Genomic DNA, 72,089 nt, shown 5'->3' with positions numbered 1-72,089 from the left:
GTGTCTAATCTCTTGGCAGCTAGATAGAAAAGTTGATAGAGAGTTGGGTCTGGAGTCAAAGTCCGAAATTCAAATATGGTCTCAAAAATGTACTAGCTGCAGGTTCCAGAGAAATCGCTTGACCTCTGCCAGCCTGAATTTCCTCATCTGTAAAACAGGGCTAATAAAAGAATGTACCTGCCAGGGCTATAATGAAGGTCAAATGATATATCTGTAAAGTTCTCAACACAGACCTCACAAATAGTATGCCCTTAAGAAATGTTTGTTTCCTTCATTATTTATTTTCCTTTTTCATGTGCCAGTGATTTAAATACTTGAAGAAAAGTATCACGTGCGGTTCCCCACACCCCACATAGTCTTCTCTAGGCTGAACAAGTCCAGTCAATCTAAAGCAGTGGTTCCCAAACTTTTTTGGCCTCCCGCCCCCTTTCCAGAAAAAAATATTCCTTAGCCCCCCGGAAATTAATTTTTAAAAAATGTTAATAGCAATTAATAGGAAAGATGAATGCACCTGTGGCCATCACCGCAGCCCCTGGATCACTGCAGCACCCACTGGGGGGTGGGGGTGGCTCCCACTTTGGGAATCACTGATCTAAAGGATCTTCCTCCGCTCTTTATTTTCTTTGATTGATGATGATAATGATGATAAAAAATAGTAGCAACATCCTGCATCTTTCCAGAAATCTGAACTTTTCCAAAGGACTTTCACTATTACCTGATTTTATCACATTAAGTCTATAGAGGAGTGACTAGATATTATTAACATGACCATTTTATGGATAAGGAAAATTGAGGCATTTAAAAGTTAATTAATTTAGTGATTAAGTTTAAGAATGGCAATGACAAAGTAGTGCTCATTCAAAAGAAGATAAACAGTGCATGTAATGATGGAAGAAAACTAAAACTCATGAGCTATGAGGAGCTAGTAAGGGAAAAAGAGGAGGCAGGGAGGACAAATTTGTTCACAAGGGCTATCATAAGAAAATTAAGATTGGGCTTGTCTTAGCTGCACAGGACAAAGAAGGGATGAAGGAAGAAAGGTGGAGAAGGTATAAACAAGCATTTATTAAGCACCTACTACATCCCAAATGCTTTACAAATATCCAGTTTGAAATAATAATGTTATATTATAGTAGAAGCATGTAGTATAGTGTGGAAGAGTAGAAAGAGTACAAGACTTTAATCACAACACCTGGCTTTGCATCTCAACTCTGGTACTACTTGTGTGTCCTTGGGGAAGATAGTTAGCCTCTCTGGGCACCTGTCTCCTTCTCTATAAAGTGAGGGAGTTAGTATAGATAAGTGATGGTGAACCTTTCAGAGACCAAGTGCCTAAAGTGCAACCCTCATGCCAAACGTGAGCCCCTCGACTTACCCCAGATAGGGGAGGGAAGAAGCACTCCTACTAGGTTACTGGGCAGAGGGGCAGGTGATGAGAGAAATGTCCTTGGTCACATGTGGAGGGGGGGAAGGGAGCAGCCTCCTCTGGCACATGTGCCATAGGTTCTCTGGCATAAGTCTAGATCACTGATGGGCAAACTTTTTAAAGAGGGGCCAAAGGAAAGGAAATGCTCATCTGTCAGTCTGTTTCTAAGGCAGCTCTTTCCAAGTTTCATTGTATTATGTCCTACTCATTGTATCTGTCAGATTAGGAATAATGTCCTGCAGTCAGATAGAACATTTCAGGGGGCCACAGCTGGCCTGCAGGCCATAGTTTGCCCATCACTGGTCTAGATGATACAATGCTGAACTCTTTGAGTTTGTGCATGCATGGCGGGCAGTACGTGGTACAAACTGAAGGACAATGTCAAGTCTGCCCCACTCCCTTAAAATCTCATTCCTCTAGTTCATTAATATGCCTGAAATTATACCACTGAAGACTCAATATTCAGGTTAAAAAGCTAAGCATCTTTTAAAAAATTAATACTAATTATTAGAATCAATTCTAAGTATTGGTTCCAAAGCGGAAGAAAGGTAAGAGGAAGACAATTGTGGTTGCCACAAATTTGAACCCAGAACTCCCATTATCAGGACTGGCTTTCTATTCCACAGAACCACCTAAGTGCCCCTTATACTTTTGTAAAAAAAATTGTAGTAGTTTCCCATTTACTTCAGTCCAATTTTACAGATAAAAAAACTGAGGCAAATAAGGCTAAGTAACTTGCTCAGGATCACACAGCTAGTAAGCATCTGAGGCTAGATTTGAAATCAGGAAGAAGAATCTTCTTGACTCCAAGCCAAACACTCTATCCACTGCATCACCTAGCTACCCACTAAATATCTTGGGGGGCCAGGGGGAGAAGCAAATATCTCTGGGAAAAATAAATATATATTAATAATTAATGCCTTCTTGGGAACATTTTCCCCTGCAACACCTAGGAAGAAGTAGGCACTGAGGAACAGTAAGAAACGTGGCATAGAAGTATTTAAACTTTTATTGTTTTCTAGCATCTACTTCAAGTTCCTTCAAATTTGATATTTTTTATCCATCTTTTGCACACAGTAGATATTCCCCAAGTTATACTGGCTTCCTGATTCCAGGGACAAATTGCTTTAACCAAAAACAAACTCACAATCATTTGGAATGGCCTGTGAACCAGGTGCCTGCTATCTGGGAGGAAAAAATAAGAATTCTCTTGAGGATGGCCTGGCTCAGTTGAGTTCACTTATCTGTCTTAAAGAAGGGGTGGAGTTAAGGAGACTAGGAGGATTAGGGTAGCTGTGATTAAGCTGGAAACAAATCCCACAACTACTGACTACAAGGAATGGAGAGTGTAACCCATTTTCCCATAGTCTGGCTGGTTATATGCCTCTTGAGATCAAGCCAATGCTCTCACTTTGCAGAATACCAGTTTAATAAAACGAGATGCCTGGAACATATTTGATGAATTCTGGAGTCAAGGAGGCTTGTTTTCAAGACCTACCTTGGACACATACTGGCTATGTGACCCTAGAGGAATCACTTAACCTCTCAATGACACAAGCAACGACAATCCCATAAATTGCAGAAAAGGAGCCACTCTGCAGTGATAGAGGAAGTTTCCTCGCTGGAAGTTCCCCACCCTAATAAAATGAGAGCCACAGTCCCTAGACCCACGAACGGATACATCTTAAACTAAGATATTATAGTAAGTTGTACATTCAGCAGACACTCCGTTTGAGCATCTGTCTGAAAAACTTACCTATGAGCTGCTCCAGTGATGCGAACCCAGGCAATTTACAGATGGTCAAGCCACGTGGGTGATCCACTTCTAGGAGGAGGAGGAGGAGGAGGAGGAGGAAAGGGGATTCATCACTGGTGATCAGCAGAATCTGAGGCACAAAAGGAGGGAGGTCATCTATGTACACTCAGGGTGGAAAAAAAATGACTTCACCTCTCTGGGCTTGAGCTTTTGCATCTGTAAAATATGTAAAATGAGAGGGTTGGACTGATCCGCTATATCTAAATCTATGACCCTGACATACTAAATGACATAATCAGTTTCCAGGAACATTTCCACCAGCTGGAGATGATATTTAATAAATTACAGGAAAAAAAAAACCTTTTACTTGGGTTGAAAAAAAAACAACTTTTACAAGTATAATGTAGGAGAGATGTGTAGACACAAGTCCATGGGAGAAGAACCTACAGCTCCTAGAGGACTGCGATCCCAATAAAGGTCAGCAAAGTAAAGTGCCAGTTAGACAACAGCAAATTCTTAGATGACTTAAGCTGTATTAATTGATTCTTAGCAGCGAGTATAAGGGACACCGAGGCCTGATGTCCCTGATCTCATAACCTACGATCTCAAGTATTGTAGCAAATTGAAAGGATCCCATTTTTTGAAAAAGCATATTGGGAGCACATTCTGAGGAGGGTCCCGAGGACTAGTAAGGACACTGGGAATGTATACCCTCTGATGATTCCCTGAGAAAAGGGAGAAAGTTTAGGCCAGAAAAGAGGGGGCGAGTGGGTATGGGGAAGAAAAGAGTAGCTTTCTAATGTCTGAAGGGTTATCATACATGGAAGAGGAGATCACACTTTTTCGGTCTGGCTCCAGAGAACAGACCTAGAGCTAGTAGGAAAAAAGTTATCAGGGCCAGGTTAGGCTCAAATAAACAGGTAGATCTCAAACAAATAAGAATATCCAAGAATGGAGTGGGGTGCTTCAGACAAGACATTTGCAAGTGAATATAATTTTCAACTTTGAGATCTAATGGTTCTCTGAAATCAGGAAAGTCAAATTAGAAAATGAGGAGGGGGTGCTACTGATTTGTGGCCAGCTCTCTTAAATTTCTAAATAGGACTATGGCGTTTGGCTTTGTATGTTCCCTTGCACCCTTTTACAAATCATTTCCTATAATAGGCATTGAAGGTGGATTCATAAATGAATCCTCTAGAACTCCCTGAAACCTCTTATTTGAGAAAGCTGCCCTACACTGAAGAGAAGGTGAGAAAGTACCCCCTACAATCTGTCATCACAATAGGAACTGTCTTCCCGTTGCTTCAATCAGAAGTAAGCCTCAGTGGGAATTTCCCAGGGAAATTTCTTGCAATTGCTATCATTTATAAGAAGAAAGTGACTGAAGAGGAAAGGAATACTCCAAAAGTGATTGTATTTTTTTCAGAGGCTCTCAGTGATCATAGTTAGGAAGCTGGAAGGAGTGTCATAAGCCACACATAGTCCAAAGCCCACATTTAACCAAAAGGCCAAGGGAAGTGAAATGACATGCCTAAGGTAACAAAAAAATGTTTAATCCAAAACCTGAATTTGAACCTGGATTCTCTGACTCTGGACTACAAAGCTTTGCAGGGAAGAGGGCTAGATGGACCTTAACAAAACTTAGGTTCAAGTCCAGACTGAACTAATTTCGTGGTGAACCAGTCCACTCTCTGAGATGAAAAATCACACCATTTTTCCTAAGCTGTGTCAGTTTAAAGAGGCTGTGCAACAGGAATTCTCTAGAACAAGAAAAGGGAAAGTTTAGACAGAGATAGAAAAAATTTTTAAAAGATAAAAGGACAAAGGATGGAAGAAAGAACAAAAAAGGAGGAAATATGAGAAGAAGAGACGGAGGGAGGAAGAGAAGAAAAAAAGGATTATTTCAGAAGATCAAATGAAGTAAAGGGGGATTGTGAGGGTGGGGAGGATGAGATGGAAGTCCAAAGAAGAAGAGGAAGAAGAAGAAGAAGAATAGGGAAGCTACACCTCATACTATGTACCATAATAAACTCTAACTGGATCAGTGATCTGAATATTTTATAAAGCATTTTAAAATAGAACAAAAAGGAATAGTCAATCTCAGAAAGTATCTCTGAAAACTATAAGAATTATTAGAGAGAAAAATCCATGGATTTGATTATACTTTAAGACTTTCAGATTGTTTTCCTTCCAATAATGACATGAGACAGTCATTCTTAGGACTGTTAGAAAAGACAAGAAAGCTGGATTCAGAGGAATACTGTGATTGCTTTATCCATGGTAGCAGAGTTAGTTAAAAGCTAGATCATCTTCAGATCAACAAAGAAAAGAATAAACGGTAGCCTCTCCTGTATCTGAAATTTCCAAGACCAAAAGAGATTGAGAAAAATATTTACAGTGAATTTAAGCAATCAAGTTCTGCTATCCAGAATTTACAAAGAACCATTACATCTCTGTTGCATTACCAGTAGAAACTAAGCTCTAAAACCTAACATTTGGCTCCTCATAGAGCTCTCCTGTATATATATAAGTGTAATGCAAATAGAACAAAAGAGCAAAAAAGACCCACCTTTGATTAAATCTCCTATCGCGTCCTGCTGTGTGCCTCTGCCCTCTAATATGAACAGACGTCCATGGCCATGCTGGAAGTGATCTATACATCCAACAAGGAGAGAGTGTCTGAATCAGTTGTGGTATGTTAAAGTAACGGAATATTATGGAACTGTTTAAAAAGAGAAATATGAACAATCTAGAGAAACATGGCAAAAGCTATAAAAATTATGCCAGGCAGAGTCAGTATAATAGCAATAGCATACACAGTGACTACAACCATATTAAAAATTAAGTAGGGCAAGAGATCTTAAAGATATTCACATGCAAAGCAAATTTATTATTATTGCTGTTACCATTTTTTTGTTTTAGAATTATATTTTTAATTCAAATTTAAGCAGTTTGAATTTTGTTTCATTTGGAGTTATACTCCATGTATGACTTGATGGTTCATAGCTAGAGTCAACTGAGAGATATGACTAAATCCTGCCAGTTGATTTTCCCTTGGGGGAGAAAGTATGCTTACATATTGCTGTTATTTCTGGGGTTTTTTTAGAGGCAGCCAGCCAAGGTAGTATGAATGGTGATCACTATAGCAGGCTTCTGCTACTAAAAGCCAAGCACTAGGAAACCAGACCATTTTTTTTAATTATGGAAAAAACAGGGAACTTAAATCCTTCAAAAATAAAGAAGTTTTCCTCAAAAAAAAAAGTTTGAAAGAGATCTCCTTACTCTGTTACAAAAAAAATTCAACGTTCACTTATTAACCCCTTCCCTGACTTGAGCAAGTTTTAATTTTAAAAGTAATGAAAGTATATAAACCACAGCCAGTAGGGGGCTCCATCCAATATGGGCTACCTCCTCAGAGCCTAAGACTTTCTGGAAGGTTCCAGCATGTACCAACACAATTACCAAGGGCAAATCATTGTGTTACCCCCATCCAATTTCTTCCTTTACAAAATGTACTTTTTTTTAAAAAGCAAATTAATATCTTAAAGCATTCTCAAAACATTTATTATTGTTACAAGTATCTTTTTTTGAATATTATATTATATTTTGAATATTTAAGTATTTTATGTAGTTTCTGCTAAAAACTAGAGAGCAGCTTTAGTGGGGATCAAGATTCCTCCATAGCAGCTTTGAAAATATACTATTAACAAAAGCTTCAAGATATTAATCTTGGATACTGTATTTTCCTGGTTCACTCTCTTCTTCGCCCTTAAATATGTTCACTTAAGATCAGTGATTTCAAAACTAACGGTTTCCTCCATGATTGGTTTCAAATCAAAGGTTTTTATATGGGAGGTAATTTGTAGGTATGTATGTATGTGTGTATGTGTGTGTGAGTGTGTGTTGTGTGTATGTTCATTTATGGTTGTTTGAAAATAGATTGCTAAAAACCCTACCTTGATGTTCTCCCCGAAAATATCTTCCTACCTTACCTGCACATCATCCCTCTTTGAGTGTCTCCTGCCTTCTGAATTCTTCTGGAAGGGAGGGGTGGAACTTCCTGTCTGAAAGTTCCTGGCTCTCTAGAATGTGCCAGAAAGTGTGATCTAACACCCCATTGGCCTACCAACTTCCATTACCTCACTGACTTACTGTCCTGATTTCAGCAACTAAGACACTATCCTCCATTTTCTGCAAGTCCTCCATTTTCTGCATGGTTTTCTCTAAGAATAAATCACACACTTTGAAGCTGTCATCATTAAGCAATGTGTTCAGTTATGAACCAGTGAACGCTGCTGACGTGGGATGATACAAAACACTTAGAAGGGGAGGCTTGGCAATACACCGATATTGGGCTTGGCGGCCCTTTAAGAGGCGTGCTATGGGGAAAAAATGCACACACCTGTTATATTAGTAAGTTCTTTTTTCCCCTCTCGATATATAATTTTCCTTTGGAAGATGCCATGAGCCACAAGTGTAGATGCCAATCAAAACATAGAGAAACCTTACTATTTAATCAATGTCATCATATAAGCTCTAAGAGTTTCTAAAAGAGCTCGAAGAAAATGCGCCCCTCAACTGAAAAAAAAAAGTCTCTTTCCTAGCAAAAAAAAAAAAGACACACATACTAAAAATTTAAATTACATTAGAAGGCACTTCCAATTTTATACTGTACCATAACTATTTTTCAAGAGAAGAGAGTGAAGAGGGAACCAGACCTGTGATTTCATTGGTACAGGAAATTACGAGTGAGGAACTTTCCCTCCCAATGCAGTTAGTCACCTGCCAAATATGTGTTAGTGGTACGGTGGAAAGTGTGCTGAATTAGTAATCAGAGGGCCTGGGCTCAAAGCCCAGTTTCACCACTCGGAACCTATATGAAGGCAGTCAAATCATTTAACCTCTCTGGGCCTCAGTTCCTCCTCTGTAGAATGGAGGTGGGTAGACTTAGTTGGTCTCTGAGGCACCAACCAGCCTTAAATCCCATCTATAAGGTGAAATGACTTCACAAGAATCACAAAGCCAGTTTGTATCTGAGGCAGAATTTGAATCAAGGTCTTTAAAAATCGAAAGGCAGCTTTCTTGTACCCTAACATTTTGCTGACACGGGAACGGCAATATCCTTCAAGGGAGGATTTTCAGCACCTGGCTGGGGATGACTTAATGGCCCCCAAATGCAGCTCATCACTTCATCTAGGTGATTAAATTGTTCTGAAGAGTTTTTGGACTAAGGCGTTTGCAAGACAGCAACAAATCTCCCTGTGAAGATTCTATTTTAAAAGTTTAAATGTCTTATCTATTCTGTTTGCTGCCAGGATATAGTAAAGGAATTTTTTATAAGAAATAACATTAATAATATCTGATAAGCAGGCAGCAACGTCATTAGACATTCATAAGCTCTCTCAGAGTCCATTCTCTCGGATTCAAGCCATCACCGCCACATGGCTATTAAGGGAAAGAAAATTCCCATTTATATCCTTAATAATCTTCCTCTAATTAAAAGAATGGTTTTGCTGTCAAAAAACAAAGCCTTCCCTCCTCGTGCTTTCCTAAGCACTGATAATTATAGACTGAAACGACCTCCTATTCTAACGGCAACTCAACAAATTGCCTATTCTAAAGGCAAATTCTACCTTTGCTGTGATGTCCACTTCCAAAAGAAAACAGAAGCAGGATCACTTTGAAAATCTGTCCCAATTTTGAACAACAGAACAAAATCCAGATCTTTTTCCTCCTTAGACTGTGTCCAGGTAAAGGTCATTTGGGCAAATGATTCCAAGTCTCATTATTTCTGAATGTTTACAGCCTTTACTAATTGATTACCTCTTAACAGGCAACCTGCATCGGTTGAATGGAATGCCATTCAACCAGTGATCAAGGACAATGTACATTACAGGACCGCACAGTGGGAAACGGGTTTTATTTTCCTTTTGTTTGGTTGTTGTTTTGGCTGTTTCTAAAAAAGCCTCATCCTACAGCTTCTATGTCTAATCCTCAAAGGACTCGAAGAAAGAGGAAAAGACCACCTATGAACAAAAGCATTTAAAATAGGTCTTTCTGTGATGGCAAAAAACCTGGAGCCTAGGTGGTCCTCATCAACTGGGGAAAATCTGAACAAATTATGGCATCTTCATGTAACAGAATACTATTGTCCTGGAAGAAATGAGGAAGGGGATAGTTTTAGGAAAAAAAATTGGGAAGACTTGCATGTACTGATGGAAAGTAAAGTTGACAGAACCAGGAGGAGAATTTACATAATCGAAATAATACTGTTGAGGAAACAGATTGATGATTTCAGTGGATAAAGAGCTAGACCTGGAGACAAGAGTTCAAAAATCTGACCTCAGATATTTCCTAGCTGTGTGACCCTGGGCAAGTCACATAATGCCATGTATCCAGTCCTTGCCACTCTTCTGCCTTGGAACTGATTCTTAGTATCAATTCTAAGACAGAAGATAAGAAGACAGAAAATGACCAAATGAAATTCCAGAGGACTCGTGACAGGGCATGCTATCTACCTCAAGACAGAAAGGTGACTGACTCAAGGTAATGAACAAAACAAATACACGCACACACAGAGCCCTAGAAAATCCTCATCTGAACATAGTTCAGGGAGCAGGAAGTTCTGGATTTTGTGGCATTAATCAAAATTATGACACATTTTCAAATAGACAGTGCTTTTTTTTTTGGAAATAGCACATCATAGTAAAGGTCAAATTTACCTTTAATAAAAGAGTACATAGAAAAAGTAATGCAGAAAGTCATCACAACCAGTGCTTAGGAAAGCACTAGAAGGGAAAGTTTACTTTTTTTGACAGCAGAACCACTCTTTTAATTAAAGGGAAGAGTATTATTAATGGCAAAAATAGAAATAAATATATACATGTGTTTATGCTTTTATAAATTCTGTATATTTTATTTTTCAAAATTATATATTATATATACACATTATATTTAAGTACATACATATTTTTAATATAGCCAATGAGAGAGTGGTTTTCTGTGGCTATGCATGGTTGTAGCAAGTTTTGGCTTTGCTTGCTTTCTCAATGGAGAGAGGAGAATTGTAAAGAATGAAGACTTGTAAATAAAATAAAACTGAATTTTAAAAATAAACGAATGAATTTCATCCATTCCTGAGACTTCCTAGAAGAGGATTTGAGTTCAAATCCTACCAAGAAGAATTTTGTGACTAATAACTTAGTAATAAGTATAGAACTACCAAGTAATCAGAAGACTCACTCTTTAATCAGGTAAAAGGGATATAGGTTCATTATTCTGGCCACCACCCAGAGTCAGGAACTAAATACCACACAGAACCAAAGGCTCTGGGACTCTGGGAACCATATCCCTGGGAGAAGACACAGCTCTTAGTGCCAACTCCTTCTGGAAGAAGGTACCATAGCAGATACCAACTCCAAAGAGATACCGGACCTGAGAGTCTCTTATTAACCCTTTTGGGAAGCCTACAGACACTAACCACAAACAGGTGTGTAGACCTCTTTGTAGTCAATAGCAATAGTATTAGGGAAAGGTCAGCTGTCACAAATTAAAGGCAAAGGTCAAACTAAGAAAATGGGCTTCATGAGAGGAAAATTTTCATCCAATAGAGAAGCCTTCAAAGCAAAAGAGGTGTGTTTAGCACTGGGGTCTCTCAAAAGTGAAGATAAACTGAGTCATCCAAAAATCCATACTGACACGACCATGAGCCAGTTATTTCAAATGTCTGAGCTTTTTGATTTTCTTTTTAATAAAGTCGAGCTAGCATTCTCTTATAGGATTGCTGTAAGACTCATGAGAATATGAAAATATGAAACTATAACGTAACATACCATACAAGTCATTTCATTTATTTCCACCTGACCTTGATTTTTAGATCTTTCCTTAAATACATCTCAAAAAGGATCGACTGTTTTAGCCATTTATAGGCTCATCTAATTCTTCTGTGACGTTCCTTATAGTAACAAAATTTAAGTGATCAATTATGTTAATAAAGGGCTAGACTAGAACGGAAGCAAAAAATCTGTAGGGATCTTGTGAAAGACGTGTGTGTTATCATCTCATTCTCACTTGGATCATGATGATGATATCATTCTCAACCTTTTGGATGGATTTCCCATAGAGGTCAACATCAGATCACTCTCTATTGTTATCCATTTATACGGAGGAACTATTAGATAAGTAAATAAAGTGACTATTTTTTGCTAAGTGAGAATGTAATCGTTGATTCTGCAGACTCTTCATAATTGCCCCCAGCATAACTCCGATAGGCAGACAGGATGATGAGAAGGATATGTTCCTATTCCTGTTCCCATATAGTTTTATTTGTCACTGTGGTACTAGCAGCAGTGTATTAGCGATTAGTTTTCTGAACCCTCCAGACATTCTTCTTTTATTTTGTAGGTGACCCTTCACTCCGTGAAAACAAAATGAGGTGGGGCCAAGTTAAAGCTGCATTTTTTTTCTTGTCCTCTTAAATTTAACTTATGATTTCTTGTCTTTATGCTCCTTCACACTTATGCAATGACTCTTTTCAGTTGATGTTTTGTTTCTACTTGAGGTTCTTCTGAAACTATGAAAAGCACCAATACCAAGCCCTGAGGAGGGGAGAATCCTCAAAATACCTAAGTGGTACAGTGATCAAGCACTGGATCCAGAGTCAAGAAATCTTGAGTTCAAATCCAATTTCACGTACTTAATAGCTGTGTGACCTTGGGCAAGTCACACAACTTCTGTTTGTCTCCATTTCCTCATCTATAAACTGGGGATAATAAGACCAATTACACTGCAGGGTTGTTGAAAAGATCAAATGAAGCAGATGTATAGCACTTTGCACAGTGCCTGGCCTAATAGAAACCCATAATAAATGGGTTTATTTTAACAATAAAATATATAACATAATATAATATTAAACATAATGTATAATAAACATAATAAAATTCCTTCTTGCCTTTATGAAATGGAAAATTAAGTCAATATAATGAAAAAAGTTTCATATAGTATCATAATGACTTGAACCAGGGAGAAACAAAGAACAATTTTCCCCTTAGAATTTAAGAAGATTTGGCAAGAGAAACTATCAGCTAATCACGCAGGAGGAACTATCAGTCAATGAAGCTATTTTATTGGATTTTGTTGTTCGAAATAAGAGTGTCTGCCAAATTAATCCTATCTGAAATTAGGTGCCTGAGATAACTGCATTACTGCTTACGAAGCATATTATTTCCTGCTAATTAATAAGTGCATATTAAAACAGATTTGTGACCATTTCCTTGACTTGGGCAATTTTTCTGCCTGCTACAACTCCTAGAAATTAGTCCCTAGTGGAATGAATGCTCGATCATGCCATTTACACATTTCTTTCCTGCTTCCACTCCTGTACGCTGATTTTAAAATGGATGATGATAATAATAATAATTGCTAGTTATGTCATGTTTTACAATGTGAAAAGTTTTAGATCCCTTTCTAGCCTTTATCTCATTTGATTCTTAAAATAATCCAACTTTAGAAAATGTATATGAAAATTTGTTATTACGTGTACTTGGTAAAAAAAAATAATCTTCATAAATTGTAAAAACAAAAAACAACCCAGTGAGGCAGGTGCCAGGATTATTGTTATCCCTATTATAAAAATGAGAAAATTAAAGCTCAGAGAATTTAACTGACTTGCCAATGGCAACACATTGAGCATCAATGGCAAAGGTTATCTTCTAGACTCACATCCAACACTCTATGCCACACTGCTACTGAAAATACTAGGCAGAGTCTAATGCAGTGATTCCCAAAGTGGGCGCCACCGCCCTCTGGTGGGTGCTGCAGCAAACTAGGAAGGCGGTGATGGCCACAGATGCATTTGTGGGCAGTGAAAAACTGTAAGAGGGCGGTGATAGTATATGACAGGGGGCTAAGTAATATTTTTTCTGGAAAGGGAGCGGTAGGCCAAAAAAGTTTGGGAATCACTGGTCTAATGGAATGAATGTATTAAAGACATTTAAAAAAATAAACAAACAGAAACAAATAAAACCTTTTGGTTCTAGCAACATAAAGGGGCCATTGTCAATTAGCAATTTGAATCGAAGTTGTATGGTCCAGTCTGACTGAAGTACATATTTAGTAAGAGATTTAAGGGGTTCTTTGGAGGGCACATGTGGCTTCCAAGTGTTTTGAGAGAGAGAGAGAGAGAGAGAGAGAGAGAGAGAGAGAGAGAGAGAGAGAATTCCTAAACATCATAAATAAAACAGGGAATTATTTTATCAGAAAGCAATTATTTCTTACATCGTCACGGTATTGCTTGTTTTTAACTGAAGGCCAGTTTGCTGAAACTCAAATCTAAAGCCCTCTTGCTCTATACTCAATAAAGAACCAAACAAAACAGGTCACTCCCCGAATCCAAAGAAGCCAGTAAGGAACAGAGAAAGAAGAAAGGATCTAGGGACAAAAGGAACCATAATGATGAGACAACTTTAAGGAGATATTCAATTATTGAGGAAAGAAAAAATTTCAAAAGGAAAGTTAAGAAGTCTGAGTTTATAATGCTATCTTTTAGGTTTTAATCATGTTCTTATCCACAGACTACTTTTATCGAGTTCAATATTTACAGTAGAACTTAGAATTACCAGGCAAACTGCCATGGATTCTCGACACAATTAATAAGAGAATTCCATCAATAAGAGACAAACATTCATATGGTTATCATTAAGGTTTTCCAGCATTTGCATTTTTAACTTCTGTTTCCAGGGATTTTTAACAGTCATAAAATCTCTTCCTACACCACATACCAAATCTCAACCCAGCTGTGGCTATTCCTGCCTTGGCGAACTTCACTGCCGATGAGAGAAAGCTGAGCCTTCCTCTAATTCCCTTCATCATCTAGAGAGTTGGGGAAGACAAAGAGAGGAAATGCAGAGATGGCAAAAAGGAAATCCAAGAACTGTTTTCTTTATCCCTTTTGGAGTTGCTTCCAAAATTCTCCCAGTCTTAACTTACTTTCTATTCTTGTCACACTTAGAGGGAGAGATGTGTCTTTTACTGAAAACCAACTGAAACCTTGAAAGGAAAAGGAAGACTCTCTCCCATCTCTCTTCTCTATCTCCTCTCTCTCTGGTGTCTGGTTAGGTCTTTTTCCTTTTCATTGTAATTTGGAAAGTCTCCCCCCACCTAGCCTAAAGCTTTCTGTGTTTACAAACCTCATCTCTTTGCTAGCTATGGCTCCTCGTCAGACCCCCTTCCCCATACCCAGAATTTTCTGTGTTAGGCTAGAAGCTTCAATAGTTAATTGGTGTCTCCCAGCATGGGATAGTCGTGAACAAGAAAATACGCCAACATCTTTGAGAATGAATCCTCTTCCCTTCCAATAAAACATCTGCATAGCTCTGATGTCCTGGGACAGAGCCAATAATTTCTGCTGTGCCAGATGCCCCAACTTCAGAACAGCATGAAGCATGAACTTGGACTCCCTCCTCCTGCCATCCTACTTAGAGCTCCTTGGCAAAGCCAGTGGTTGTATTCCTTTGCTGAAACTTTTCAATCGTGCTTTGGAGATTAGTTCCCTGTCCCAGAGGGAGGGGTTTGGAGGCTGCTCTAACCTGGGGCTGCTAATCCTGGCCTCCCCTGTAAAGGCATTACTCTGCTGTCCTAATATCCTTTTCTAACTCCTTTGGATGTCTACCAGGGAAGCCAAGTAACTTTCCCTTGGGGGCTTTTCATCCCCCAAAAGAAGCTGTTGCTTTTAGCACTTGAAGCTCAACTAATTCTCCAGGGAAGTCCCTTAGAGTTCCAGCAATGTATTCTGCTACTTTCTAAAGCACTGAGTTTTCTCACGAAATTTAAGAGATCAACTATGCAGGCAAAGAACTAGACCAGAATTGAGCCCCCAAATCTGCACAGATTCGGTGAAGATGAATAACCTTTATTGGTTAGCTTGAGTGTGCAACACTAGTCTTTCTGCCATAGTGAGGCCTCTTAACATGTTGGCAGGACTTCCTATAGAGGAATTAGGAGAAAATGAGAGCAGCAGCCACAAAGAATGAGAAGGCTTGGAGGAGTAGCATCTGTAACCAAACCAATCAAAGAGTAAGTAAATATGAATGAAGCTTAGGTCCTTTGTACTGCCCAGATCATCTTTCCAGCCACATTGCACAAATTCTGCCCCTTTCTGCATTCCACCATCTTGCCTAAATAAGCCTTCTGTTTCTCACACAAAGCATTCCACCTCCAGGCTCCATGTCTTTACACTGTCCATCTCCGGCACTTCTTTACTTTCTCAAAGAATACCAAATGCCACAGGGAGGCCCCCCTACCCCCAACTGTTATTGTCCTTCCTTCCTACCTACTTATATTTAACCATGTTAAATACATTAAATTCTGCAAGACCTTTACGTAAGCTCCCAGAGGGTTAGCGAATGTATTCTTTCTATTTTATCTCCAGCCTAATGCCTGTCACATAGTAGGCACTGAAGAAATGTCTGCTGGTTCATTTTCTCCTTGAAAAAGTAAAAATAACTTAGCCTGGCATTCAAAGTCTTTCGACATCTAGATCGAGCTCTCTTTCCAGTCACATTTATCAGTAATCTACTACAGTCCAGCCTAAAAACTCTATTCATCATTCACAAATACACTTTGTACTTATCTCCCTTCAGGCTTTTATTCAAGTTGTTTCCTCCACCTGGAATCCCTGTCCTCCTGGCAATATATTTCCTCCCTGGGAGAGATGAAGTTCAGTAAGATGGTGGACTCCTCTCTCAGAGAATCACTAAGATGTAGTCAGGGAGTCTTTCAATAAAAACAAGTTAAAGTTTTGTATTCCCAACCTAAGCCCCAGTTCAGACAGACGGTATTGAAATAGTCTTTGTTTTGATTGGTTAAAAGGCTACGGGATATGCAGATAGATGGGAGTGAAATAGTCCTTGTTTTGATTGGTTCAAACCTGCTTGAATAATTAGGATAATTGGTTTTGTAAATTGCACCTTCCAATTAGCTGGCTTTCAGGATAAGATTGTAACTCTCAAGTAAACAGCCAATGGTGAATGAGGGGAGAGACTAGCTTTGCTTCAGGGACTGGGGAAAAAGGGAGTCTACCTGCTCCCATTCTTTGGACTTGCTTGCTGACTGGAACACTTGGAACACTGGCTGGTGAGTACTCCTTCTCAGGAGGATGAAATAAAAAAAGCCTTTGACACACTGACACCATGTTCAAGATTCTTTCAAGAGGTGATCAATCCTCTCACTTCCCCCATTCTTTTATACCTATAAAAATCTTCACCATCTTTCAAAAGTCAGCTCTGACATTGCTTCCTCCTTCCTGCATCCCTTAAGCCAAGCATTCTCTTCTCCTTATACCCACTTGAGAATGTGTCGTAGGCACCCCTCATTTGGCAAATGATACATGTTGCTTTGTACTTGTAGTGTTAGTAGTGGACAATTTCTCAGTCGATACAAATTGTCCATCTCTTATAAGAAACCATGCATGTTGTCTCAAGATACAAAGATAACCTTAAGAAGCTTGAAACAGGGGGCAGCTGGGTAGCTCAGTGGATTGAGAGTCAGGCCTAGAGAAGGGAGGTCCTGGGTTCAAAGCTGGCCTCAGATAATTCCCAGCTGTGTGACCCTGGGCAAGTCACTTGACCCCCATTGCCCACCCTTACCACTCTTCCACCAAGGAGCCAATACACAGAAGTTAAGGGTTTAAAAAAAAGAAGCTTGAAATGGAGTTATTCATCCTACCAGATAAACTCTTTGAATAGAAGAACTAAATTTTATTTAACTTTGACCCTCAGAGTACTCAGAAAAGTTTCAACATCCTGGAAGGACATCCCTGGTCACTTTGCACTTCTTCTGGTTCTGGGGGATATATAGTAGGTGTTCCAGAGATGGTTGTAGAATTAAATCAGAAGCAGCCAGGGAGCCATCTGGGCTGGGCTAACATCCCATAACCATGGAGGGGGTCACAAGGAAGACATTTTAAAACATTTCTACCATGCTTTCTGTTTTAAAAAATTATTCTACTTTGACGACAATTAATACTGGATTGTCTTGTTTATTACCAACATCTCTCTGGGAATCCATTCATTTCCTCAGACCTTACTTCACAAGAACAGGCAGTTTGAGAAAGGTATAAGAGTACAGGGCAGTGATGGGCAACCTTTTGAGCTTGGTGTGTCAAAATTTGCCAAAAAAAAAAAAAAAACGAGCATAACTAGAGTGGTGCATCACTTCTAGAAAAAAAAATTTCACAATATTTGTAATTTAAATAACAAAAATGTATAATTGTAGTATATAACTATTTAATAAACCAAAATAGGCAAATTAATATAAGTAAAATTTTCATCTATAGTGCACAGTGTCTACACTACACTAGAGCAAATGTTTCATCCTCGGCATGCGGCCCCACACTTCTCTGTATGCAGCCGCGTGTCATTGAAAATGGCTACGTGTGTCAGTGCTGACACATGTGTCATAGGTTTGCCATCACCTGTGTAGGGCAATTACTCCTAACCCCCAAGGCATCTGCTCATTAATTATCTTGGGAGGGATTTGCTCCTTGCTTCTGTTTTCAGAAGCCAGCTTGAGCTAGGGCCCTCCTCAGGGGATGCCTAACGAAGGTTTAGGGTGATCTGGTCCCCAGCCAAAGCCAGTGAAGATCTGACTGAGTTGACTTAGGTTTTTCTAGCTCAGAATGCTAGAGATCGCCGAGTCTTTGGGGCAGCTGGCTGGCATTATTAGTCCTGTCTCCTAATAATGAAGTAACATGGAGGAGCTGAAAACTATTAACCCACCTCCTCATTAAAATGTCCACCAATCAGGGTTGTCTGAAGGTTGTTTGCCTTGGCAAGTCCAAAGGATACACTCTCAGGCCAGTCAGAAAGAAGCCACCAGATTTAAAAGCCCTAACTCTGGATCTCTGGGCACAAATGGAAGCTAACCACATTCCTGCCTCAATAAGTTCAGCTTTCCTCTTATATGAGATCCCTTGGGAACCTAGAAAACGTCATCAGTGAACAGAAAACGAAAGCACAAACTAGTAGGTTTAACCTAAATACAAGATATTTTTCCATTCACTTCAGGGAAATAAAATCAGGCACTTCAGAATAAAACTACCAGATACCTCATCTTTAAGGATATATACATGGAAATAGTAATAAAAGATCAAATTAATTTCTTTCTTAGCCTATAATGCCTTTTCATATGAGTCTAAGAACCAAATGATTTTTGAATCCCTAAATTTCATGCTCTCCGTAAGATGCATTCCCAAGAAAGCCAGTAGCATTTTTTTTCAAGCATCATTTAGAATTAGGACTAACTTTCTTCTAATATTGATTTGAAAATTATTTACTAAGTCAGGAATGTGTGTGTGTGTGTGTGTGTGTGTGTGAGAGAGAGAGAGAGAGAGAGAGAAAGAGAGAGAGAGAGAGACAGAGAGACAGAGAGACAGAGAGACAGAGAGACAGAGAGAGACACAGAGAGAGACACAGAGAGAGACACAGAGAGAGAGACAGAGAGAGAAATACATGTGAAGGTCACTGTCAGGCCCAAAATGCCAACATTTCTATGTGTGCCTCTTCCTAAAAGGCAACCTTTAACAACTTATCTTCCTTTAATTGACAAAGATAGAAGTTGTACAGGAGGAACTCATAATAATGAGGGGTGCCGAAATGGGTAAAATGGTTTCCCAGCTTATTACCTAGCCAAACTACTGCTCCAGGCTAGGCTTGTGTTTTTTAAAAGTACAAATAAACTGACAGAAATAGCCCCCTATTTGCCCTCTGCATCATATACCTGCCCAGACCTCCAACATAGACCTTCTTGCAACATATCATACAGTTTCAATTGAGCTGGTAATCTTTGCTAAACAGAATGGCTTCAGAAGTCCAGAATGTTTGGACTTGTCTTCCTAGGAAAGTAGGCTCTCTCTCTCCTCACCTTTGCCTCTTGGCTTCCTAGCTTTCTTCAAGTCCCAGCTAAAATTCTACCTTTTGAAAGAAGCCATTCTCATTCCCTCTTAATTCTGGTGTCTTCTCTCTATTGATTTTTCCAATTTGGCCGGTATATACCTTGTTTGTGCGCAATAGTTTGCATGTTTACATAACTTTGAGAAGGGTTTCATAGACTTCACCAGACTGCCAACAGCATCCTTGCAGAGGTGTCACTGTTTTTAACAATGGGTTTCCTAAAAAAAATATACAGATGTGCAGGCATACACGCACATATATAGATGTTTACAAGCTCCTTTTATGTTTAATCTGAAATAACATTTTTGATTTCCTTTTTTAAATTCTACTTGGCAATCCACAAAACAATAAATCAAGCCCTCATTTGTAGTACGTGAATTCTTTATTTTTTTTAAAACCCTTACCTTAGACTCGGTATTAAGTATCTGTTCCGAGGCAAAAGGGTGGTAAGGGGTAGGGAATTGGGGTTAAGTGACCTGTCCAGAGTCATAAGGTTAGGAGGTGTCCGAGGCCATATTTGAACCCAGGGCCTCCCATCACCAGGCCTGATGCTCTATCCATTGAGCAATCTAGATGTCCCCTTATGTGCTGATTTCTGAAGCATAAATATTCACATTGAAATTTTAACAATCAGCTCTCATGAGCCTGTAGGAGTTGGAGTTGCCTCTAGCACACAGATGGGTTCAAGGCAAAAAATGTTAAAAATCTCTGATCTAATCTAATAAAGAACAAAGTATTAGGTGTTAGGAATGATACTAGGAATGACCTTAGCTCGCTGGGGAGAATTAATGATAAAAATATTTCCGAATCCATAAGCATAAAGACAATACGATTTCTCTCTCCTGTTAAAAACTCGAGGGAGGCCCCTAGCATGTTGTGTGGACCCCCTGTGAAGAACTTATATAAAGACATGGTAAGTCTAAGAAGGATGTAATAAGGAGCCACTAGTGCTGCAAAGCATGCTTCCAGCAAGGCGAGACCAAGAGACACTGTGTGCACCAGATTCAGTAAGTAATGATGGAGATTAATTATTAATCTAGGTCATTATCCTCAAAGAATACTTCTAAGTAAAGTTGAGTCGAGTTTGCCATTATGTAGCTACAGAACAACACAGCAGCATTTAATACATTTTGATTTAAGGATGAAGACTGTAATTTATGAGGCTAAATCACTCTGAAATTAAATAACTTTGGGGCTCGATTTTAGGAAGTTCTGAGACACTAAAAAGGTCATATTTTACAGTTAAAATTTACTTTGCGGGTAATTCTGAATACTAAATCAATATGGGATTTAAAAATGATCAAAGCCAAATCACAACAGTGAAAGGCAAAGAACTACTTTAACACACTGTAAAATGTCTGCACCATAAATTACGTAATTAGCACAGGTATATTAATTACCTTGTACGGCTCTCTCATTAACAGTCTGGAAGGATCTTCCTTTTGTTTACAAATGCAACTATAAATGAGAATAAAAAACGACAACTAATTAGTGATCATGTAATGCCCCCAAAACAAAAACGTAGCCAGTTACTGGTTGACTAGGAATCTGCTTTCTAGAGGTAATGGAAAAGAACCAAGCTGTCCAAAACAATGAGCATTTTTTTAATGTTGAAAATATTATCTCCTGACAAGGAAGAATAATGAAGAAAGGCTCTTGATACTTAGTTCTTTACTTACTTTACTTAGTTTACGTAGTTCTTTACTTATTTTACTTATTTACTTTACTTTACTTAGTTCTTTACTCAGATATTACTGCCTTCTCTTCACACCCACCCAGACACAACTTTTTAGGGCCCCATTTCTTCATTATATGCATTTTTCCCAAATGTCCCAGGGCAGAGACTCTGGCCTACTATTAAGATGCTAAGACAAGGGCATCACATTTTTTTTAAAAAAAGGTTATCTGAGGGGGCAGCTGGGTAGCTCAGTGGATTGAGAGCCAGGCTCAGAGATGGGAGGTCCTGGGTTCTAATCTGGCCTCAGACACTTCCCGGCTGTGTGACCCTGGGCAAGTCACTTGACCCCCATTGCCCACCCTTACCACTCTTCCACCTAGGAGCCAATACAGGGTTTAAAAAAAAAGGAAAAAAAGGTTATCTGAGAAAGAGGGTAAAAGTTAGGCTGAAAGTAAACTCCTTTATGATTCATTAAGAATTAGAATATTTGGAAATATGGTCTTAGTAAGGTTCAAGTTCTGCATCTGACACAGGCTACATGACCATTGGCAAGTCGCTTAATCTCTTAGTATCTAAGGCAATTCTCTAATAATCTAAATTATAGACAAGTTGTTGATTTGCATTGGTGGTGGGAATTTCCCTCCACCAATGAAATCAAAGGTCTGGGCTTTAAAAAATGCTTTAGGGGACAGCTGGGTAGCTCAGTGGATTGTGAGCCAGGCCTAGAGAGGGGAAGTCCTAGCTTCAAATCTGGACTCAGACACTTCCCAGCTGTGTGACCCTGGACAAGTCACTTGACCCCCACTGCCCACCCTTACCACTCTTCTGCCTTGGAGCCAATACACAGTATTGATTCCAAGATGGAAGGTGAGGGTTTAGAAAAATACTTTAGAGAAAGAAGTAACCATGTACCGGCATACCTTGTTTTACTGTGTTCAGGTTTATTGAGCTTCAGAGATAATGCATTTTTTTATACATTGAAGGTTTGAGGCAACTCTGCATGAAGCAAGTCTATCAGTACCATTTTCCCAACAGCATGTGTTCATATCATGTCTCTATCACATGGTAATTCTCACAGTCTTTCAAACGTTTTCATTACTATTATATCTGGTACAGTGATTGTGAATAATGATCTTTGATGTCACTATTATAAATGTTTGGGGGCATCATGAATCCCTCCCCATATAAGACAGTGAAGTTAAATGATGAATGTTGTGTGTTCTAACTGCTCCACCAACCAACCCTTCCATGTTCTTGGACCTCCCTATTCCCTGAGACACAACAATATTGAAATTAGGCCAATTAGTAACCCTACAATGGCCTCTAAGTGTTCAAGTGAAAGAAAGAGTCAATTAATGCAGCAAACTTTCATCATTGTCATATTTAAAGAAATTGCCACAACCACCCCAAGCTGTAACTACCACCTTGAGCAGTCAGCAGCCCATTAAATCAAGATAAGACCTTCCACCAACAAAAGATTACAACTAGCTGAAGGCTCAGATTTTTTTTAGCAATAAAGTATTTTTAAATTAAAATATATTATTTAGATGATACTATTGTACAATGAATAGACTACAGTACAGTAAAATTCATGTGACTTATTTTGTTGGGATATTCACTTTATTAGGATGGTGTGGAACCAAACTTGCAAAATCTGCAAGGTACGCCTGTCAATTGGTTAAAGCATAGTCTATAGCAGTGGTTCCCAAACTTTTTTGGCCTCCCGCCCCCTTTCCAGAAAAAATATTACTTAGCCCCCTGGAAATTAATTTTTTTTTAAATTTTAATAGCAATTAATAGGAAAGATAAGTGCACCTGTGGCTGTCACCGCTCCCCTGGATCACTGCAGCACCCACCAGGGGGCAGTGGCGCCCACTTTGGGAATCACTGGTCTATATGTAGCAAGGAGAATTATGGTAGATGAGGCTTAAGAAGTAAAGAGACTAAAATAGATTGTGAAAAGCCTTCTCCAGACAGGATATCTGGTAAATTTTTCTTTTTAATGGGGCTTCTTTGGCCTGGAGTATGAGCAGAAGTTAGAATGGAGTTCCATCTCAGCCTTAAAGAGGCCCTGTCATTCAAATGGGCACTTGATTCATTTAGGGCCACAGTATCATCTTCCTGTGCTTGAGAAACTAATGAATCAAGACTCAAAAATTCATAAGTCTGAACATTTCATGCTGGAAAATCCTTTGGATGCCCTCTACTCCAGCTCCACCAAATTTCAAAAATGAGAAAGCAAAGGGTTTTGAATTATTCTTAATAAATGTAAACATCCCAGTAACATGTACATTTCTATTCCCATTGAGTTTTCTTTTAAAAAGAATAGTCTTAGGGGCAGCTGGGTGGCTCAGTGGATTGAGAGCCAAACCTAGAGATGGGAGGTCCTAGGTTCAAATCTGGCCTCAGACACTTCCTAGCTGTGTGACCCTGGGCAAGTCATTTAACCCCCATCGCCTAGCCCTTACTACTCTTCTGCCTTGGAGCCAACACATAGTATTGACTCCAAGATGGAAGATAAGGGTTTAAAAAAAAAGAATAGTCTCAAAAAAGATAGATAGTGAAATGCCAGGGTAAAGTTTAGAAGAAAATATTAGCATGTTAGAATGGAATGATGTCTACATCAAAGATGCACAATATTCAATACAGAAATCATTCCCCAGTTAAATGGGAGGCAGGTAGCTATGTAATTTGAGATATGATCTGATGATCTAGTTCTTCAGGGTTTTTCATCTACTGTTGATATTTTACTCATTCTTATACCTTGCATAAATAAAAAAGAACAGTATCTTTTTACAGTAAAAAAAAAAGATCCCTAGTAGAAGTTTATTTCCAACTAAAAAAAGGAGACTCACCTTCTAATGCTATTTCAATTCCAGAGGAAATCATTTTTTTTAAAGTGAACTCATCATAAAATCAATTTCAGGGCAGGGCAGGGTGGTTCAGACATCCTTTCTATAGAAGGGGAGAGGCATCTGAGTACAGAGAGTAGGTGGCTTCCTTGAATTCCATGGTGTCTTCATTGCTCAACTCATTTTCAGGGATCAGAGGGTGACTAAGGAAATCTGAAATTAAGTAAAATGGAGGATCAGAGATTAGCAATATGGCTGAGTAGTTGCCTTCAGCACAAAGTCACACGATTGCCAATCTCAAAAGATAAATCTTTTTTTAAAACGTCACAAATCTATAGTAATTAAGTATAAATTGACCCCCCCAAAAAAGCATGAATTAAAACCTTATAGAATAGCATCAGAGTTCCCAATACTCCGAGTTCTCAGTCACTCTACTTTCTTCCAGCCCAACATAAGAGTCAAACATATGAAACAAAAACAACTTTATGAACTTTTCTTCCCTGGACATAGCTATGGCACAGCTATATGTGTTGCCCTGAAGCAGGAACAACTCAATCTGACTTTTCAATACACATAAGAAGGAGAAAATATTAATTTTGCTTTTAAGGGTGATTTGGCATTCGGACTGATTTCTCTGTGGCAAGGAACGGATCTGGGATCCCGTGGCATGGCTTCTGTAAATTATAGTTCAAGAACACTGTGAGGTTCCCTCATCCCCTCTCACACACACACATACATAATCATACACATAATCATACACACATACATAAGTAGATTGGCTGAGGATCTTGAGAGCACCTATTCGGCCAACCTTGACATACAGTGACACATATATGAACGATGGAAAAAGTTGTGTTCACAAAAGTTGGGGAGGGGATATCGACAATTTTAAAAGGCTAAGAATGCTACTAGATGGACAGAAGGAATGCTTAATAAATGTTTACTGACTGAACAAATGAAACAAATAAAATAAGACTGGAATTTGAATCTCCAGTTGAGCCACTTACTGCCTCTGTGACCTCAAGGAGTCCATTTAACTTCTCTAGACCTGTTTCTACATCTCCAAAAGAAGAAGGGGGTTGGACTATATGATATCTGGAATCCTTTTTATTTCTACCTAATCTATCATTATCACCATCAACATCATTACTACTACTATTACACTACTCTACTAGCCTTTACTGGGAGAATTCTAAGGATCCCTCTAGCTCAAAATGATATAACCCCAAAAAGAAAAAAATCAAGAGCAGAGCTTGGCACATAGTTGGAGCCTACTTAAGTGAATGTTGACTACTTGATAAAGTTTTTTTTTTTACACTGATAGTTATATGGAAATAATTGCGATGTCACTCTGGCCTACTTATATGACCTGAATTTCCCCTACAGATTTTTAATCCAGACAAGATTTGTTTGGTCTAGGGCAGTGATGGGCAAACTTTTTAAAGAGGGGCCAAAGGAAAGGAAATGCTCATCTGTCAGTCTGTTTCTAAGGCAACTCTTTCCAAGTTTCATTGTATTGTATCCTACTCATTGTATTCGTCAGATTAGGAAGAATGTCCTGTGGTGGGATAGAACATTTCAGGGGGCTGCATCTGGCCCATGGGCCGTAGTTTGCCCATCACTGGTGTAGGGAATTAAAACGATGGTTCTTTTATTGATGCAGACTAGTAACTATCTGTTTTAAAGTCAACTGAATTACTGAAAGGTGAAAAGACGTGCTCATAGAGTCACCATGTGTAAAAAGTAGGACTTAAATCTAGATCTTTCTGACTCCAAAGCCAACTCTCTATCCATTTTATACCAGTGGTAGTCAAAGTGTGGTCTACAGACACCTAGAGGTCCCTAAGACTTTTGAGGGGATCAGTATGGTCAAAAATACTTTCCTGAAACTAACAGCTTTCAATTTCTAACATGGTAAATAAAGCATGATATAAATATATACATGTAAATATAAAGATAGAAATAAAAGTTCTTTGGGGGATCCTTAATAATTATGAAGAGGTCAAAGAGTCCTCAGATCTAAGCACTTGATAACCCCCAAACGATATGCTGAGAATGTTTAAGGCCTCTAGAGATTAAAAATGTAAAATTCTCTACTTAAAGTTACTAATTTACTTCACGGTAAAGGATAAGAGTACAGAAATACCTGCTGTTTAATGCTGAGGAAAGCTATACAACTTGATACACTGGAGAACACCTCGCTATTACTGGAGCCTGTTTCCACAGTGATGACATGGCATCCCTAGACACCCTTTCCAGTACTGGCTGCCCCTTCACTCATTCTCCTTGGCTCAGTGGTTAAGGTAGGGAAAATGCAACACTTCTTGACATTTCCTCTGCCATTCCCAGGATTTCTACCTCCATACTCAGTACTCTGTCCTCTGAGGTTCTTAAAATGAATATGTATCAACCAATGAAAATCCTGATAACTGTTGTAAAAGATCTCTAGGTCACTCCTCCGCACATATTATGACTTCCAATTCCTTAACCCTTCAATTTTCTCCCAGACCATCTCCCCTGCACTAGCTACTTTATTTTCTTCCTGATCCTGACCCCTTTGTGAACTAATTTAACTTTATACTGTCTTCTTCTGTTGAGCCCATAGCTACTTCATCATATCATCCATTGCACTATAATAAGCCTTGGTTTTTTTTAACACTCCCACAATTCATCATCTTCTCTCCTATATAAATGTTGCTCAATGAAAGTGGAGAAAGTCACACATGATGATTCAGGCCGGTAAATTTATGTTACACAAACTCAACTGGGCCCTCACTGCTGCTACACAATCCTACTACATCTCCCCATCAGCTCCATCTCTAGAGTAGCACTAAAAAATCTCTTTATCCCTCCTCAAATTTCTCATGGCTCCCCTTCCCCTTAGTCTCACAGCTGAGAATTTTGCCTCATAATTTACAGAAAAATTGAGGTCATTCCCCATTAGTTTTCTCTTCTCTATTTCTTATCTCCTATTGCTCAGATGCATTATGCTACTATCTCCTCCTTCATCTCTAACTCACACAAAGCATCCGTATTTAAAGAACTATCTGAATTTGAGCAGACAATTTAAGAGAAAAAAAGATAGATTTTTTCCCACTCACTGCAGACTCAGCAAAAATGAGTTTGATAAAATGATGTATGTCCATTTATGCAGCAGAAATAACTAATAGAGTTCGGATGGCCCAGAAGAGCAATGTTCATCTTATAGAACGCATTTTTCAAATGAAAATACATGCAAATCAGGGAATGCAGTTTAAGACTACAATTAAACGTATTATTTAGATGTTTAATTGAAAATTTTATTGGCTTTTGCACAATAATTCTGTCTGATATATATGTATAATTAATTTCTTGAAACTAACTTGCCAAACTAAATTTATAAATTTTTTAAAGATGATGCATTCACAGTGTTTACAGTATACTGTATAGTGTGTTAATGTGACATCTATTAAATATAAAGTTCCTAGAAAATGAAACTCCCAGCATTCATACCTCTAAACAAAAGTCTTTCCTCTTCTAAAAAATAAGATCTATTTCCTGATTCTTCTCCCACTGTCTTACCCTGAATGACTTTCTTAATATCATGTCTAGTCAACTGCCAGATCTTATCAGTTTTACCTCCACAATGTGTCTTCCTCTTTCCATCAACATGACTACCACCTCAGTTTGGGCTCTGATCACCTCTTATAAAACTACTAAAATGGCCTCTTAACTCGTCTCATTCCCTCAGGTCTCTTCCCTGTCAAATCCATCCTCCACCAAACTATACAACTAACATTCCAAAAGCATAGGTCTGTCTATATCACATAGGTCTGTCTCCTGATTAAATATGCTTCAATTTCTAGTTCCTCTGGCTTGGGTCCACCATTTCAGGTTTCTAATGACTTTGTGCAACTCTGCCTCACTTAAATGCAGTTCATGCACAAGACAAAAAATAATTCCAGAGATATAATTTTGGCCCTCTTCTATTAAAAAGGGCAATGGCGACCACCACCACATATTACCCTTCTTAATACACTTCATATTCCATTCAAGGAAAGGCCTAAACTCTTTCAATTTGAGCATACTTATCTATATATTGGGAATAACAGTACCTACTTCATTGAGTTGTGAAGATAAAATGAAATAGTGGAGCACTCTATAAATCTTAAAGCACTATAAAATAGCCATTATTATTTTCATTATCATTATTATTTGAGGCAAGCTTAAAAATGTGCTTTACCTTACACATGGCATTCCATCTCCTACCTCTATGCAAGGTTTGTTCCTCCACTCCTAGAATGGAGGCCTCTTTATGGCCTACTCCTTAGAATCCTTAGCTTTCTTTTAAGCCATAGCTTCAAACTCAATTCCTTCATACTTCTTTGGGGGCCCGCTATAACCATTTTTCTTCAAAGCTTGGAATTAAGAGATGACACCAATGACACCAGGGGATCCAGAGTCAATAAATTTCTGCTTTCCAAATACTCACAGCTAAAGCTTTTTAAAAATATATTCATGGTGTCTAAAATGGCCACTTCAAAAAAGAAAGATATGTTGCAAACATTTCTTCTTTCAATGAGGTGGAAGACAAAGACAGAGAAGGAGAAGGAGTTGGGGGGGGGGAGGAGACAACATTCATTCTTAACTAGGTTTTTGTCTATCAAAACCAAACAATGCTCTCTAACACTAGATTTGTTGGAAACTTGTTAATAAAACCATGTTGTTGGGACCCAGCAAGCACAAGAACTTACAAGAAAAAATTTATTTCAATAACAACATAGAAGTCAATAAAAATGTCATAAAAATTGAGACTATTATTCTTAACAATATCCCCCAAATAAAGGCATACCAGCATACATGTAAAGAAGATTTAACTAGATTTAAATCATATCTCTTCTAAGGCTCATGATTACCTGTCCTATGAGAGAAAGTAGGGAATTGGATTAAAGTCACTGCTCTGGTGCCTAGGGAGAGAGTTCTTTCCAGTAAATTTTTCTGCCTTCAGGAGAGAGATGGTGAATAGAAGAAATTTGGAAGATTTTTAAAGTCTTTATAACTTGCTTCATGGCTTGCCCTGAAGGTTGTAAGCAAAATCATACTCATTGCATTCTAGAATCCAAATTAGATTTTAAGGTCAATGGGATGTGTTGCTCTTTATTAGGGGAACAGGGTGCAGCTGGTGCTGATTGGCAACTCTATTTCCCATACTCTGGATCACAGTTCCAGGGCAGAAAGAAATGCCGATGGTCAGTCACAAGGGACCACGGGCCCTGGTCATATTTCCAAGGCAAAGAGAGCATTAGCACTTGTATCTGGAGGGGAAGAGGAGCCCTTCCTGGACAAAAATCAGAGTGAAGATCAGAAGAGTAGTGACCAAATCTCTCTCCATAGTACCTTGGAATCACCAAAAACTTGCAGACTCCCAGAACTAGCTTTGAAAATAGCAGCATGAAACAGCCTAAATCTTGGGACAGTGTACCACACATGAATAGAGCCAAATTTTAACATAAAGTTCAAAGTCGAGAGACAGGAAAATGAGCACACACACACACACACACACACACACACACACACACACACACACACCCAAAGCCAAGAAAACTAAGACATAAACTCAGAAGAAGACAATAATGTGAAAACAGGTACAAACAAACATCAAAGAAAATTTCCACTTGGACCCAAGCACAACAAGAATTTATGGATGAAGTAAAGAAAGAGATAACAGTTGTGAGAGAAAAAATGGAAAAGCATGATGAAAAAAATTATGAAAGGAGAACTAACCTAAAGGGGACAGAGCCAAGATGGCAGATTAGAGGCAATCCATCAGAATTATCTCAACATCCCCCTTCAAACAACTTTTAAATGATGCATTAAATCAAATTGTGGAATGGCAGAGCCAACAAAAGGTCAGGGTGAGACATATGCTTCTGTATCTATAAATGTGTAGGTATGTTTGTCTCCATAACTACTTAGCTTTTCATTTATAAATTGTGTGCTATGAACACCAAATCTGAATTCCTTCTTGAGTTGGATATATTTTGGTTTAAAAGTAGCTAGTTTTAAAAAAAAGGGGGGGGGCAGCTGGGTGGCTCAGTGGATTGAGAGCCAGGTCTAAGAGATGGGAGGTCTTGGGTTCAAATCTGACCTCAGACATTTTCTAGCTATATGAACCCAGGGAAAGTCACTTAACCCTTCTTGCTTAGAACCCTTAACTGCTGTATCAGTTCTAAGACAGAAGGTAAGGGTTTAAAAAATAGCTAGTTTTCATAAAACAATGTCTTTTGGAAATGTTTGGGATAATATGGCATCATAAACATTTATAGTAGCACTGTATGAAATGCCAGCCCAGACAGTTTTATGAAAAACAAGATTAAACAACATGTATTTAATCCTTTGAATCCTTTCCAGTATTTGTGATGTTGTGAAGTAACTAATTTAGGTGAATTCACTGTTTTGTATCCTTTCTATAAAACTTCATAAAAAATAAATCTAAATTGCAATTAAAGTATTTTTTAAAGTTCAGTATATTTTTCATGCATCATGCTTCCATCTTTTTATCCTCCCTTGATCTATAGAGGCAGCTCTGACTATCCTGGTAGGTTTTGGTTTTAGGAAAGGCACTTTAAACCAAAAGAATAAAAGTGAGATCTCACTGTCTCATTAAAGAAATAAAAGCTACAACCGAGGTGTTATGTTCTTAAGCAAGGGTGTAATGTCTGACTTTCAAATCGATATGGCCATAAAGATATTTAATCAAAACAGGATTTTCTCTCTTCTTCTGTCAACACAATACTTTGTTTCTTCAGTTATTTTAACTTAATCTCCTTGAGGCAATTGTATTTCCATTAGTGCTCTTTCTCTCATCCTCACCAACCTTATCTCCAATTTGTTACCATTTTTCCTAATTTAATAATTTTACTTGAATTCCATTTTTTCTTTCTTCCTTTAATCTAGTTATCTAAGTCTCCCTCTTCCCTCCACACAATCAAATTTAAAACCCTCTTCCTCTATTCCTCTTCAATTTTTGTTCATTAGTTTTTAAAATATACTTTTCTGTGCTTTTTTTTTTCTAGAGAGGATTTCTTTCTCTCGCTCTCTTTATTATTTATCTTCTCTTTCTGCCTATTCTTGACTTTCATTTTTGATTCATGAATCTTATACATATGTAGTACTTTAATTTCTATACTTTTCATAGAATTAGAGCTTTTAAGTTAGATATTTTGAGTTCCCTCTTATAAGCATGGTCTTCAGCCTCCTTTTTTTTTCTGATGTGTCTCAATCTCAAAAATGTCCTTCCTGTGAAACCAAAATGGTGGTGAAAAATTTCACCTGAGCTCTTCCAAATCCTCCTCTAAACAATTTTAAAATAACACCTCACAATGAATTCTGGAGTAGTAGAACCCAACAAAAGGATGAGGTGAAATAATTTTCTTGTGTAAGACAACCTAGAAGGTTGGCAGCAAAATTCTGTTGCATGGGGTAAAAGTGGAGGACAATCCAACACAGGCTATAGCCAAGCAAGTCAGAAACAGCCCCCCCCTTTCATAAGCTAGCTGCAACCCTTAAGGGCAACTAAATCTGTAGCAGTGCCTTCCAGAGCTCTCAGCCCACAGAGAGTAAGAGGGTCAGCCATTTTGTAGGGAAGCAAAATGTATAAATGATCCTCTTTCCAACAGAATATAATATTAAGAGGGGACTGGTTATTGTTTTAATCTTTGTATCCCTAACTGCTTCCTTGGTGAAATTTTATTCAGTTAATAGTTGAAGCTTCACAATATCTCAGAATTATAAGGTACTTCAGAGGCCACCTAGGCTAATTCATAAAAAATAAAAAATAAAGCATCCACTATAAAATTCCCAACAAGTGATCCTCCTGTTATGAATTCTAGGACATGAGTGGTCCATTGTGTTTCTTTCAGTGGTTCTTACACAGATACTCAAGGTGAATAGAGATAGCCTTCCCTGGAATACTCTTTCCCTCTTTTTAAAGGCCAAACTCATACTAAGAAGACATGAGGGGGTGGGTGGGGGTGGGGGAATGTAAAGGCAAAGTTCTCCTTAGTTGAGAAGGCCTTATCAGCGCCTATATCCCCTCACCACAAACCTTATCCGGGGATGCTTATACATTATTTCTTGATGATATAGTAGAGAGAGCCAGCATCAAGGCCATGGAGTTCTGGATTTAAGTTCTACTTCTAACACATGTTGATTATATAACCTCGGGCAACACACTTAACCTTTCAAAGCTCTGGCCAATGCTCAAAAACTAGAAGTTGCAGAAGAGGTGCCAGTCTCAATTGGTAGAGAGAGTTTCCTTACTCAAGAGTTTCCTATAGTCATAAGCTCCAAGTTCTAGCTCCTCACTCTATGCCAAAATAAGTACATAACAGCCACACTTTCTCAAAATATTTCATATGGAATTCAAAAACAAAAATAAAGATGATTTTAAAACCTCCTCCCTCTTATATCAGAATAGATGTGTCTATATATCACTGCGTTTAAATTCCCAGATATGAAGAAGAAATGGATATATCATCCAGAGCAAAAGTCAGTATTTGTCTTCTTTACTTGATAGCATCCCTTTAATTGACATGTATTTGCTGTTCTCATTATGTTTCCTACTATCTTGTCCCATAACTATGTAACCCTGAGGTGAGACAATAATTAAATCATTTTATAAATTCAGAAATGAGAATTTAAGTGATATGTTCGTCTCTGGTGGTTTTTGGCCATTCTGCAGTTGAAGAATCAAATGAATGTAAATTCCCTCTTTCTGTGCTACAGTAAGTGTGAACAAACTCTGTATACTTGAGAATGCCATGAAGACAATGCCATTTGCTGTCCTTCAGTCCTGAGGATGATGAAGGCCCTCAAGGAGAAATCAAAATTATATTTTATTTTTATGGTTTCTATGAGCTTAGAAGACTATAATATGAGGTAAAGAGAACACTGGATTTAGAATCACAAGATCTGAGTTCAAATTCTCTCTACAACTTACTGCCTAATCTTAGGTAATTGACTTCACTCTTCTTCACCTATAAAAGGAAATGGTTGGATACAGTGTTCTATGATTCTAGCTAGCTTTAAGTGTATGCTCCAATGAATTCACTTCCTACCCAGCAGGATAACTTCAACAATATAATTCTTTGGGCAGAGCTGCAATTTTTTTAGTCTCAGCATACTTATTAAGTTATTATTCAGTTATTATACTGATTCAGTTATTATAGTTATTATACTCTTTCAGATTTTTTCAGTATCCAGAAGACGCCAAAAGAATTAAGACTGTGACAATGATGTGCTGTCAAAATCAACCTTTAAAAATAAATGGAAAGGAAAGGATACAAATAAACAAATTTCAGATGGAGAAATCAAAACTATCAATAATCATATGGGAAAATGTTCTTAATCTCCCTTGATTAGAGAAATACAAATTAAAACCACTCTGAGGTATCAACTCACACCTATTAGATTGGCCAATATAACGGTAAAATGATAAATGTTGGAGGGGATGTGGCAAAATTGGGACACTAATTAATGCATTGCTGGTGGAGTTGTGAACTGATCCAATCATTCTGGAAACCTATTTGGAACTATGTCTATTGGGCTATAAAACAATGTATACCCTATGGTCCAGCAATACCAGTAATACCACTACTAGGCCTATATAGAGATCCTGCTCTATAACCAGAGACTTATCTGAGTGGCCTAGGGTGGTCGTCGGATGTAAAGAATGAAACAGATTGGAAGCACGGCTTGTTAGCTCATAATGCTCCAAGGTATACTGGAGTCACCAATTTATTATAAAGGACATTAAAGATCCCCTTCCCCCAAAAGCCCAAGAAAGTTTCCCACAGTTACAGAGAGCAGAATTTTTACTATAGTCAAAACAAAAACCAGCCTCCAGGTATAGATAAAAAAAACCTATTCTAAACTATCAACTCTATGTGTTATCTTTAAGTGGAGCCTGGGACATCTTGTTAGGCCAGAAAGCCCCTGAAATTCTCATCCTTGATGGTATTAAACAATTTTTGAGCCTCATTATTTTACTTTAATTCTGGGCAAAATGCCCTGCCAAGGGTTTGACCTTGGCTGTACCAGGCAGCTGCATTCTCAGTCAAAGGGGAATAGTGTTAGCCCCCCTCCTGCTGGATTGCTGAGAGCCCAAAGCTTTTTTCAATAAGACTATAATGTATTTTAAAGGAAGGTGAGAATTATGAAAGGACTCAAAAGAGGAATCTCAGGTTTTTATCTTAGATAACCCACTCCAGTTCTTGAACCTGAAAGGGAGAAAAGCCAATACATGGCTCTGCTGGTCTGTATTGATCTTTTGATGGGGTCCAGATAAAAATATCTACTTGAGATTCTAATTTCTCTTAATAGCTCCCAACATATCCCCCTTCTCTTCAAAATAACATGATTTATTACGCAGGAAAACTTTGAATAATGAAAGAAGTTATAAATTGGTTATAATCATCAGTTATAGTTGGATCTGATATGAATTACAGATCAAATTGTTTGTTTACAGCTCTCTACAGGTCTATATTCCAAAGATATCAAAAAACTGGGAAAGGATTTACTTGTACAAAAAATTAATAGCTGCTCTTTTTGTCATGGCAAATAATTGGAAATTGAAGGGATATCCATCAACTGAGCAATGGCAGAGCAAATTGTGGTATATGATGATGATGGAATACTATTATACTATAAGAAATGATGAACAGAATGATTTCAGAAAGAGCTGGAAAGACCCACATGAACTGATGTAGAGTGAAATCAGCAGAACCAGAAGAAGACAGTAACAACAAAGTTGTGGAATGATCAACTGTGATAGACTTAGCTACTCTCAGCAATACAATGATCCAAAATAATTCTGAAGGACTTACAATAAAGAATACTATCCAAGAAAAAAGAACTACTGAATTTGGAATGCAAATGAAAGCATATGGTTTTTCATTTTAATTTATTTGGGTTTTTATTTTGGTGTTTTCATTTCATATGATTATTCTCTTGCAAAAATGAACAATATGGAAATATGTTTTGCATGATAATACATGTCTAATACAGATGGAATTGCTTGCCAGCTCCAGAGAGGGAGATAAGTTCAATCATATAACTTCAAAAAACTTAATTTGGAAAGCTGTTATTACATGTAATTGGTAAAATGAAATACATTTATAATAATTTTTTTTTCTTTTTTTTTTTTTTAACCCTTGTACTTCAGTCTCATAGGTGGAAGATTGGTAAGGGTGGGCAATGGGGGTCAAGTGACTTGCCCAGGGTCACACAGCTGGGAAGTGGCTGAGGCCGGGTTTGAACCTAGGACCTCCTGTCTCTAGGCCTGACTCTCACTCCACTGAGCTACCCAGCTGCCCCCTATAATAATTTTTAAAAATCTGTTTACTACCCTACCCAAAATAAAATCAATAGAAATAAAAGAGTTGCCCAGGTGACCTACAAAGACTGTATAAGAAGCGTATTTCCAGAGCAGACATTCAGGTTCTTTCAATACTACTGAACAAAAGTATATTAGGACCCTATTGGACTGGTATATTTGTAGGATTTGTGATTTCCTTATAGAGAGACCCTCCATGAGAAAGAGTCATAAACCACTCTCCTGGGACTTTGACCATTAAATTCCCTTCTAAGAAGTGTTTTGTTAGGGCAACTAATAAGAAACCAAACTTAGTAATGTGATTTTCACCTTTTCTTTCTGTCCCTGAATATAGTTGAGGTGCTAATGACCACTCAAATGGCCAAGAGAAGGCAACAGAGGGCAAAAAGAGAAAGAAAAGGCTAAAAACAGGTCATATGCTGGCTAATCAACACCTTGGTTAACTAGGTAAAACTTATCTACTGTAGTGCCCTATCCAGTAATAGCAAAGAGATGCTATCATCTTCTTATCAATGCCGAGACATATAAGAACAAGAAAAATAGTAACCTTACTGGCCTTGCCAGCATGGCAAGACGTTCTGTACCTGAGACTATAAGGAAATTAAAAAGAAAGATTGTCTCTGAAATACAAAATCACAACAAATTAGGTGCGGATTCAATTGTTTAAGAACTGATAACAATCTTCAAAAATAAGCTAACAACCATGAATGGAGTCCTTTCTAGATACAAGGCATTGTGTTGGGCACTGGGATACAAAGATGAGAACATAATAGTCCCTGCCTTTGAGTAATTTACATTCTGCTGGAGGGATATAACATGGAATCATAAAATTAGAGTTGGAAGAGACTTTAGGGGTCAACTAATCTAACCTCTACTTTTATAGAAGAGGAAACTAAGGCCTAAATTAGAGGTTCAGATGGGGGTTCTCAGACTCCAAATCCAAAGTCCTTTCCATGCAATCATTCTGCTTCTCCACATATTCACCTAAGTATGGGAAGAATAATTTTAAGAGGGAAAGAATGATAACAACTAGGCAACTGAGAAAAGCCTTAAAAAGGATGGACTGCTTTGAGCTGTGTTTAGAAGGAACCTAGTGATACAATAGGAAAAATAAGACGGGAATGAATTACAGGTGTAGAAGACCACCTGTGCAAAGGTTCAGAAATTAGAAATGTAACATCCCATAGGAGGAATAGTAAACTATATGATAACTATTTCTACTCGTCTTGCCTACCACCTTCCATCTTCTTTGGCTTCATTGTGAAGGAAGTACTAGATCCGAAGGGAGAGCATGAGCAAGCATGGTATGATGGTAACTCCCGTGTCCTGATGCATTCCAGCAATTCATTTACAACATGAGGGTAGTTTGCAGTTGAAACCAGATTTTTCCTTGTGTGGCTGGAACAACACTTGCTTCATGAGCCAGAAGAAAACTATAAAATCTTATGATAATCAGGGATGGATGGCATAGGGACTAGACTGATGATTTCATTATCATAAGGAGCTCCTAGTGAAATATTTGCTCTGCCAAAGCAGGTCAGCATCTTTCTTCCTCACCAGAAGGGTATCCTCACTCAGATCCAAAAGAAAAAACTGGATGATCTCAAGAACAATGAATTATATACAGCTCTCTTGTAGAGGGAGCAATGACACTGCCAAGTCAAATGGAAAAATGGCACTTATTCAATTAATCTGATCTGAGTAAATCAAGCTCTACCATCAATGGGATGGGACTTGGGAGGGCGGTGTCAAACCAGCCAAGTAACAGTATTCTCTACTTCAGGGAAGGAAAAGAAGGCCTCTGAGAAATATGTTGAACTCCTAATATTCAACTTCCACTGCTCAGCAGAAACTGCAATGCACCTCTTTTTGCCATTTCTATTTAAACAAGTGTATGGATAAATGTTCTGATGTCACTGCTCAAAATAAAGACTGCAGTGCTACTGCTGGGCAGCGAGACAGAACAGCAAGGATTTGTTTAACATTCTATGTGCGTAGCCCTGCAAAAAGCACCCATTCCCAAAATTATTCCATAGCACAGACCAGCATCATCCCAGAATATTTCAATTCCAGACACAAATTAGCAACCCCAACAAAAGAAAGTGAACTTGTAACAACAGAGAGTGAAAGTTTCCAGCAATGAAGGATTTAAAATGGTAGTAAACAGCAACCATTTGGGGCATTGAAGTATACCATCAATGCTAGAAGGATTTCTCACTACTTTTCAATATCTAGGATTTTCCCTCTAAATCAAACTCTGTCCCTCTACCAGTTAATCAAGAAGCACTTATGAAGCACCTATTACATACTAGGTACTGGGCTGGTTCCTAGGGATAAAAAAATGAAATAATAGTTCCTCCTTCTCAGGAGGTTACATTCTGAAAGGAAAAGGATTATATGCTCATTAATATTATCAAAATACATTAAATTGAAAGGTTTTGTACAAATAAAACAAATATTGCCAAAATGGGAAGGAAAGCAGAAAGTTTGGGGTAAAATATTCATAGACAGTCTCTTGAATAAAGATCTCATATTTAAATTATATAGAGAATATTATCAAATCTGATTATAGAAATGCAAACCAAAACAATTTTGAGACATCTCACAACCATAAAAAAAAACACAAAATGACAAACAGTGCAGAGGATGTGGGGAATGGGGACATTAATACACTGTTGATGAAGCTATGGACTGATCTAACCATTTTGGAGAGTAATTTGGTATTATATCCAGAGAGTTATAATACTGTATATACCTTATATTGCTGGGTCTGTTTCCAAAGGAGATCAGGGAAAAAGAAAAACAATCTACATATTCCAAAATACTTATAGCAGCTCTCTTTGTGGTGTCAAAGAAATAGGAAATTGAGGGGATGCTCATCAATTAAGGGATGGCTAAAAAAAATTGTGACATATTATGATGATAGAATACTACTGTGCCATAAGAAACAATGCACAGTCTAATTTTAATAAAACCTGGAAAAAACTACATGAGATAATAAAAAGTGAAATAAGTAGAACCAACAGATTATCACATACAACTAGTTTTAATGCTTAAGGAATAAATTGTGAATGTTACCCAAAAAGGGTGAACTGAATAGTAGAAATGTGAAAGATATAATTTGTATAAACGTGTCTGTCTCCTGGATGATGCCTTCTGTGATGGGGTATGTGTGTGGTGCTGACAGTTGTGGATAAATTCTATAGATAAATAATACTTTTAAGCAGTAATCATCAAAACAATCTGGTAGTGGCTAAGAAAAAGAATGGTGAATCTAGTGTTTGATAAACCCCAAAATCCCAGCTTTGGGGATAAGAACTCACCATTTGACAAAAACTGCTGGGAAAATTAGAAAATAGTATGGCAAAACTTAGGTATAGAATGATATCTAACACCCTACACTAAAATAAGGTCAAAATGGGTATATGATTTAGATGTAAAGAGTGATATTATAATTAAACCAGATAAGTAGTTTATCTGATAGATCTACAGAAAAGGGAAGAATTCATGACCAAAGAAGAGACAGAGAACATTACTAAATGAAAAATGAATAATTTTGATTATATTAAATTTAAAGGGTTTTGTACAAACAAAACCAATGCAATCAAGATTAGAAGGGACAACAATAAACTAGGGGAAAGATTTTTAATAAATTTTTGATAAAGGTCTCACTTCTCAAATATATAAAGAACTAAATCAAATTCATAAGAATATAAGCCATTCCCCAACTGACAAATGGTCAAAAGATATGAATAAGCAGTTTTCAGATGAAGAAATCAAAGCTATCAATAATCACATATGAAAAAATGTTCTAAATCCCTCTTGATTAAAGAAATGCAAATTAATACTAGGTCTGTATTCCAATGAGATTTTAAAGAATGATAAAGGACCTACTTGTACCAGAATAGTTATAGATGTTCTTTTGCCATAGCAAAGAACTGGAAATTGAAGGGATGTCCATCAATTGGGGAATGACTGAACAAATTGTGGTAAATGATGGTGATGGAATACTATTGTGCTGCAAGGAATGATGAACTGTTTGATTTCAGAAAGAGCAGGAAAGACCTTCATAAACTGATGCAGAGTGAAATAAGCAGAACCAGGAAAACACTGTATACAGTAACAGCAATATTGAGGAATGATCAAATGTGATAGACTTAGCTACTATCAGCAATATAATTATCCAGGATAATTCTGAGGGACTTATGACAAAGAATTCTATCCACCTTCAGAGAAAGAACTGGTGGAGTAGGAATGTAGATGAAAACATATATTACTTGTTTCTTTGAGTGTATGTTTGGAGGTTTTGGTTTTGTAAGATTATTCACTTACAAAAATGAATGATATGGAAATAGGTTTTACATGATAATACATGTATAATCCAGAGCAAATTGCTAGCCAGCACCAGGAGTGGGAAAGGAAGGGAGGGAAAGAGATAAATTTGATCATATAACTTAGGAAAACTTAAGTAGTAAAAGGGTGTTTGAATTGAATTGAATTGGTAAAAAAGGAAATAATAAGTTATACTTTTAAAAAAACCACCAAAATATATACAAAACAAAACCAAGTTATTTCTTGATGGTAAGGTACTGGCAGTTGGGGGAAAATCATTTAAAAAGTAGCCCTTGAGCTGAGTTTTGAAGAAAATAAGGACTCTAAGAAGTAAAAATGAGAAGGAAGTTCATTCAGATAAGGAAGAGCCAATGCAAAGGCATAGAGACAGAAGATGGAATGCGCATCATGCAAACTAGTTGAAAGGCTAGTTTGGATTCTGTAAAAAATATGAGGTAGCTCATATCAGAGTGAAACTTTTTTGTGTTCTGGAGTCTTTGGCAGTCTAGTGATGGAAACCTATGTCTCCTCAAAATCATGTTTTTAAATGCATGAAATGAAATACATGTAATTACAAAAAAACCCTAATTACACTGGAATACAATTATCAAAATAGAAAAACTTCACAGATTTCAGATTAAGAACCACTGAATTAAGTAATCTCTAAATTCTCAGTTAAATCTAAATACAAGGGGAAATCCATATGTGTGTGGAAGACTAAATAAATGCTCAGAGTTTTAAGTGTTCCTAGTCGCTATTTATCATAACATATGGATCACTTCCCTCCCCACAGGATTTATGTAAGGCAAGTGCTTTGTAAACAATGAAGCACTATGGAGAGATAATCTATCACTGTGTCTGAATTACCTGTTGCCAAGATCCAGAGTTATAACTAGGAATTCTAACACTGAGACAAGCATCACAAAATACAATTGGGATAAATGACACATAAAGCATCTTAAAATCAATGTTTTAGGACAAATTCATTTCGGTATGTGTAGAGATCACAAAGTGATATAAGGAGGCAGAAACCTCAGAACACCAGTCCCTGGGGGTAGAGACCCTAAGATAGTAAAAAGCTACTACTCTCCTCCAGCCAGAAGAGGGAGTAAGGTGCCTGGAGCTTAGCTGGAGTTCTGTCAGGCAATAGTCTCTAATTTTAATTAACTGTCTCTCTTAACTAAATGAGAAGTGAGTATGGTTGTTTCTACCTGCTGTGAGAGAACAAGTAACATCAGAACTCCCTGGCAACTCTGCATGACCTACTCAGATATGGGTCTGGTAGGTCCTGCATCATAAACATTGGAAAATGGCTGGTTTATTTTTGTATTCATTTTGTTTAATTGTTCTGAAATCATATATTTTGAAGCTAATTTTCCATGTACCTAACACAGATGCTTCAGGCACCAATTAAAGGCACAACCTAGTCAAAGCCATATGACTACTAGATTGGATTGAAGAAAACATTTCTTAGTGGAGAAAGAGTCAACATTTTAAGAGAATGAGGAAACAAATTACCATAAAAGTGTTACTAATTTAATCCTTTTATACAACACGATCAGTTATTTATTTTCAAAGCACCATATAATTTTTGACATGCACAAAAAACCAGAAGATTCCTAACATAATTCCTTTTCCACAGTATATATTATTTCCAAGTAGTGTAATGACTTAGAGAACTTCATTCCAAATTTATCTTTAGGGTGTTCTATTGTTTGCAACTTTCCTTTCAAACTGATGTCAATAAAGTGTGTCTCTAGTGAATTTCAATAATATTCTTTTCATCTTCAGAGAGGAAATTTCCTAGAGGAGTTTCTCAATGTGAGAACCTAGTGCTAACTTTACAAAGTGTTTCAAAAGTCAGATTTATGCTTGAAAACTGCACAAAACTCTTTTGAAATGCCCTGTATTCGTTGCTGTGAAATAATACTTGGGAAACCCAATCAAATCTGATGTGTCTCATGAGTAATATTTCTGGTTTCGTTGCAGTGGTATGTTTCCTGATAAACACAACGAGGAAGCAAAGATTTTAACTTTTTCATCGTCAGTGGCAATTTGTTCTTCGGCACAACATAAAACTTAGCAGAAGCCATTTACATGACGTGAAGCGTCTACTTGAATTTTTCATATTTTCAATGCTGTTATTAAATGTCATTAACAACAAAGATATAGGGCACTTTAAAGTTTGCAAAGCACTTTCCATAAATCAGATTGACGACCTTGTGAAGTAAATACCAAGATCTCCTTTAAAAGCAGGAAGGGGCAGCTAAGTGGCTCAGTGAATAGAGAGCCAGGCTTGGGGATTGAAGGTCCTGAGTTCAAAGATGGCTTCAGACTCTTCCTAACTGTGTGCCCCTGGGCAAGTCACTTAACCACCATTTGGGTAGCCCTTACTGTTTTCCTGCCTTGGAACAAATACTTAGTATTGATTCTAAGACAGAAGGCAAAAGTCAAAAAACAAACAAGCATGAAGAAAGTGCTATTCAGAATTTAAATGATTTTTTCAGAATCATTTGGCTGGTGAGTAGCACATTAGAACTCAGGTCTTCCAAAGACTAGAATTTTATCCATTATCCCAACCTCAGTATACACATGTATAATTTATGTCAAATTGCTTGCCTTCTAACAGCTGGAGGAAGGGAGGAAGAGTGGTAGAAAATAAGAAACTCGAAAAAAAATTTTTAATGAATGTTGATTTTTTTACATGTAATTGAGAAAAAATGAAATAAATATTTCTCACTTCAGAAAAAAAGAAAATGAATGTCACAAAATTACAAAGAAAAAGTTTGTTCTCAAAGAAGAAATATGAGAAGTCAGTTCCCCTCACTGTTTTGCAGAAGTAGAGAATCCATAGGTGTGAAATTCTGCATATGTCAGACTTTTTCAAGGTAAAGATTAGTTTTACTCATTTTTGGCTCTTCTTTTTTAATTCTATGTTTTAAGGTAAGGCCTTCTAGAAGGAAGAGAAGGAATAAAGGAGGAAATTTGGGCAATGAAAAAACAAAAAGATATTAATAAAAATATATTTTTAAAATGACTTGCAAACAAATATCTTAGTATGGGTCAGTAGTTGAGCACTTGATTAGCAAGACATGTCTACTGTTATTGTTTAGTCATTTCAGTAGTGTCTGACTCTTCTTGACCCTGTTTAGTATTTTCTTGGCAAAGATGCCAGAGTGGTTTGTCATTTCCTTCTCCAGTTCATTTTACAGATGAGGAAACTGTGGCAAACAGATTGAGTGATTTGCCTGGGGTCACGCAGCGAGCAAGAGGCTGAAGCCAGATTTGAACTTAGGAAGATACTGTATGTTACCTATCTGCCCACATCTCCATGTTTTTGTGAGATTATCTAGTAATATTTAAAGTCAAAAGACTAGGCTTCTGGTCCCACCTTCATGTCCTTTCATAAGTCACTTAATCTCACTGAGCCCCTGTTTCATCATCTACAAAATGAGGAAATCAATCCATAATCTACTTCCCATGGTTACTTATTGTTCAGTTTTCATGAGAAAGAATATTTAAAATCATTTTGTGACTTCTAAAGTGTTATGCAGCTATCAGAGTACTATATTATTTATTAGGAAAAGATAAACTGAATGCCGTTACTCATACCATGTATACAATGAAATTTCAACTGACCATTTTTAATTAGCTCCCTACAAAATCTTGTCACCCGAATGTTAGAGAGAACATTCAAGCCTATTTCAGACAGGAAAAGAAAAGTCAAACAGTGATGCATGAAATGGAAGTCACAGGTGGCAGCTGAGGATTGTAAGCACTGCTTCACTTGCTTCACATCAAATTCAGTCTTCAAAATACATGCTAGGAATATCTACAGCTCTTGAAGCTTACAGATTCAACTGAAACTAATTGAAATAATTGAATTTAATCATATCTTTCTGTACATATATAAAATATCCAGTAGAGAAAGAGACAGAAAAAGAAAAGTCCATTGAAAATTACTGCAGAGTATGTAAAATATGTGGCCATCAACTTAATAAACCACACAACGGAATTACATGGCTAAAACCAAAAAACATAAATGATTAGAGAACCATTAATTACTAATCGTAAAAATATGTTAAAATGACAATATATCCAAACTAATAAACAGATTCAGTGTCATACCAACCAAACCACCAAAAGGTTACTTTCTATAAGAAACTATGTAATAACAAATTCCATCTGGACAAACAAAAAGTAAATAATCTCAAGAGATTTTTTAATGGAAAGAAGTCCTGGTATACCATATCTCAAACTATACTACAAAGCAAAAATGATCAAAACTATTTGGTATTTATTTAAAAATAGAAAAGTTCATCAATAGAACTGATCAAATACACAAAATATAAAAGTGAGATGTGACAGTGTGGGATCAAGTTTTTTTTTTCCCTATTCTGCCAATTATTTATGCTATATTGACCATAAATTCTGCTTTCGCAATTCTTATTTCTCATTTTAAAATAATGTGAGAACATATTTGGCTATGGTACCATGCTCTCCTAAGAATCCACAGAGTTCTCTGCCTCATCAGGTATTGATTTTTCTTTGTCTTGCAATATTTACAGATAGATGCCTGGACAAATCTAGTCACCTCTGTAATTAATATCTTCCCTATTGGTTTATTTGCTTATGCTTCAGGTCATTGAATTTACTTCCTCCTGAAATATTAAGTAATTTAGGTCTCCTCTCTACATCCTTATATTCCCTAATGCTCATTTTCGGACTCCTTCCCATTTGATGGTTAGTTCCAATGGGACTGGAGCTTAAAACCATATCGCTTTCCCTCCATACTGAAAAAAAAAAGCAGTTTGATGACTTCAGTCTTTATACTAACTTACTTCTGGGGTGACAGAAATGATTTCAGCTTGATGCTAGGCTATTTCCCTCAGGCTCAGTGAAGGAACCAAACTGCTATGTGTGTGTATTCTGGCCCAATTCTCTCTCATCCTAAGTTTTTTGGTTGAGTAATATTACAGCACAGAGCACTTCTACGTGGCTATCCTAGTTAGTACAAGCTTCGGTATTTTGGTTTTCCATGGAACTGGGAGGAAGTAGAGTTCTGATACAAGCTGTTAATAGGCTTGAACAGCCATGTTGCCAGGGCAAATAGAAAAGCAAGTACAGGGTGTTTTTAGGATTTCACCTTTTCTACTAGTTCACTGAATTATTACATTTCTAGAGAATCTATGGCGTCTTAGTCTAGGGACATAGACTTTCAGCTGTGCAAATAAAAAGTAACCTTAACCTCCTGCTGACTGTTCAACTTCCCAACATAAATGCAGAATACCTTCCTTGTAAAAGAAGCAACCTTCTCTTTGAACATAAGCCTTCTGATTCCTGTTGTGCCTGTCCCTTGAAGGATGATGAAAAAGAACTTCTTTCTCCTGCCACACAAGTTCAACTTGAATCCTCCCAGTCCCTCAGGTTCACAACCCAGGATTTATCCTATAGTTTTCATAGCCTCTCCCCCAACGTTGCCCCATATCCAATCTGTTACTAAACAATGTACATTTCATCTTTGTATCAGTCCTCAAATATAACCCCGTCTCTCTCCTCTTACATTGCCACCACTCTGGTAGAGTCCCTCATTAGTTCACACCTGGAAATAGACCTTTTAGAAGGTCTTGTCTGACTCAAGTCTCTCCCTACTCCCATCAATCCTCTTTTCAATGACTAAAGTGATTTCCCTAAAACACAGGCCAAACCATATTTATCTCTCCACACCAAAAAAATTTCAGGGCTCCCTATTGCCTTCAGGATCAAATACAAAATCCTCTATGTGGTATTGAAAGCCTTTTAAAACCTAGCCCCTTCCTATCTTTCTAGTCGTCTTACACCTTTATCCCCAACATGTACTATTCCATCAAGTAATATTGGCCTTCTTTCTGTTCCTTGTCTAGTCCATCTCTTGCCTCTAGATATTTTCCTTGGCTGTATATTGCACCTGGAATGCTCTCCTTCCTAATCTTTGCCTACTGGCTTGCATGGCTTCCTTTAAGTCTCAATTAAAATTCTGTCTTCTAGAAATCTTTTAAAATATATCTTAATGTCTTCCATTTATTAATTATCTCTTATTCTTCCTGTATATAGCATATTTTGTATATATTTGTTAGTTGTCTTCCTCATTAAATTGTGAACTCCTTAAGGCTAGTGACTGGCCTAGCACAGAGCTAAAACATAAAAGTGCATGATAAATGTTTGATGGATTGATTTTTGCACATAATTCTTATTTCAGAGAAGTCTAAGAAGTTATAAGGATTGGAGAAAATGTCTAGTTGGTCAACCTTGTTGATCATGCCCAAAAGACACAAAAGTAACTGAACAGTTTTTTAATAGTTCTAAGGACACCAAATACTAGAGTAATAAATCCCTATATGACAAACACTGTTTGAAGAATTAGAAAGCATTCCAGGAGAAATTAAATTTAAGCCAACTTCTGATATAATATGCTAAAATAAACGCCAAATTGATATGTAATCTAGATATGAAATATTTTTCATAAACAAATTAGAGGAGAAGGAAAAGATAACATTCACAACAAAGGTTAGAAAAGAGTTCTTAAAAAACAGAAATGACAAAAAAGATAAAATGGACAATTTTGATTATACAAAATTGAATAGTTTTTGCATAAAGAGCATCAAATGAATTGAAGAGAAACCAAAATGGGAAAAATAATCCTCAAAGCAAAATTCTTGGATAAAGGTCTGATATCCAAATTATATAGAAAATTGTTACAGGTATATAAGAACACAATTATTCCTCCAAAAAATAAATGGTCAAAGGATATTAATAGGCAGTTGTCAAAGAAATATAAGCTATTAACTATTACATAAAAATGTTCCACAATAAAACATATGCAAATTAAAACAACTCTGAGCTGGCAAAATTGACAAAAAAGGAGAACTACAATTGTTGAAATAGCTATAGAAAGACAAGCTCACTAATGTACTGATGGAAGAACTGTGAATATGCCCAACCATATGAGAAAGCAATTAAAAAATTAAACTTTAAATAGTCCCTAAACTTTGCATACATTTTGACCCAGAAAAACCACTATTAGATATATACCTCAGAGGTAAATGAGAGAGGAAAGAAATCCATATAAACAAAATTATGTATAATAATAATTTTGTAGGAGAAAAAATCAAACAAATATGTGTCCATCAAAGGATTAATCAGTGAATATATTATCCTATCTGAATATACTGGAATATCATCATACCTTACAAAAAGAGGAAAGGGATAGATTTAGGAAAAACTGGTCAAAGTTATCTGAATACATATGAGGAGTAAAATGAAGAGAATGAAAAAACAATTTAAATAATACTAAGAAAAACTTGGAAAGATTTAAGAACTACAATTTTTGCAATTACAAATAATGACTCTAAAAGACTAATAATAAAGTATGATTGCTCCTTCTTTGACAGAGAGGTAGAGAAGGAGATATATGTATTTTCAGAGAGACAATGTATAAAAATATTTTGCTCTAATATAATTATTTTTATAAGGAAGAGCTTTCATTTTGGGGAGAGAGAAAACAAAGTAGAATATGAATGAAAAAGTAATTAAATGCAGAGAAAAGAACAGAAAGAAATCCAGAAGTGGATCCATATTGGTACTATCATGTTAAATATTTAGATTAGGAAATAGATCTGTCATTTTATCTATATATTTAATTCCAATCTCAATAAACTCCTTCTACTAAAGCAGAATGACAACTTCTTGGTAATTTATAATTTTAAATTGTTGCTGAAATCACTGAGATATTAAGTAGCTTGTACAAAATCGTATAACCAGGAGCCAATATGGCAAATCAGAGACAGCCCCCCAGCTGAACACTCTTAACATTCCCCTCCAAAAAACTTCAAAATAAAGCCCCAAATCAAATTTTGGAGTGGCAGAGACAACAAAAGATCAGACCATACATTTTATGTCCTAAGAAAACATAGGATGTCTGCAGAAGAAGTTTGTGACCAGTACACTGGCCAGGAGAGCAGTGACCACACCTTTTCCAGGATCACACCACCTGGGAAGTACCCAAAACTTGTAGATTCCCATACCAGCTCTGAAAACAGCAACATGAAAAAGCTTGAAGTTGTAACAGAGCATCCACACTCCCAAGTGAACAGAGCCCAACTTTAACATAAAATTGAAAGTCAAGAAATAGGCCAGAGAACTAAGCAAATAACAAAAAATTAATTTGATCACAAAAAACTACTAAGGTGACAAGGAAGACCAAGACATAAAACTCAGAAGATAACAATGTGAAAATAGCCATAAAAGAAGTCACAAGGAAAATGTTAATTGGATCCACCTCCAATAAATTCCTCCAAGAGTTAAAGAGATAAAAATGATACAGGGAAAATTAGGAAAAGAAATAAGAGTGATGAAAGAAAATTATGAAAAGAGAATTAACATCTTGGTAAAAGTGGCAAAAAATTGAAAAATTCCTTTAAAAGCAGAATTGGCCAAACAAAAAAAAAAAAAAAAGGAGATACAAAAGCTGAGTGAGGAAAATAATTCCTTAAAAATTGGATCTAAAGACTGAGAGATCAAGAAACAATAAAACAAAAGTCAAAAGAATAAAAAAAATAGAAGGATATGTTAAATATCTCATAGGAAGAAAATGAACTCCCTGAAATCCATAATGAAAGAAAGAAAGAATCTAGACAACATACATCAAGAAATTATCAAGGAAAATTGCCTCCATATCTTGGATCCATAAGGTAAAACAGAAATTGAAAAAAAGAAATTGAAACCAATTATCTCCTTAAAGAGATTCCAAAATGAAAACCCCCAGGAATATTATAGTAAAATTCCAGAGCTCTTCAGTCAAAGAGAAAATACTTCAAGCAGTGAGATAGAAATAATTAAAATATCATGGCACCACAGTTAGGATCATACAAGATTTAGCAACTTCCACAAAAAAGGATCTGAGGACTTAGAATATGCTATTCTAGAAGTCAAAAGAGCTAGGATCACAACCAAGAATAACCAATGCAGTAAAACTGATGAAAATTCTTTCAAGGAAAAAACTGAAGCATTCCTGAAGAAATGACTAGAGCTGAATAAAAAATTTGACATTCAAACACAAGACTCAAGAGAAACATAAAAGTTAAACATGAAAGACTCACAATAATATTAAACAGTTTACATTTCTACATGTGAAGAAGATCCATATAATTCCTGAGAACTTTATCATTATTAAGGCGTTTAAAAAGGAGTTTGCATAGAAAAAGGCCATGAATGTAATTCAATTTTTTTGGGATGATAGTAAAAAAAATGAAGGAATAAAAAGAGGGTTGCACAAGGAGAAAGGAGAAGTAGAGTGGGGATTTTTTTATATGAAAGAAGTACACGAAGAAGACATTTACAGTGTAAAAAGAAAAAAAAGGGTGTAGGCAATGCTTGGACATCATTCTCATTGGGATGTGTCCAAAGAGGGAAGAATGCACACACACACACACACACACACACACACACACACACACACACACACACACTTAGCTGTATAAAAAATGTAATTTACCCAATAGAAAAATAGGAAGGGAAAGTGATAATTGAAGGGGAGTGATGGTGTTGATAAAAAGGAGGACAGAATAAGGAAGACGAAGTTCAGAAGGAAGGATAGGATAAAAAGAGAAAGGAAGAGGAAGAAGTAGAAGAAAATGGGATGGTGAGAAATACACAATTAGTAATCATAACACTGAATGTTCATGGAATGAGTTTACTCAAAATATGGAAACAGACAGCAGACTAGATTAGAAACCAGAATTTAATAATATATTGTTTACAAGCTATATACTTCAAACAGAAATCCACAAATATAATTAAAATAAAACACTGGAAAAGAATTGAATATGCTTCAGTTTAAGAAAAAAAGGCAGGAGTAACAATCATTATCTCAGACAGTACAAAAGCTAAAATAGGACTAAATGCAGAAAAACTACATTTTTATGCCATATGCATATATACACTTAATGAACCATCTATGTACCACAGAGAATTGAAGTAATATCAAAAGTGTTTACAGAAAGTATTTCTGATAAAGGCTTCAGTTCTCAAATATATAGGAAACTGGATTAAATTTATAAAAATAAGAGCCATTCCTTAACTGATAAATGAACAAAAATATAAACAGGAAGTTTTCAGAAGAAGAAATCAAAATGATTTATAGTCATAAGAAAAATGCTCTAAATCACTCTTGATTAGAGAAAGGCAAATTGAAATAACTCTGAGGTACCACCTCACATGTGTCAGAAATGACAAATGCTGAGAGGGATAAGGAAAAATTGGTATACTAATGAATTGCTGGTGGAGTAGTAAAATTGTCCAACCGATCTGGCGAACAGTCTGGAACAAGGCCCATAGGGCTATAAAGCTGTGTACACTCTCTAAACTAGAAATACCACTATTAGGTCTATATTCTAAAACATCAAAGAAAAAGGGGAAGGGCCTATATTTACAAAAATATTTTAACTCATCTTTTTATGGTGGCAAAGAATTGTAAATCAAATAAATGTTCATCAGTTAGGGAATGATTGAACAAGTTGTGGCATATGATTGGTTTTTTCTTAAATTCTGTCTTTATTTAATTCCAATAAATTTAAGAATAAGTTTACCAAAGTTACAAGATTCATGTTGTCTCCTTCCCCTCTTCTCTTTCCCCTCCCAGAGTTGACAAGCAATTCCCCTGGGTTATACATGTATTATCACTCAAAACATAGTTCCATATTATTCATTTTTGTAAGAGAATAATCTAATAAAACCAAAACCCCAAATCATAAACCCAAATAAACAAGTAATAAATTATATGTTTTTATCTGCATTTCTATTCCAACATTTCTTTCTCTGGATGTGGATGACATTCTTTTTTATAAGTCCCTTAGGATTGTCCTGGGTCATTGTACTGCTGTTAGTAGCAAAGTCTATCACATTTGATCATCCCACAATATTTCAGTTACTGGGTATAATGTTCTCCTGGTTCTGCTTATTTCACTCTGCATCAGTTCATGTAGATCTTCCTGGTTCTTTCTGAAATCATCCTGCTCATCATTCCTTATAGGACAATAGTATTCCATCGCCATCATATACCACAATTTGTTCAGCCATTCCCCAGTTAAGGGACATTCTTTTAGTTTCCAATGTGGCATATGATGGTGATGGAATACTATTTTGCTATAAGAAATGACAAGGGTACTGGATTCAGGGGAGAAAAGCATGATAAAACTTATATGAACTAACTGTACATTAATGTTAGAATAATAATCAACTATGAAAGATTGAGCTACTCTGATCAATACTTAAATCCAGAGGATTTATGATGAAAAAAAGAGAACTAATGAACTGAGTGCAAATTAATTTTTCCTTCCTTTATTTTTCTTAGTTTTTAAAAATATAGCTAATATAGAAATTTTCTTTTATAATTTACATATATTATTGACATCACATTGCTTGCTGTCTCAGTATCTATGGGAAGGATGCAAAAAAATCTGGAACTCAACATTTTAAAACAAAATAATGTTTAAAGTAAATGACTAATTCATTAAAATGTTTTAAGGAAAAAATACCTGTAACCTGCACATGCTAGAAACAGAACCTGAACTCAGCTTGTCTAACTTCTAAGACCAGTTCTCTATACATTATACTATACTTCATCTATAAAATTTCATACAGTGTTTTGGTGCAGTCCTAAACTAGACAGTCCTGAACTCATATCCAGACACATACATACTACATATACTTTTTAAAATCCCAAATTGTCTCAGAAAGAACAGAAAGAATGTTATCCACATCCAGAGAAAGAACTGTGAGAGTAGAAACTCAGAAGGAAAAACATATGATCACTCACGTGGCTGGATGGGGATATGATTGGGAATTTTGACTTTAAATGATCATTCTATCGCAAATATTAATAATATGGAAATGGGTTTTGAACAATGAAAAAATCCAAGACTTTCAGATTCAGAAATAACTTTGCTATTCTTTGTATATCTAAATGTTAATGTGAAGTTGATAATAAAAAGAAAATTGGCAAAAAAAAATTAAGACATAGATGGCATGCTCATCAAATTTGCAAAATGGCACGAATCTGGGAATGACAGTTAACACCCTGTAAAATGGAGTCCAAAGAAAAGGACTGAAAAGGCAAAAGAAAATTGAATCTAGTAAGATAGAATTTATTTGAGAGAGGAATAAAGCATTAGGCTACAATTTAAAAAAAATCAATTTCACTTTTTCAATCTCAGTAACTTCTAGCATACAAATTCCTCCTATTGATACATATTAGCTACTTGCCAGTCTTAAATATACTTACATACATATATACAAATTTATATATGTGTGTGTGTATATATATACATATATATATATATACATATATATATATATATATATAATCATAGGAACATAGATTTCAAGATCAAATGTACTTTATTGTCATCTAGTCCAGCCCTTTCATGTTACTGCTGAAGAAACTGAGGCCCAGAGGCATTAAGTGATTTCAATGAGCAGGGATTTGAACTCAAGTCCTTTGACCCCAGATTCAGCATTTTGTACAACATATCACACAAACTACCGTGAAATTAAGTTGTAACATACAAGAATATTTTTTAACAGTTGGAGATATGCTGTCACATAATATCAATGATTCACCTCTCCTAAAGACAAGAATCAAATAAAGATGAAAGAAAAGCCTATTTAACATACTAAAATACATTTTGTTTCTTTCCCTGATGTATTTTCAATATAAAAAGAGTACCACATAGTGGATGGAGAACCAGTATTATTTAAAAAACATATGATACTCACTGCATGGTCATGGACAAGCCATTTAAGCTCTCAGTTAATGCTAGGACTATATAAGTCCATGAACAGTTGCTGATGAGAACTGGAATGGAATTATCAACATCTGGAGTGCCCCACATAGATAAAATTGCACTTCTGGATCAATTAAAAGAATTAATACTTCTGAGAAAGTACATTGGCACAAATGGCACTATTTTCAATCTTTCACTTTACCTTTTGGCATGTGACTTTGAAAGGAAAACCAATGCTGGCGTATATCCCAGGGAAAACTCCAAAATGTCACAACACCATTCAGAAATAGCCTAACTCAGACTAGTCTTATAGTTGCCTTCTATTGTCAGCTCAGGAATTATTAATGATAAAAACAAATGCAAATCAGAGTGACTGATTTAACAGAGTCAAGTATATTCTGGGGAGCTTTAGCAGAGGACAATTTGCTTAATAGAAACGGAAAGAATAATTAATGGAACTGAAGGTTGGTCAGGATACCCGTGTATCAACAGACAGTTGTCTGTCACATCTCAAACTCTTGCCTATTCTAGTCCAATTAGCAGTTTTGAACTCTTTCCATATCTTTTTCTTCATTTTGACAAAACTTACTTATATTTCCCAGAAAGTTCACTTGTAACACATCCTCCTTATTTCTCCAAACCTTTACTACAGAAAAATCTCAGAGAGCAATAATATAGCATTTGTCGTCATTGGAGAAAAATAAGAATAAAAAAGTAACTGCAGATCCAAAAGGTTTCTGGATTTTGGGTTTTGCCACTTTGTCCATAAACCCGGTTAAATGTACATAGATTAAATTGCACTTTGTATGCCACATAGGTCTAGATTACATTCATAGTTTTGTCAAAGAGCAATTTGTTCTCCTATGTAGAAAATGTTCTTCTGCAACCCAACCCAACGTGTTTGAATGGGCAGAGTTTCTTACTGTGTCCTGGCCTGTGTTTATCTTTCCCCATCAAAGAAAAAAATAAATTTGGGATGATTAGAGATGGTGTCAGCCTCTTAAAGCTCTCCCTTCCTGAATATGTATTCCGAACACATCCTCTATGCAGCTGTGAATGCTGTCAGAAACAGACAAGGGAATTGGAACAGTGAAACATTTAGCATCTTAACAAATAAAAGGAAACTTTTTATTGGGACCATGCTGCTGCTGCTAGCTGCAGCTGTTACTACCACTGCTAATGGTTAGAGGAATTAAAATTCTTCTGACTCTGTAGGCGGTACGCAGTCTACTTTGTCTACTTTTTTTACCCTAACTCTAACCTCACTAAACTGAGTTATAGGAAATTATATGAATATGCATCCCAGGACACGGGGAAATCTGCTAAAAGACATGATGGATCTATGTGAAACACATTTTCAACAGGTCAGAAATTAAAGGAGGATCACAGAATTAGAGGTGGAAGGAACCTTAGAGGTCATCTGGTCAAATCTATTTATTTGAAAAATGAGGAAACTGAGGCCCAGAAAGTTTACGTATCTTACCCAAAGTGGTAATAAGTGGCAGAACAAAGATTTAAAATCAAGCTTTTTTGACTCCCGTTCAATTACTCTTTCCAGTAAATCCTGATGTTTCAGGGGGAGAATACAAGGAATTACCGTTACTTGATGCCATCTGCCTGCTAATTTCCAGTTATTATTTTTACTTTTCTTTGGAATCTGAAATCTACTTCAAATACTTAGAAATAATCTGTAGCCCACTGGGCAAAGAGAGGCATTTCTTTACCTTGCCCTAAGCTTTGCGTCAATGCTTTGTTATTTCCTAGAATCATTCAGGTGGATTGTTACTGGTGCTCAGAGAAACAATTCCAAATCTCGGGTGTCACTCCCCTGCGTACCACAATACTGAATGCACCGTTCCAATTGCTTGTGCCCTGTCTCTAAGTGAATGCTGCATAAAATACTTTTAACTTTTGTATTTGATATATAATATATAAATATAATTATTTCATGGCAATATAGTATCTCAAATCTCCATTTTTAAAAATTCATTTCTCTCTTCAGGCTTATGAACTGGATAAGCTTTCACAATTAGCTAAAATAAAATCTCATTTCTCTTTTCATATCATCTCCAATCACAGTCAATTCTAGCCTCCCACCCCTGAAAAAAAAATGTGAAGTACATAATTTCTCGGTAAGTCTAATTTTTCCACTCCCATAACAGGAAAATTATAAGCCTGTTAAAGTATCCCATTCTCACCTTACCTCAAAATTGGGTTAAAACTCCCTATTTCTGTGGAATAAAGGAGTAATTTCAAAAGAGTGTTTAATAATCTGCCATTTTTCTATAAGATTACAGTGAAGGTTCAATAGCATAACTTACCACAAGTATACACAACTGAATGGTTAACTAGCCTGTCATGATCCAAGTGCTAACTAAAATGCTCTCACCTTATAATTCTAACACAATAAGATCAAATTATTTAAACAGCACAATGAAATCTCTTGGTCACTGCCAAGAAATCACTTAAAATTCTTAGAATAATGTGAAGAAATTTCTGGCATGAATATTAGGCGCTATCTTTTTTTTTTAACCCTTAACTTGTGTGTATTGACTTATAGGTGGAAGAGTGGTAAGGGTGGGCAATGGGGGTCAAGTGACTTGCCCAGGGTCACACAGCTGGGAAGTGTCTGAGGCCAGATTTGAACCCAGGACCTCCCGTCTCTAGGCCTGGCTCTCAATCCACTGAGCTACCCAGCTGCCCCTATTTAGGCGCTATCTTATCAATTTCTGAAAGAGAGGTTGCTTATTGATAGGTTTCAGTTAATGACATTTTCTTTCTTAGAATCTCCCCCAACCACCCAAGGGTGGGACAGAGGAGAGGCATTTTATGTATTTCATTGGATAATACATCCAGAACTGGAAAGGATGTGAGATAGTCTTGTAGATGAGGAAACTAAGGCCCAAGGATGTTATGTGGCTTGCCCACAGTTACAAAGAGATTAAATGCAAGAGAGTGAATATGACCAAAGGTCCTCTGACTCTACAGCCAGCGTTCTTTCTACTGTACTATGCTGCTTCTCAGTCAATTACTACAATCTATTTCCTATTGGTGACATTTGTGGATATGTACCACATCAGACTGCAAGTTTCTTGAGAGCCCAAATTATGACCTACTTTTCTTTTTGAGTATCATTCTAGTTATGGATATCAGAAAAGTATTTAGGGCAAAGTTGTATCTGGCACCTCTGTATCATCAAATAGGTGAGTTAGGGTATACAGAGAGAGTATAAAAAGCATAATAGACAATAAATCCAGAAAAAGGCCCCAAAAGGCATGCATGAAAAAATAAAAAATGTTGATTACAAGAAATGGAACAGCTTTTGCAAAAACAAAATCAATATAAGATAAGAAGGTGGGCTGTTGGGGGGGGGGAATCTTTTTATTATACATTTTTATTAGAATGTAATATGCAAATCATAGGAGAAAGTAACATATATTTCAAAGCAAGAAAATTTCTCCAAGGGATAAATGGCCAAAGGATATGAATAAACAATCCTCAAAAGGAGAATTATTCATAACCATATTAAACACTGGTCTAATAATTAGTAATAAAAGAAATTCAAATTAAAATAACCCTTTAGTTTTCTCTTTTACCCAGAAAATTGTCAAAGATGACAAAATGTGGTAATAGTTAATGTCAGAAGAGTTGTAGAAAGACACAATTACAGGGCCTAAATATTCTTCAAAGCAATTTAGTGTTGTGTAAATAGAATTAACTCTAGCCCATTCATAGTCAAAACCCCACTCATCCTAGGCATAGAAATGATGTAATCCTCACCTCCCTTAATGGGGAGGGGGGATGAGCTACTCACACATGACAATAAATAACAAATCAAGAACAAGGGACTGCCCTTTGGGCAGTCCAAATCAATGTAGAGACTGCCATTTGTCCATTTGAATTAGAGGTGGACCCACGGGAAGTGATGAAAGACATTATCTCTTTAAGTAAGTTGGTTACTTCCTGTGGAGGCAGTTCCCGCCTTGAACTTGGTGCTGAAGGATCTTCTGAGACCACAGAACGCTTACACTCTGTATTGTCACGTGGGTAAGTTAGGCTGACTTCCTTGGCCTACCTAGGCCGCTTCCAAACTCTGCCTTAAGCAGGCACCAGCCTATCTGGTTGCTAGGCCTTGTGGCTTGCAGCCTAATTTATTTAGCCTTTTAGCCTTCTCTCTTGTCCAGGCCTCTGCAGGCCTCGACTAGCCTCTCCCTTCCTCTTTATTCCCATACCTTAACCTTCCTAATTGTAAATAAACTGCCTAACCCTATGCTGACTTGGGTCTGATTTAATTACGGAATCAATCTAGATCTGATTGACTCCTGGAGGCCACATTTTAAATTAATATCTAAAATATCTAAAATTTCCCTCTTACAGTGTTGTGTTTAAAAAGTGGCTAAAATGTTCTTTTTCTTTGACCTAGACAACTCAGTGCTGAACATATATGCTAAGGAGGATAAAGATTGTGATAAAAAAATGTAAAAAATAAAATAAATACCTATCAGTTGGGAAATAGTTAAATAAATTGTAGTACAAAAAAGCAAGGGGATATTATCTTACAATAAGAACAAATATGACAAATACAAAGGATCAAGGGAAGACATATGAACAGATACAAAATGAATTAAGAACAAAAACAATATGAACAATGACTACAACATAAATAGAAAGAATATCAATAAAGAGTAAGAATAAAAACAACTAATTACCCATCAAACTGAACACTGTATAATTATAATGACTAATAAATTTGGTTCTGAAGAAGGGCTGGGAAAATATACCTCCCTCCATTCTTTGCAGATTTTGGAGGCCTAAGATGAAAGAATAATTGTATATAAAGTCAAATTTAGTTCATATTTAGATAAGCATTTCTGAAATGCTTTTTCTTCTTTATTTTTTAATTTTTGTTACAAAAAATGGCTTACTGGACAAGGGGGAACTAATATTTGTTTTACAAAGAAGGTGACATATAAAATATAACAGAATTCTTAAAAAAAGAAAGGAAATAAATTATTTGCATGTCCATTGGTTTCAACTGTTTTTTGCTTTCTTTCTTTCTTTCTTTCTTTCTTTCTTTCTTTCTTTCTTTCTTTCTTTCTTTCTTTCTTTCTTTCTTTCTTTCTTTCTTTCTAAAAGAGATGGTTCAATTGTGGAAAGTACATCAGGAAACACATATTAAAGCCAAAAGGCATCAACAAAACAAGGTGGGGAAAGATCTGGGGTTTCAGTAGACTATGTGCTAAATATAAATCAAAAGCACAGCATGATAGTAAGAATAACAGAAAGTTATTGTGATTTTAGGATGCACAAAGAGAGAGATGGTTTCTACATGGATATCTGGAATACTGATTTATATTCAAGGTGTCACATTTTAGAAAGTAGGTTGATTATCCACAGAATATCTACAGAATTGCAACCAGGATCACGACTTGCCATTTGATCATGTGACATGGAGATATTCATTTCATAGGAAAATCAGATGAGGGTACTAGAGCTATTTAGCCAGGAGAAGAAAAGATTTAGAGGGGCATATGGGAACTGTTAAAAGGTTATCACATAGAAGCCTGTGACTTCTTTTGGGTCCCAAAGAGCAGAACTATGGATGATTGTTAGAAGTTGTGATAAGGGAAATTTTTTGCTTAATATAAAAAACACCTTATACACAGGAACAGCACAGATATAATATGGAAGAAAGTGCCTTAGTAACTAGGGTTATATTTATAGTTCCTCCCACTGGAGGAGGTCTTTAAACAAATGTTAGCTGATTATTGGCCAGGAAATTTGTAGAAGAGATTTCTATTCAGTTTGTAGTTATAATAGATAAACCTTAAGATCCTTTTTTGATGGAAATTCTGTGTAATTTATTTACTGAACTATTCAGGAACCAAAAAACAAAAAACCTAGGTTAAAATTACTATCATTCTACTTCCCAAATAATCCCAGGAAACAGGAAAATTTCTCTGTTTTTGTAACTAGTCATCAAATTATTTTTGCCTAGAAGAAGAAGGTATGGGGAAATTCCATTGGGAAGTTTAGAAGAAATATCTGCTATGATTTGGTTGGCAAGATTCAATACTTACTTTCTGTACCTCAAGAAACTATAAATTTATCTATACAAACCACATCCTCTATACCTTAGCAGATAGTGTTCAAGAATTGCTGTAACTACAAATATTCATTCACCGGGGGCCAATCTTCTAGTTATGAGCCTCTCTATACTTAGCTGTGCTGGTGTTTGTATGACAGACATCTTATCTTCTATCTCGCCATATTCAGTCTTTCTGCATGGTAGGACTTGCTATATTGTATTATTCACTAGGGCAGTCTTAGAGAATCCAGGATCAGCTCTTTCTCCACACCAGTGGTATCAAATTCAAATAGAAATAAACCTTGCAGGGCATATACTGACTTAGAAAACTACAAATGAACAATATCTAAACTATACTGTATTTTTATTTTATAAACATTTCCCAATTATATTTTTACTTGGTTCAACAGCATATTCCACTCCCAACAAACACACACACACACACACACACACACACATCTCTGCTACATATGTCATAATGAAATATCAGGGGACTATTTCAGTGGAAGGATCTAATCAATCTATATTTGAAATGGGCATATTCATGGATACAAGAGAGTTGATAAGTAGGTAGGTAGCAGAGTCAGTATCCCCTTACTGGAAGATTTAAGGTTACAGAAATGCAGGTTAATAATCCTCCTTGAGGATTTTCTCTTTAATTTGAGGGATCTTTAAAGACCAGGAACTGAGAGAAAGTTATTTTCTCCTCAACTTGTGGTAGAAATAACCATAATTAGTAAGAAAACAATCCCATAGTAGCCTTTGGGGTGATTAAAAGTAGAAGATCTTAAGACCTAATCCTTCACACCCAGTTCTGAGTATTAAGCACTAATCATTTGGGGCAAATCAGTTAATAAAAAGTTTACCCTGTTAGCTGTTTCACATCATATTAATAGACAAAGCTCCAAAAAAAAAAAAAAACAAAGCAAAGCAAAGGCATATGGCCAGGAAACTGTAAGGCATGAACAGAAATCACCCAATTCCAAGAGAAGCATCTAAGTAAATTTGAAAAACTGGATATAGTCACGGAGAGATAAGTTGGGTATTTAGAGACACCTCAAATTGTTTTCAGAATTTTTTTCTTTAATTCTTCTTTTTTAATATTATCTAAAATTAATTAAAATTCATACTAATATTTTAATCAAGAATTTATTTTCAGAGAAAGGGACTAAACCTCTTTAATCCTTAAATCCCTTTATGGATAATATCCATAATCTCTTTTGCTGAACCATCACAGATGCCCCACCCTTTTATTAAATCTTCCCTAAAGGTATGTCTTAGACTCTTTTCTGCCTTCTCTCTTGGGGCTCTTGTGACTTCTAATAAGTTCAATTATGAAGATAAATCTCAAATCTTTATATATAACTGATTTCTCTCTTAGGCTTCAGTCCTGCATCACTAACCGCCTGTTAGACATTTCAAATTGGATGTCTCATAGGCATCTCAAACTTAATATTTACAAAATGGAATTTATCTTCCTCTCTAAACATATCTCTCCAAATTTTCCTTTTTCTGTCCAAGGCACCACCTAGATTCAGAATGGGAGTCAACTTTAACTCTTTCCTTTCTTCCACCCCTTATACCAAATGAGGTGGCAAGTCTTGCTCACTCTACCTCCATATTCTACCTCTTGAATTAATTCCCACCTCTCCACTCACAAAGATGCCACCACTCTAGTGCAAGTCATCGCTTATCATTTGTACTACTTTAATAACCACCTAATTTAATTGGAATCTTGGTTTATAGCCTTTCCCTCTAACCCACTGTCCATATGGCCACGAGACTATTACTCCATACTTCATAAGAACACCTTCAGCGGTTCCCTACTGTTTCAAAGACGAAATACAAATCCCGCACTGTGGTATTAAAAGTCCTTCCCAATCTAGCTCCTGCTTCTACTTTTCTAGGTGGAAAATTTATTTCATGTGGCTCTCCTTCATAAATGCTCCATTTCAACCAAACTATTGCCCAAATGGAATATCTCATCACTCAAATCTATGCCTTTGTGCAAATTATACTCTGTTCTTGGAATCCACCCACTATTTACCTTCAGCTCTTTCAATCCCTAACTTCTGTCAAAGCTTATGTGCCATTTGTTATGGACTTTCCTAATTCCTCTAGTTGTTGGGAACTCTCCCTCTTCATATTATCATATGTATTGCTTAAGTCAATGCTTCACTCCATTAGAGGATTTTTATCTCTTATAGCAAAGGGTCTGTTTCTCATTTTGTCTCTGTATTCTCAATGCCTTGCATTCAGGAGATGTTTCATATAATGCTTGCCTGATTGAAATGTATTATCCTAAACCAGGAAAAGAGGCCTGAAAGCTTAATAGCATCATACTGTATCCAAATTGGACACTGAGTTATTTTTCAGAGGAGCTGGTATAGAACGGGGCCTTTCTCAATCACCATTTTAAAATAGAACTCTGGTGAAAATAGGTTTAACTCTTAAAGCAACAAATCAATACTATTTACAAATTCTCCCTCCTAAATGATTTCCTCCCTTTAAAATCCAACAATTAGTCTCTTAACATCCCTTTCTTTCATGATATGATAACAGAATTGCAGATAATTTATAATAGTAGTGACAACAGCAAATATAATAAATAGCATTTATATAGCACCTAAATGCTAAATGCTTCCCAAATATTAGCTCATGGGATCCTTAAAACCCTGAGAAGTGCACACTGTTATTATCCCCATTTTACAATCTGAGGAAACAGATTGCATGACATTACCAATACCTAGTACTTTAGGAGTTACAAAATGCTTTATATACATTATCTCATCTGAGAGTCACAGCCTTGAGAGAATAGTAACTCTGGCTATTATTTTCCTATTTTTCAAATGAGGAAATGGTATCTCAGGTAAATTGGGAAACTTAATCATAGTCATACAGTGATAAGTATAAGAAGGGGGATTCGAATCTAGATCAACCCGATCTGAAATTCAGTACATTTTCTTAAACATTATGATTTTCATACACAAGTGCAGAAATTTCTATGGATATAAAAGATGGTTTCAATTTATAGGCCATGTTGTGTTTTTTTTTTGCAAACCTTTTCTACAAGACTTCTGATTAATATGATAATATGAAAAGCTCCAGGCAAGTCTAGCTACTCTGACAAAAAGCCAAGTAAATATTCAAAAGAGCGTGAGGTAAAACAGTGATCAATAATACCAAATGAACATACCAGTAAACTCTTCTATCTAGTTCAGGACTGCACAAGGAAAGAGTCAGAAATTTGTGGAAGGTCTGAATAGGAACAAATAGAAGGGCCCGAAACCAGACCAATCTCCAAGAAATGGGGCTTGAAAGCAATGGGATCCCAGTCATGGCACAAGAGAACTTCCATGTTCTGCCCCTGACAGTTCCTGGCAGGTCACTCACTGTTCAAGGGAAATCACCTAGAGGCCCTCCAGGTGGTACGATGCCAGTTCTCCTATGATACATATACTAGGAGACAGGGTCAGCTCCCACTGGGTGACAAGAGAAATAAAATGACAAAGCACCATAGTAGTCCATTCTACTTTTGGAACAACTCTACTCTCAAACAAGCTTTTCTCAACATCAAGTCTAAAACTGACTTTTGGAGATTCCTCAACATTAGTCCTGGTTCTGCATCCTGGGGGTAAACAATAAATAAATCAACCTTATGCCAGGGAATCACAGTAAAGATTGCTAGAAGAGTCTATGCCCTGCCTACTCTCCATCCTATATAAGGCAGACTGACCTTCCAAGCCATATGGTAGGGAGCAGGGAAAAAGAAACATGTTGTTTTATGCTTAGTATGGCTGCTAAGATAGGAACTCTCCAAGGCTACACAAACATTGTCCATAATGCCTTACCTCTTACCTTAACTGGGCAAAAATCCCAAGACATCAGTTTGCCAAAGAGGGCTATAACAAAAGTGTAGGGAAGAAGCGGGTCATGAACTGCACCAAGCCTGAAGGAGAACAGAATGAAACTCATTTGAGGCTAGTCTTGTCCCCCCCCCTCTCTCTCAGGGGCTACTTTAGATAAGGAACAAAACAAGTGAAAATGTTGCAATGTAGAAAGAAGCTAAGTCAGATATAAAGTCTGTCCCTATGGTTGGATTTGGGCAGAGGGAGGAATGGAATTCATCATAAAATGAGTATAAGTGAGAAAGTTAATGGTAGAGCATTATAAGGGGAAAAAAGGCAATGTGAGGGGGAAAGGCTGCAAAAGCAAAGATTTCAAGAATAAGAATATTAAACTAAAAACTAAGAGCACTGATAGATAAATTTTTAAAATTAGAAAAAAGAATAAGTCCTGAAAGCTTAAAAGGAGCACCAATTTCTCTTAAAACTATGTGTAGAGGGGGCAGAATCAAGATGACAGAGTAAAGGCAGAGACTCAGCTCAGCTCTCCCAAATTTTCTTCCAAACAACTTTAAAATAATACCATGAAATGAATTCTGGAGTGGCAGATTCAATAAAATGGCTGAATCATTGAAGTGAATCAATTTTCCATCCCAAGACAACTCAGAAGGTTGACAGAAAAGTCTGTCTCATTGGGTTGAGAGACTAGAGGTCAGTCCAACACAGGCCAACCCCAGCAAGCTACCAGCAGGCCTTGTTGACTGAATTGGCAGTAGTGGATTCTGGAACTCTTAGTTCAGAGAGAGTAAAGTGGTCAAAAACAAATCAGAAGGAGATTACAGGGGATCCTTTGGGTACAGGACTTTGTTGCACTGAACATTTGTACTTCCAGGTCACAGGCCCAGAGTGAGGAGAGTCCTACCACAAGTAGGGACCCTGGTCACAGTTCCAGGGTGGATAAGAGTGCTTATGGTCATACACAAACCAGAGCACAGGCCAGAAGAGCAGTGACCACACCTCTTCTTAGAACATACCACCCTGGAAGAACTGGAAAACTACAAAACCCCAGAGCTAGTTCTCAAAAGAGCAGCACACACACACACACACACACACACACACACACACACACACACACACCAGAAATAGCCAATCCAGTCAATATGAAACCATATGGCACCCTGAAGGAGAGAGAGGAAGTAACATGTCAAGTAAATCCGACGTCACCTCCTTTACCATATGTCCCCTAAGACTTTGGAGGAAAAAGTCCAGTTCCCTGAGTCAAGAGCCTTGGGAGTAGCGGTAAAATTCAAATCACTGGAATTACTTCAAATTCAGCCCTCATAGCCATCACTGAGGAAAGAAATCACTGTGGAGAGGGGATAAATATTCCTTATCGCCATCAACAATAACTGCCACAAACAAATAGGCGTGAGAGCATCTACCCTCAGATCACCAATCTTACTTCCTACTCAGTCTTCATAGCCATCATGTAGGGAACCAACTTTTGTAGAGGAAAAGCTCAAATGTTAATCAACTGCTATCTACAGGGCAAGTAACTTACCCTACTTGAAACAAGGCACCCTAAAGGAAGAAGCCGAAGCAATTTTCTCTCCGTAGATCCTAAGATGGACATGCTAAGATCCTTAACTCAAGAGCTTTAAGAATAGCAATGATATCAGCCCTGGGACCTTGTCCATCAACCTAGGAAGAAATAAATCTCTGTGGAAATAAAGCTTGGCAACTGCTCTATCGCCCTATAGCCACAGCTACTGAAGACCTAAGAAACAAAAGTTCTTACCACCAAATTCCTTGGTACTGTCAAATTGTTCAACATCAGAATCTGATTTCATTTTACTGGTGAACATGATATTTAAGAAATTATTACCATCTATTCTGGTGTTGTATTCAAACGAGGATGGGCTTTTTTTCCATGAGACTTGGAGGTAAATTTTTCATTATTTGTTTTCTCTCCATTAGAATCTTAATTTCTTGAGAGGGGGGAAATTCTTACATTTCTATTCATAAACACAGCATTCTTATAGAACTTTGCACACAATAAGCAACTAATAAATACTCCATTCATTCATTCATAGATGCAAATTATTTTTGACAAGAGATAATACTTGTTCCTGTTAAAAATATGAGAAATTATATTATTACATTTTTCTTTATTATGATAAATAATGTCAGTCTAAAATCATTATACAATATTATGTGTAAGGAGAATAAACTAGACGCCTTTCCAAAAAGATCAGTGGTAAAGCCAAGATGTCCATTTTCACCATCACTAGTTAATATAGTGTTAGAAAGGCTACCTATAGCAATAAGCCAAGAAAAAAGGAATTGAAGGATTAAACAAAGAGGGGAAAATGATCATATTTTGCAGATAAAATAATATTTTACTTAGATCTTAGAAAATTTATTAAAAATTAGTTCAAACCATTGACACTTTCCAAAAATTTAAATGTTATAATATAAAGCCACATAAATTATCAGCATCTTTGTATATTACTAAAGAAAAATAGCAAAGTGATTTTATTTAAAATATTTATGAAAAATATAAAATATCTGATAGTCTGCCAATCAATATATACATAGGAACAATATGAACATAATTATAAATTTAGCCACAAATTTATAAAAATAAATATAAATTATTTAACACAAATGAGCCAATATGATAAAAATGACAATACTAGCTACTCAGTTTATTTACTCAGTGCCACACCAATCACATTATCAAAGGCTCATTTTATCTGTCTGTCAAAAAAATTCTTCTGGGGAAACAAAAGATGGAGGCTTTCAAGGGATTTAATGAAAAAAAATGAGAAGGAAAGGAGCCTAAGAGTACCAGAATTCAAACTATAATACAAATTCTATCATTCAATTTATTTTCATAAAAATATCATCAACAATTTGCTACTGGTTCAGAAATAGAGAGGGTGATCAGCAGAACAGATTAGTTAAACAATAAATAGATGAATGAATAATAATAATAACAATAACATAAGTGAATGAGCAAAGGAGCTATTCTGATAAACCCAAAGTAGAGCAATAATTCACTATTAAAAAAAACACTATAAAGTAATCTGGTGAAACTAAAGTATAAACTAACTTCTCATACCACATACCAAGATAATTCAAAATGGCTACATGACTAAAACATGAAGTATGAAATAAAAAAAAGATTAGAGGAATAAGGGTAAAAATCTGTCAGATCTCCCATAATAGAATAATTAATGAACAACAAGAAAGAGAATCAGAGAAGGGGAAACTGATAATTTTGATTACATAAGATTAAAATATTTTTGTACAAACAAAATGACTTCAGGTAAAACTAGAAAAAAAGAAGGAAATGGCAAAAATCTTTGCTATAAGTTTCTGGGGTAAAGATATAATTTCTAAGATATATTGGGAAGTGATTCAAATTTATAAGAATAAGAAGTATTCTTCAAGTAATAAATGGCCAAAGGATATGAACAGGCAGTTTCTAGATGAAGAAATCCAAGTTACCAAGAGTGGTAAAAAATGATTTGGATCACTAATATTTAGATAAATACAAATTCAAATAGCTCGGGAGTTCTACTTCACATCCATTAGATATAGTAAAGTTGTTCTGAGTGGCTATGGGAAAGATGACATGTCACAAAAAAAGAGGTAAAAGACCCATACACAAAAAAATGTTTTGAAGCTTTGTTTGTTGTTGCAATGAATTGGAAACTCTCCCTTACCTGGGAAATGGATAATGAAATATGACTGTGCTGTAAGAAATGAATAAGGGGATGATTTTGGAGAAACTTAGGAAGATTTATATGAATTGATGCAGAATCAAGTGACAAGAACCAGGAAAACAATTTATATAATTACAACAACAATGTAAAGACAATTTTGAAAATCTCATGAACTGTGATTAATACATTGACCAACCATGACTCATAATGAAATGAGCTCCCCTCTTAATAGTGAGCATATTGAGATTTTTTTTAGACATGAGTAAGGCATAAATTTATTTTCCTTCACTCTATATGTTTGTAAGAAGCCATTCCATTTTTCTTCCTTTCTCAGTGTGAGAAAAGGAGTTCAGTATGGTGGAGATAGGAATAAAAAAGCATATTTTTGAAAAAATAATTTTAACAATATGAATTGGTTTGAGAGGGAGGGCAATAAAAATTATGGAGATCAGAAAGGCTTCATGGAAAAGATAGCTTCTTAAGCTTCTTCCTAAAGGAAGATGGGGACTCTGTAAGGTAAAAATAAGGAAGTGAATTCCAGAGATGTAAGGATCACTAGTCAAAGGATACTGAGAAAGATAGAATGTCATATGAGGAACAAAAAAGACACGATTTCAAAAGAGAATTTAAAGATATAAAAGAAAAAATTAGAATTGAACAATTTTCTGAATTTGTATATTTACAAAAGCAGAAATTTTTAAAAAATGAATTAACATATTAGCAAGAGTTGAATCCACAGACCAAAGGAGAATAACAGGTTAGGAAATCAAAAATATTGATGTTGAAGAAAATCTGACATAGGAGAAGTAAAAGAAGATACTGTAATATAATCATCCAGTGGATGAACTGGACTTTAGGAGATACTTCTTGCCTAATTTCAATCTATCACATGGAAGCATGGAGGTGAGGATAGCTTATTACTAGCCACATAAATCTTGTACTGTGTGATGATGAAGTTGGTCGACTGTAAAGACAGAAGAGTTATATAGGGTAAAAAATCTGGCTAATGAGTTTGAGTTTTGATCACTTTGAGCTCTCTTTTTTGCAACTGTAATGCTTATAGACTATTTCAAGCTGATAAGGAATTGGATGGGTGAAGAAGTACCGGCCTTTTCTCTCAGTTAAGACTCATGACAGTGACCACATGTTCACTTCTGACTCTTTGTGTTTGTCCTTTCCTGATCAAGTATCTCATGCTAGATGTGTCCAGGGCAACCTTGTGAGTTCTGAAAGGTCTGAAGGTCCTGAGAAATCCTGCAAACGAGCAGATGTGGCAACTCTGAAATAACAGAAGGAAGCAACTTCTTTGGGTGCTTAGAAATACACTAGAGACATACCCATATAAAGGAGAGAGCAGTTTTAGTGAGTGCGACTTACTCATCAAAGAGAGAAATTAAAGATATGAAATCAAAGGGATAGCAGATCAGGGTGGCATGCAGCAGTGAGTAAAGCAAAGCAGAGGGCTACAACTAAGAGAACTCAAATCAAGACAATTCAAAGGCGGAAAGAATTTCCAGTCTCAAGAGTTGTATTTTATCCTCTCTGTCACACACATGCACTACATGTTTGACTCAATATCATTCTAAATCTAACTCCATTCTTTCCACGGACATATGAGTACCTGTGCGAGAATACACTCCGGAGTTTGGAGAGAAGACTTAGTTTAAATTGTTCTTGCTACATCATCTTAATGAATACCTTTGCTTAACTCTGAACTCTGGGGGATCTAATCCACGAATGCAAATATAAATTAGGGGAGGCACTCCTGAAGCAGTGTCACCTCTACTGATTGAGGTGAAGCTTCTAACCTCCTTCCCTTTGCAAAAAAAAAAAAAGTCATCTTTGACCAATGCTTTCTACAAAGTCAGCACTTGATACTAAATACATATTGAAATTAATTGTTAAATTGAATTAAGTTGCTTAAGTCCATTCTTAGAGGTATTAGACATAAAAACCACTTGCTCTTACCAGATAGCTTGGAGAGCAAGTCTGATTTTTCTTCATGTCAGAGTGACAGACTCTCATTTACAAGGACGGCTGGATTTCTTTTCTCATCATTTTCAGGGCTGTCTATCTTCAAATCATTGCTTGGTGAGCAGCCACAGGATAGACTGAGGGAGGTCACAATTTTTGCACTGTGCAACTTTGCTCCACAGTGAGTGAAATGTCTGTGATTCATTGATCTCTAAGTCCCAAGAGATGGTCTGTATTTTTAAAAGATTATTATTATCTTTGGGAAGGCTGTTCCAGCTATTTTTGCCATCTCTGCTTTTGAAACTAATGCCTATGGTGAAAGACTGATTGTATACAGGAAACTAGAGATAGCCATTGTTGGAAAAGTGTAATTCATTTGGAGTTATGCAGGAAAGCAATCAGCAGCCTCCAACACCGGGCAATGAAACCAGTAGATATGCTACTTGCTAAGTTTTGATAAGACCCACATTTCTATAAGAGAATACTCTCTCAAAGCCAATCACTTGATAAAGTAAAATCAGCTTATCCTAATATTTTTTTTTCTGAACATTCACTAAAACAATAGCAGTAGCATTATTTCTTGGTGATATGGTATCAAATACCAGTCCTTGACAAATTAAATGAATTAACTTTAAAAAAAACTTTACTTTCCATTTGAGAGTCAATACTGCATATTGGTTTAAAGGCAGAAGAGTGGGAAGGGATAGGCAATGGAGGTTAAGTGACCTGCTCAGGGTCATACAGCTGGGAAGTGTCTGAGGCCAGACTGAACTCAGGATCTTCAGTCTCTAGGCCTGGTTCTCAATCCATTAAGCCACCCAGCTGCCCCCTAAATCAACTTTTTTAAAAAGAGAAAATCCCAAATCAAAAACACATTCAAAGATATTCAATGGACTTTGATTTTTTTTAATCTATAAATCTTTCCATTCATTATTTATTTGATTTGGGGGTTTTTTTAGTCCAGGTTTATGATTTCATAAGTTTTAGAATATAATAATCCTAACAGATATCCTAATTAGGATACCTACCAATGCAGATCAGTCACTGGTCTCCAACTTAAAGTCTTAGAGAGTTGTTTGGGGCAATGGACGTAATTTCAGAAAAGAGTGAAAAAGAAGAGGAAATAGAATAGAATACAATACTACAGTAAACTCCCTTTGCTATTCCCTTAGTCCAGTGATGGGCAAACTTTTTAAAGAGAGGGCCAAAGAGACTTCTGGGTTAAGATGGAGGCAGAGTAAAAAGCAGCTGCTTAACCTCTCCTAACTGAAACATACAGGACTCCTCAAGAAGATATAAAAACAAATCCAGAGGAACGGAGGGACCCCACAACAGAGCGCATTTCCACGCTATAAAGAGGTGAAACAGCTATCACTAAAATGCGAGCTGAGCAACCGCCTCCCCGAGCCCACACCACCAAAGGAAAGGAAATGCTCATCTGTCAGTCTGTTTCTAAGGCAACTCTTTCAAAGTTTCATTGTATTGTATCCTACTCATTGTATTCGTCAGATTAGGAACAATGTTGCATGGCTGGATAGAACATTTCAGGGCCCGAATCTGGCCCACAGGCCGTAGTTTGCCCATCACTGTCTTAGGTCATAGGCCTCTGGCAAGTGCCCAGCCCACCTGGTGCTACTTATTTCCAAGTTCTTATATTTCTGTTCTTCTCTGTGAGAAAAACTCAATCAAAGTATTGATTTAAAAGCACATTGCATTACACCCAAAATAAGCTTAAAAGAAACATGTGTGGAAGAGTTTCAACAGTAGATGGATTTGTTTGATAGTTACTTCATCCCCAGACCTCAAACTAAGTAAACAAGTCTCCAGGGTGTTTTCAAAAATCATTTTTAAAATGTATGTTGTCTTTTCTTTTTACATTGCTTTTATTTCCAAATTTATCATTTCTCACATGGAGAACTTAAACTTGAAAGGAATGGGCAGTTCAGCAAAATTAAATAACATATCCACCAGGTCCTTTCTCTGACATATCCTAGCTATATAAATACACACAAGTCGTTAAAACTTTCAAGTTTTCAGACAACTCTCTAAGACAGTTTCCAGGGAAAGCTGGGTAGCTCAGTGGATTGAGAGCCAGGCCTAGAGACAGGAGGTCTTGGTTCGAATCTGACCTCAGACACTTCCTAGCTGTGTGACCCTGGGCAAGTCACTTGACCCCCATTGCCTAGCTCTTACCACTCTAGACAATTAACAACTTAAATAATGTTGAAGTATATAAAAATATCCCTAACACGTCAAGAGTATTTCTATATGTGACCACCAAAGCCTAACAAGAAGAAATATAAAGAGATGTTCCATTTAAAATAACTATAGAAAACACATGAACACAATTATAAAACACTCACAAAAATAAATATAGATCTAAATAACTGGAGAATATTAGTTGTTTGTGGGTAGATCAAGCCAATATAATATAAATGTCAACATGACCTAAGTTAGTTTGTGTTCAGTGTTCTACAAAGAAAAAAACACTATCAAAGAATTATTAGAAAGAACTAGAAAAAACAATAACAAAATTCATTTGGAGAACAAAAGGTAAAAAACTTCAAGGGATTCAATAAAAAAGGAAAGTAAGGGGGTCTGCTCTGGCAATATCGGATCTCAAAGATTACTATAATGCTATTACCATAACAATATATAGCAAGATAATCTCTAAATGGGTGGATCATTTAGATATAAATTATAATATCAGAAGCAAATTAGAGGTTCATAGCAGTAAAATGAAAGAATGTTCTAAATAACTAATAATTAGAAAAATGCAAATTAAAAAAATTCTGAGGCACCACATCACATCCATTAAATGTGTTAAGATAATTCTGATCACAAAAACATTAATGATTTTTGGCATAAACAAAGCCAAAGCAGCTAAAATTAGAAGTAGGGAATCTTTATTGTAAGTTTCTCAATAAAGGTCAAAGTTCCAAAATATATAGGGAACTGAACTAAACTGATAAAAATAAAGGTCATTTCCCATTAATAGATGATAAAATTATATGAAATGATAAATATGTACAAAAATATAAATCACCTAGATTAACAGAATAGGAAATAGAATACTTAAATAATCCTTAGACAAAGAAATTGAATAAGCCATAAAGAAACTATTTTCAAAAAACCTGGGAACCAGATAGACTAATAAACAAATTTTATCACATACTTAAAGAACAATTCTTGTACTATAGAAACTGCTTGAAAAAAAATAGTTAAATAAGGAGTCCTACCAAATCCCATTTATAACAAAAATATGGTCTTGATACCTAAGCTGGGGAATGTTGAAAACTATAGACAGATTTCCCTGATGAACATTAATGCAAAATTTTGAAATAAAAAAACTAGCAAGCAGATTATAGCAATATATTAGAATTGAAGGGATTAGGACAGTAAGTGGTTAATTGTTGGAATTAAGCAAACCACACTAACTCCATCTTGTGACTTAATTCTTGAGCTAGCTCAGTTCCTTTTCTATTCAATTACCAGTTGAGTTCATGTTCTCTTGTGAGAAAACTTTGTTTGACTATGAGAAGTGGGGAAAAACCCTTATTGTATTATTTGAACTTAGCCCTGTATGACTGGCAAGCTGTTCCATTTCTACTTACTGCTTAGAGAAGCTTAACTAAGGAACTAGATTATGCTAACCAGAAACCCAGTCAATACATTTCCAGGCAACCCATATATCTCATCTGAAAACTGGATCCGCAGGGGTCAATCAATTATTGTTTCCATGTTCCTTTGTTCACAGACAACTGCAAGGAATTGGGACACCTCTTTCTGACTTCAGGGAATAGCACTTGTTCGTTGTCCCTCTCAACTTAGAAAATACTTTATCTTTCCTCCAATTAGAAATCAGACTCCCTAATGTTGTATCCTGATTAATAGTTTTGTTTTAATTAACTGGCCTTATCTGATTGTTTTTTAATGTATAAAAATCTGTTTCCCTCTGTATTTGGCGGTCAGTGCCAAAACTAAGGAAAGGTACTGGTCTTAATTTGTAGTAATTGCCAAGTAAAGCTTGATAAATAGTTATGCTTAAAAGCTTGAACCTTAGTTTCCTCAGTCATTTCATCTATCACCCACCACAATACACTATGACCGAGGTGGATTTATACCAGCAATGCGAGGCTACTTCAATATTAGGAAAACCATGAGTAAAACTAACCCTATTAGCAACAAAAATTGCCATAGAAAAAGTTTTTTAAAAAGCATTTTTGTTTCTGGTGTAAAAACACTAGAAAGCATAAGAATAATTG

Source organism: Gracilinanus agilis, chromosome X, assembly GCF_016433145.1.
Source record: "Gracilinanus agilis isolate LMUSP501 chromosome X, AgileGrace, whole genome shotgun sequence".
NCBI classification, from domain to species: Eukaryota; Metazoa; Chordata; class Mammalia; order Didelphimorphia; family Didelphidae; genus Gracilinanus; species Gracilinanus agilis.
The sequence above is the reverse complement of the archived record's forward strand: the minus strand, read 5'-3'. Positions refer to the sequence as shown.